Raw genomic sequence first — 69,673 nt, forward strand, 5'->3', positions numbered from 1 at the left:
AAGGCAAAGGAGCTCATTAGTGAGCCAGAGAAGCTGCTACTTAGAGTCCATGGCCAGTGTTCACCCACCAGCCTCTCAGGGTGTGGAAAGCTGGGAGGGAATCACCAGGAATGGCCCCTTGTGTTCAGTGAAATGGGGTTGCCTGGAGGGCCCCTGTGGCTCAGCCTCTCCTTGTGTTCAGGGGTTGGACACACACTCCAAGGCTGCCAGACGTGTAATTAAAGTGGGTGCCAATTATCTGTCTAGTGATAGAGATGTAGCCGTGTTAGTCTGGTGTAGCTGAAGCAAAATACAGGACTATGTAGCACTTTAAAGACTAACAAGATGGTTTATTAGATGATGAGCTTTCGTGGGCCAGACCCACTTCCTCAGATCAAATAGTGGAAGAAAATAGTCACAACCATATATACCAAAGGATACAATTATCTGTCTGGCCATGTTCCCTCTATGGCCATGCCCCTGCCATTGAAAAGAGATCAAAGGACTCAGCACAGCTGTTAGGACCTGGGAAGGCAGGACCATCAAGGGATGCAGCAGGCAAGCTGAGGGGGCTTGGACTAGCGAAGCAGAGGATGCTGCCAGTCAGAAGTAGAGTGGGGCACTGGCAGGGCTAGGATGGGGCATGCTGGCCTTGAACCAGGAGATCAAGATGTGGCAGGCAGGAGCTACAGTTATGCTTGCTGTCTAATGGGCAGGACTTGGCAGGAATGTGGAACCTAACTGATTCAGGCAGAAGTCACGGCCGTGATGCTCACCTTGAAAGCAGGTCGCAGTGTCAATGATTTACCGCAGGGAGCCTTTGTGCACAGGGCACTCCCACTGCCACACCTCAAAGCATCAAGCCACTGACCCACACGGGGGTAGCGGAGTCTGTGCCCACTTGTTACACCCCATCCCAGCACTAACATGGTGGGCGAGGGAATCATGCTCATAATCGTGGTCTGATAAGCCTGGGGCCAGGTACTGTCCGGTGTCTCACCAGCCCACTCATCCAGCAGAGGAGCTCTTGCCCTGCAGGTGAATTCCATTCATGACACAGGGTTCCAGTAAAAAAAGACACTCCCTCCCTTGAGGCCTGGCAGCCTGCTCATCTTCAGGACTGGAGGAGCTCCACAAGCTGCCTCCCAGCCCTGTGACTGTACCTCAGTCCCAGTCAGCATCCCCCTGTAATTCCAGTCCTGGGGCTCCCAAACACATCTCTGCCAGTGCCCCTCCGTGCTCCTGACCTCAGCCCCTGCTCTACCTGTCTCCAGTTTCCTCCTCCCAATGGCTGTTAGTCCTGCTCTGAATCACACCCTGCAAGTCTAGTTCCTGGATCTCACTGACCTTTGCTTAGCCCTGAGTTTGCAGGGACAAGTCTGATCCCCATTCAAGTCTATGGAGAAGCATTTCAGGTGGGCCCAGATAATGCTTAGCATTGTACCCAGTCCATGCTGCTCCAGGTCAGCTTTGGAAAGCAGATACGAGGGGATGCACCCTTTTACCATGCCCAATGCTGGGAGAAGAATGTTGCACTTTCATGGTGGACTATTCCCTGATGCAAGATGAAACTGCCCTGTTCACACTGAAAACGTGGGACATTGGAAACTCCCCCCAGTGCTGACAGCTTTGAGTAGTTTGTGGGTATTGCTTGAAAACAAGATTGGCTCAGGACCCAGGGCCACCGCATTCCAGAGTGTAGCCCCCACTCTGGACCACCTTTCGAGCTTCCCTTCCTCCTCTTGTCAGATTGAACTCCGCAGGGCGATGCCTCCAATGGAACACGAAACGAAACCTTGATTTTTCCCCGGGATTTTGCATGTTATTCCAGATAGCTCCTCTTCCCCAAAATTATTTCTAGGATATTGCAGCTAAGGCCCTCAGGCACGCTGCCCCAGCCCCCTTGTGCCTTCAAGAGCTCACAGTCCAGGATCAAGACGGAACATAACTGATGAATTAACAGGGAAATGGCAGGAGGACAAGAGAACGCAGAACAGAGTGAGTCTCCATTGAAAAGTCACAGTGACCTCTGCAGCCACAGATTCATTTCCAGAAAGTTCCATCATTCAGTGATTTATTAGGTCTGCCCATCCTGCAAACCCTGGCTCTATGGAAGCCAGCTGGGCCCCAATCCTAGTGCAGGCAGATTCCAGCTGCCCCACACAGCCTCTTTGATGTCAGTGGGAAGGCACCAGGCAGAGGGATCAGAATCTTCCCTGCAGGAGGCAAGCTGACTGGCTCAGGCCCAGCTGGGGATGCTTTCCACTTGAATAAACCCCACTTAGGTGACAAGGGTAATGTCCATAGAGTCATAGACCACTAGGACTGGAAGGGACCTCGAGAGGCATCGAGTCCAGTCCCCTGCCCTCACGGCAGGACCAAATACTGTCTAGACCATCCCCGATAGACATTTCTCTAACCTGCTCTTAAATATCTCCAGAGATGGGGATTCCACAACCTCCCTGGGCAATTTATTCCAGTGTTTAACCACCCTGACAGGCAGGAAGTTTTTCCTAATGTCCAACCTAAACCTCCCTTGCTGCAGTTGAAGCCCATTGCTTCTTTTTCTATCCTCAGAGGCCAAGATGAACAAGTTTTCTCCCTCCTCCTTATGACACCCTTTTAGATACCTGAAAACGGCTCTCATGTCCCCCCTCAATCTTCAATCTTCTCTTTTCTAAACTAAACAAACCCAATTCTTTCAGCCTAAGTAGCGCAGAGCAGAGCAGAAGAATGACTTTTCATGTTTGCACACAGCACACCTGTTAATGCATCCCAGAATCATGTTGGCTTTTTTTGCAACAGCATCACACACTGCTGACTCATATTCAGCTTGTGGTCCACTATAACCCCCAGATCTCTTTCTGCCGTACTCTTTAAATTAATGGAGATTGCCTATCTCCTAGAACTGGAAGGGACCTTGAAAGGCCATCGAGTCCAGTCCCCTGCCTTCACAACAGGACCAAGTACCATCCCTGACAAATTTTTGCCCCAAATGGCCTCCACAAGGATTGAACTCACAACCCTAGGTTTAGCAGGCCAATGCTCAAACCACTGAGCTATCCCTCTCCCCTTAAAATGTCCATAGGCTCATAGACAGTCCTTCCCAGACTGTTGCTTCCCATTCTGTATGTGTGAAACTGATTGTTCCTTCCTAAGTGGAGCACTTTGCATTTGTCTTTATTAAACTTCATCCTGTTGGGTGGGTGCTTGCCAGGGGCCACAGGATCAGAGAGAGACAAGCCTTTCTTCAGACAAGTAACAGAAGCTTCCAGATCGCAGGCCCTGGTTCTCACGGGGGACTTCAAGTGCCCTGACAGCTGTTGGGAGACCAATACAGTGGGACACAGACACTCCTGGAAGTTTTTGGAGAATGTTGGGGACAACTTCCTGGTACAAGGGGCTGAACGCACCAACCAGGGGCCGTGTGCAGCTTGACCTGCTGCTCACAAACAGGGAGGAAATAGTAGGGGAAGAGATGTGGTGGCAACCTGGGCAGCAGTGATTATGAGATGGTCAAGTTCAGGATCCTGATGAAAGGGAGAAAGAAGAGCAGCAAAATACACACCCTGGACTTCAGACAAGCAGCCTGTGACTCCCTCAGGGAACTGATGGGCAGGATCTCCTGGGTTGCTAACATGAGGGGGAAAGTATCAGAGGGGTAGCCATCTTAGTCTGAATCTGCAAAAGCGGCGAGGAGTCCTAGGAGTCGCTGCTTATGATGGGGGAAAGGAATCCAGGAGAGATGGCTGGATTTTAAAGAAGATGCAGGAACAAACCATCCCGATGCATAGGAAGAAAAGCAGATATGGTAGGAGACCAGCATGGCCTAGCAGTGAAACCCTTCAGAGGGGTAGTCGAGTTAGTCTGTAACTGGAAAAATTTAAAAAACGATGAATAGTCTTGCAGCACTTTCGAGATGTGGGGAGCTTAACACAAAAATGAAACTGACAAGAAGTGGAAACTTGGACAGATGACTAGGCAGGAGGATAACTAGATTGCTCTAGCACTCAGGGGGGAGGCCAAAGCACAATTGGAATTGCAGCTAGCAAGGGATGTGCGGGTAACAAGAAAGGTTTCTACAGGCATGTAGCGATAAGAGGGTGATCAGGGAGGATGTGGGGCCCCTACTGGATGAGGGAGGTAACCCAGTGACAGATGATGTAGGAAAAGTTAAAGTACTCGATGCTTTTTTGCCCCTTTCTTCACAGACAAGGTCAGCTCCCAGACTGCTGCATTAGCAATGCAGTATGAGAAGGAGGTGGGAAGCCCTCGGTGGAGAAAGAACTATTTAGAAAAGCTGGACATACACAGATCCACGGGGCTGGATCTAATGCATCTGATGGTTCTGAGGGACTTGGCTGATTGCAGAGCCACTGGCCATTATGTTTGGAAACTCATGGAGATCAGGGGAGTTCCCGAATGATTGGAAAAATGCAAAATGGAAAAAGGCCCATCTTTAAAAAATGGAAGAAGGAGAATCTGGGAAACTACAGACCAGTCAGCCTCACCTCAGTCCCTGGAAAATTCACGGAACCCTCAAGGAATCCATTTTGAAGCACTTGGAAGAGGGGAAAGTGATCAGATTAGTCAACATGGATTCACCAAGGGCAAGTCATGCCTGACCAACCTGATTGCCTTCTATGACAAGGTAACTGGCCCTGTAGACATGGGAAGGTCAGTGGACGTGATATATCTTGACTTTAGCAAAGTTTTTGATACGGTTCCCACAGTATTCTTGCCAGCAAGTTAAGGAAGTGTGGACTGTAAGGTGACTAGAAAGCTGGATAGATTGTCGTGTTCAACAAGTAGTATCAACGGCTCGATGTCTGTCTGGTGGCTGGTATCAAGCAAAGTGCCACAACGGTTGGTTCTGAGGCCATTTTTTTCAACATCTTTATTAATGACCTGGATGAGGGGATGGATTGCACCCTGAGAAAGTTCACAGATGATTATTAAGCTAGGGGCGAGGTGGCTACATTGGAGGATAGGCATCGGGTCCCGAGTGACCTACTCAAATTGGAGCATTGGGCCAAACAAAATTGTATGAGGTTCAACAAGAACAAGTGCAGAGTTCTGCCCTTGGAACGGAAGAATCCCAAGCACTGCTACAGGCTGGGGACCAACTGGCTAAGCAGCAGTTTGGCAGAAAAGGACCTGGGTATTGCAGTGGATGAGAAGCTGGAGATGAGTCAACAGGGCGCCCTTGTAGCCAAGAAGGCTAACAACATATTGGGATGCATTAGGAGGAGCATTGCCACAAGATTTAGAGAGGTGATTATTCCCCTTTATTCGGCACTGGTGAGGCCACATCTGGAGTATTGCGTCCAATTCTGCCTCTCCCCCCATTACAGAAAGGATGAGAACACATTGGAGAGGGTCCAGCGGAGGGCAATGAAAATGTTAAGGGGGCTGGAGCATGTGACACATAAGAAGAGATTGAGGGATTTGGGCTTATTTAGTTTGCAGAAAAGAAGAGTGAGGGGGGATCTGATAGCAGCCTTTAACTATCTGAAGGGAGGTTCCAAAGAGGATGGAGAGGCAGTGGTGATAGATGGCAGGATGAGGAGCAATGGGCTCAAGCTGCAATGGGGGAGGTCTAGGTTGGATATTAGGGAGAATTATTTCCCTGGGGGGAGGGGGGAAGCACTGGGATGGGTTCTCTAGGGAGGGTGCGGAATCTCCATCCCTAGGGGTGTTTAAGTCCCAGCTGGACAAAGCCCTGGCTGGGATGATGGAGTTGGGGTTGGCCCGGCCTTGGGCAGGGGGCTGGACTCGATGACTCCTGAGGTCTCCTCTGGCTTCTAGGATTCTATAACTCTGTCCATGCAGCAGATGGGAGTTCAAGGCCACCCCTAATCTTGACTAGGCTGTGACAAGGGCTCCAGGGACGTTATCATAATTCACACTTCCCAGAATTGCGCTGCCATCACATTACAATAAACATGAGGTTAAGGCTGGTGTTTTATGAACGCTTTGTCGGCTTGGAATGGCATTCAGCACCTCAGGCCCTTCCCTGGGCTTTATGGGATTGTTCCTTCTTCATTAGGGTTTATGGTGGCAGCATAAATACCACCCTGGGTTATTTTTATAAGGCTTACCTATAATCCTTTCATTTGTCAGGGCTGTTCGGAAGCAGCCCCTGGGGAGTTGTTGTCAGCTGGTCAGAATGCAGGCTTGGGGGGTTACATCGGCTGTATAGAAAGCTACTAATAAAAGGTAGGAAAGATCCCAAAGTGCTGTGTGATAGGAGAGTCAGTCCTACTGCTGGGGAACACATTTGTTACCTCGCACCCGCTACTGGTCCTAGTCCAAGAACATAGTTAAGCCTGTGAACAAGCCTCTGGATCTTTGGAAGACTAATTCAAACTTAAAGCTGAAATCTGAACTAACTTCCCTGTAGCCAACACGTCAGGTGAAGCCAGCCCATGCAGACAGAACCAATGTCTGTTTGCAGCACTTGAGTCTCCTCAAGCCCCCTCAGCCATTACTCCACTCTGTGGGGTCACAACCGGGTCTGTCAAACCATTGGCAGGGAGAGCAGCCTCATGCAAGGGCCCACCAAAATCTCCTCCCCACAGAAATGAGGGCCTGCTTGCCCCCAGCTTGCTGCAGTGGAGACACCTCCTGGTTCATGGCCTGTGAGAAGCAAATCAGTTGGTGACTTGAGGCCCTGAGAGCGTCAGAAGGATGTCCAGGGTGTTTGGAAGGTTCCCAGCCGTGACATGTGGGGTTCAGAGAATGGCCCATGGGGCTGAGCTTTCTAAAGCACTTGGGACCAGGGTTTCAAGTGCTTGGAGCTCACAACTGGAGCTAGATTTTAAAAAGTGCTCTGAGCACTTCTGCAAACTGGGCTCTGGTTGCGAGTCCCAGACCAGGCAGTTTCAAGAATCCAGGCCTTAGTGCAAGTTCTGCTCTGGGCATTAAAAAATGTTACCTAGCTGTGGGGGAAAGGATGAAACTTAAAAAATATTTCTGGACAGGTGAAAAGAAAGAGGCCTATCAGTGTTAATTGCATGGAAGGAGTGTGGCATGTTTACTGGGGATTAGAATATTACAAGGACATTTCTTCACAATTACTGAATGAAACTGAGTGCACTTGTGTGTAGGAATGTGTCCAGCGGCAGTGGGAGGACAGTGAGGATATCTCGGTGTGTGTGTCAGGTGCCCAGCTGGAAAAGGTGAGAGATCTCTTACATACACTCTGTTTTCACACCCAAACGTGTCCTTCCTTCTCTCTCAGGAGGAGGCAGGATGAAGGCGTTTCTCATCTCACTCCTTTCCCGAGGATTTACCGTATGTCCCTGCGTGAAGCTTTTCTGCGCCGTGGGAGGATCCCCCCTCCCTGGGGTGAACAGGATGGCACTTAGGTGAGAGGTGGTAAAAGATCAAAGCTCCCGGGCAAACCCGCTGGGTCTGAGTAGTTCCCTTTGCTGGCTCACTTTGTTGCTCTGTCTCTTTAAGGTCCCGCGTGAGGCAATCCTCGGGGCGTGGCTTGGGTGACATCAGCTCAGGGCATGAATGAACAGCCCCGAAGTTTCCCACAAACTCCCACGAAGTTGCTCCTGGCAGGAGGGCGCGTAAGGCAGCCGCCGCCGGAGAGAGGCGGATCGTTTTCTGTGGAGCCGAAAGCCGGAGACATGGCCCGCGGGTGGGCACAAGCGCCCTTCTACTTCGCCCTGCTGCTGCTGCCCGGCGCCCTGCCCCGCTGCCGGGCCGAGGAAGGTAGGGACGTGGGAACGGCTCGCCGGGGGCCTCGGACTGGCCCTGCGGTATGAAACTGACAGGCCGGGTCCCAGCCCTGCTGGAAACGCGATCGCGGGGCGTGTGCTGCGGGAAGGGGCTGCAGGGGACTGGGGGCCGGAGCCGGGTCAAGAGGCGGAGAAGAGGGCCCCGTCGGCTCCTGGCCGGCGCCCAGACAGGTTGTGTTAACGGCGTGGGGAATTGGGCGTGACTCCGGATCGAGAGGAGCGCTAGTACCTAGGCGGCCCCCGACTGATTGGCTCGTCGGGGGCGCACGCGAGAGAGCCAGTGGGGTGTGGGCTGTGACCCGCGTGGGGCTCGCTGCTGAGGGCGGCGGGAGGAAATCGCCCCCTCCCCGGCCGCTGCGGATCCTTGGGAATAGCCTGGCGCCCGGAGAAGGAGCAGTCGCCTCTCCCCCCAGGTGCCTGAGTCAGGGCGCTGTCACGCTTGGGTGACACCCTGTTACACAACCCCCCGCGGGGACAGAGCCTTTCGGGCCGGGCGGGAGCGGAGCGATCTGGCCCCGGTTGGGAAGGGAGATGAGGGGGCTTCCTCGTGATGTCCTGCAGGATCGCGCTTCCCATGCGGCTCTGGTCAGTGCTCGTTGCCGGCCATCGCTCAGGGGTTGCCTGGATGCTGCTCTTGTGAGAGCCGGCTTAGATCAGTCTCGTCTTCCTCCTGCTTTAGACCCGCACACCCATCGTGCCTGAGAGAGGGCCAGTTTCTGCCTTAAGTTACACCAGTAAGTCTGGGCTCGTCCTCCCCCTGGTTGTTAGTAAAGCTGGGCCAGACTTTCCCCATTGGCCCTGGTCTTCAATTCTGAAAGCCAGAATTATTAAATTCATTTGTGGGGGCAGCTAGAGGGAAACTACTGATTTGCTACCCACTGATTCTAGCCAGGTGGGTCCGAGCTCCCAGTCAAAACTCTTCCAGAATTTAAATCCAGGCTTTGGGCCCTGTCTGAAATATTCCCAGAGCTCTAGGGTTTCACCTACACCCGTGGGATTGCTGCCCTGGGAGACAAATCAGAGCAGATTCAAGGAGATGGGAGTTAACTGGAAGCAGAATTCCAGCCTCAGGTCATTAGGGCAATATCACCACAATATTAAGAGTCATTTAAAATCAAATAAAGTTTCCCCCATCTTTCACTCTTCCCCCAGTTACAGTGATGAGAACAAGGGTGTTTCAGTGGATATGTGCTACTTCTGAGTAAGCTATGCCAGCAAAAGCACCTTTTTCCTGGTATAATTGCATCTGTGCACTGCTTCAACGAGTTCTGTTTCTAAGCAAGACATGAGAAGTTATTTTTCTGCTCTACCCTGCACTGATTAGGCCTCGGTTGGAATATTGTGTCCAGTTCTGGGCACCACACTTTAAGAAAGATGTGGAAAAATTGGAGAAAGTCCAGAGAAGAGCAACAAGCATGACTAAAGGTCTAGAGAACATGATCTATGAGGGAAGACTGAAAGAACTGGGCTTGTTTAGTTTGGAAAGGAGAAGACCGAGAGGGGACATGAGAGCGGTTTTTGGGTATCTAAAAGGGTGTCACAAGGAGGAGGGGAAAAAATTGTCCTCCTTAGCCTCTGACGATAGGACAAGCAGCAATGGACTTAAACTGCAGCAAGGGAGGTTTAGGTTGGACATTAGGAAAAACTTCCTGTCAGGGTGGTTAAACACTGGAATAAGTTGCCCAGGGGGGTTGTGGAATCTCCTCTCTGGAGATATTTAAGAGCAGGTTAGTTAAATGTCTATCAGGGATGATCTAGATCCGTAATTCCCAACCTTTTCCAGATGGGGTCCCATTTTGACAATTCAGGAAGACTTGGTGACCCAAGGCAATTAAAAACGGGGAGAAGGGAGGGCAGAGCCACCTAGGGAGACACTTGGTGACCCTTTTGAAATGTAATGGCGACCCATATTTGGGTCCTGACCCATAAGTTGGGAAACCCTCGTCTAGGTGGTACTGGGTCCTGCCGTGAGGGCAGGGGACTGGACTCGATGACCTCTCAAGGTCCCTTCCAGTTCTAGTGTTCTATGATTCTAAGCCAATATAGTCATCCAGTTGCAACTAAAAACTGTGCAGACACACTTGTAGGGGTCAGTAACTGATCTGCGGAGTGGATGGACTCCCACTGGCTTTGAGCTTTGGCTTAGGTCCAGAGAGCAGCTCAGGCATGCTGCTTGGAGGCCCCAGGATGACTCCCAGCTTCTGATCGGGTCCAGATTCCAGAAAACCTGGAGCTGTTCCAATCTGGAGTTTGCGTTCTCTCTGATCTGTTTACAAAATTCCAACCCAGAGCTGAATGTTTGGGCCAAGGATTTTTGTCTTGCCCCATCTTTCATTTAAAGAAGTCATTAGAAAAGAGAGCAAACAAATCTAAGTTTGACATTTTGTGAGTATCACTAAATAAATACAAGGAATATTGCAAAGAAATCCAAGCCCTAGGTGCTGGCATGTGACATCAGGATGGTTTTGGTCCGATGTTGATTTATTGGGGAAGGCAGGACTTCTTTAAAAAACAAAACTGAATGTGGCTTAGGCAGGGAGGAATTTGGAATAATATGCACGCTTAGGAAGATGGGCTGTAATTGCTCAGAAGGAAGCATAAGAATCTATCTTGTAAATAGAGCTTTAAGGGGAAATATCACCCCTCTCCCAACAACAATTTAGCAGCAGCTGCTAATTTTGGGTGCTTGGATTTATAAATACTCCGCACAGGAGCTAGGTTTTTGGGTGCCCAAGATCACTGTGCCTCAAATTGGTCACCCACAACTATAAGCCACTCTGGAATATTAGATTGTCTTTAAAACCAGGCATCGCTACAGCACCTTCCCCGGGGCAGCTTGATTAGATCCCAAGAGTCGGAGCTGCTGGAAGACGGCAGCAGTTTTTCAAATTAGCATTGCGTTTGTGTCTGCAAGTGCCAAAAGTAATTGGTGTCTAATGTGGACTAATCTCTTGCCAAATTGAAGTTTCCAATGAAGTTTCCAATTAACATTGCTGTGGAATTAGAAAAGGGCTTGTTACTTGGTAAACTCCCCAAGTCTATTTTTATGCCAGCTTTAAACTAGGCTTCAAACCAGTCCTTTGGCTATAACCTTACAAGACAGGGTGAAATTCTCCTCTCCAATAAGCATGACAGCTCTTACTCTACGCTACTCTAGGCGCACAAGGGAGCGCAAAACATGGTCGATGCAGTCCACAGCATGGAGGCCAGGCCAGAGGAGATCTTTGCCAGTAGTGCAGAGCACTGTTATTACCCGTCCTGTGCTCTGAGGGTCTGAGTGCAGCTTTACAAATTAGAGCTCTAATCCCAGCTCCCAGGCTGGTCTCCACTGACGAGAATGTGATGGCTATTTCTCCTCCACAGAGAGAACAAACAGGGCTTCCTAGAGCGCTGGTGTCTAACACACTAAGTACTAGCCACGTGTCCATTTGGCCAGTTACTGCTTCTGAACTTTGGACACCACAGTCCTAGAAGGTTGGAGGGGGAGATAGTTGAAGGTACAGCGCACACATGGTGGAGGGAGGAGCTTTGCTCATTGAGGCCCTGATCTGGCATGACAATTAAGCACATGGTGAAGTCCATGGAAGCACTGTGCTTAGATTCTTGAAGGTATTTAGGCTCCGAACTCTCACTGGAAATTAAAAACCTAAAACTTTTTGGGGATCCTCGCCTAAATGCCCCCCGGAAATCAAAAAGGATTTCGATGTGTAGCTGGGTTTGAAACTGGAGCTTGCAAAGGCTGGGGCTGTGAGTCAAGAGATCCGGGTTCTGGGCTCTGCCAGTTGGACTCACTGTACTGCATCACTGCCTTGCTCCATGCCTCAGTTTCCCTAGCAGGAGAATGAGGAGCAGTCAGCCCTACAGTTGCCCTGTGAGCTACAAAATGGCGGGAGGGGGTTGTTTTGGGAGGCTGAGCTGAATCTTTGCAAAGTGCTCGGGGCCTGGGAATCTTTGGAGGGAGGTAAATGGGTGAACAAAGGAGGGGGGGAGCATTCTGACCTGGGACAATGATGGAGCCCAGCAGAGCCCACCATCACATGTAACTGACCCAGTGAGGGGGTTTTAGCTGGGCAGTGGCAGAGACAGGTGGTGCTGGCATAGGCGACTGCGGTTGTGAGAAAAGAAATTAAGGGCCTGAGTGAAATCCCTGGTGCGGGCGCCAGCTCTATGCACAGCCCAGTTTCTGAGCTTTGCTGCAGCCATCTCTGGGTTGGGGGTTCCTGCCTCTGGCTCTGCCAACGGCTGTGCTGGTGACTCGCCAGCAGCTGGTGCACCACGCCCGGTTTGCCTGTGGATTGAGCCACCCCCATCTTTAATATGGAGGCGCGGCTGGTGGAGGCGCAGGTCCCAGCATGTGATACAGCAGTGCTGGAAGGTTGATGTGGGAACCCAGCTCTGGGATATATCACTTCCATCTGCTGCCCGAGGGGGGAGGGGGGAGAGTGAGCAGAACCCTAGGAGCCTTGTTGGGTTTGCCAGCCTCTTCCAGGAGCACAGGGCCCAGATCAGGGCATAGGGATACCCAGGCTGGTGACCCAGGTGGGATTAATTAGTGTGGGAGCCAGAGTACACCCCACTGTCCGTCAGTGACTCAATGATGAGTCCGCTGTGTTTAGTGGAGGTCCTGCTCTGGGGCTGCTGACTGTCCTCCCAACAGTCGCCTGGCTCAGGGTGTAGCTCACAAAAGACCTGCCCCTTCCCAGGCACCCAGGAGGACACTGTGTGGCTTTAGCTCCTGGGCTGGTCTTTCAAATCCTGCTGCGACTTGCCAGGTTCAACCTGCTGAAGGAGCCCAGGAGGCTGCACCTTCTGCCTGCATTGACCAGGGGCTTGCCCCTGATGCTGGCTGTTATGTAGTCGACTACACGATATGCCTGGGCTTATCATTAATCCTATGAACGACGCGCATTTCCCTGCCCCCTTGCTGCCTCTATATCAGAGGTAGCAGGGAGGCAAGTGGGAGCTGGTCTGCGTGAGGAGCCCGTTTAAAAACGGGCTCCCATTACAGACCAGCTCCCACCTGCCACCCTGTGCAGCTTCCTCTGATCCAGAGGCAGTAGCACAGTGTGACAGGGGACTCCCTGGGAGGGGGCTGGGAGTGCACTGCTGCCAGCACACCCCCTCGGGAATAGAGACTAATTATATAAAATAATATTTGGCACAATTACACCATGTCTGACATCCCTAACATGGAGGGGGCAGGGCTGTTCCCTGGCTGAGAACTCTCAGACTCAGCTCACTGCCATGATGTGAGACCTGGCTGTGCCTTGCCTCACTGCTGCAGGGGATGCTAGAGCAGTGTTTCTCAGCCAGGAGTGCGAGTACCCTTAGGGCACTCGAGAGAAGTCTGGGGGGTACGGCAACACAACTGACACTTGGAGAAAACTGCATTTTGTGTTAAGTTTTACAGCGCTTTGTTATTTTTGTATTTCTTACACTCAAATGTCATCGCCTGCCTGGCTAGGATTAAGTTGTTTAAACAAATGTGTTGCAACAGGAGAAAAAAAATGGTGCATCTGAAAACTGTAGGTACTGGGGGTACTTATAATTTTTTTTTAAATGGGTATTTTATCAAAAAGCGGTTTAGAAACACTGCATTAGATCACAGGAGAGCTGGGAAGAGATCTGTGCTAGGGAGTGGATGCAAATTGGTCATGCCGCAAAGTCGACACCTCCTTTATCCCTGCATGAAGAGGGGAGGCTGGCACCTCGATAAAGTGAGGAGGGAGGGGGGAGCTGGCAGAGCTGGGCAGTCCCACAGTAGCTGGGTGGGCCTGAACCTCACCCCCAAGCGCTCTGCTGGGGTGGTCTTAGCCACATGTGCATCCGTCCGTGGATTAAAGGTGTTTCCGGCCCTAGAACTGGGCTGGGGCCCGAAGGCAGGTAGCAAAAGAGAAAGCCACAGGCTGGATCCAGCTGCCCCCATAGAGCTCCCTTGATTTGCTCCCAGGATCTGCTCTTAGCTGCACCACTGCAGGCGGGAGGAGCAGAGCGGAGGACAGACATGGTCTCAGCTGGGTGTAATCAGGGAAGTGTGACGGTGAAATGGGGTCTGGGGCAAATAGAAAAGTGAGGCCCAGTCTGGCTCATGTGGTAGGCGCTGGGCTTAGAGTCCTCAGGGGTGCAGGGCCCCACATGGGAGCCAGTTTGTCCAGATTTTGCACGTGAGCCTGGTCTGTTTGGTCCTCCTGCAAGCCAGCTCCCCCGAGGAGCTGTGGTCCATCCGCATTATAGTAAATGCAGCCCCAAGACTCAAAGCCTGAGCTGGGCTGCAGGATGGATGTTTGGGCTCGGAAACTGTGGCTGCGTCTACACTGGCATGATTTTCCGGAAATGCTTTTAACGGAAAAGTTTTCCGTTAAAAGCATTTTCAGAAAAGCACGTCTAGATTGGCAGGATGCTTTTCCACAAAAGCACTTTTTGCGGAAAAGTGTCTGTGGCCAATCTAGATGCGCTTTTCCGCAAAAAAGCCCCAATCGCCATTTTCGCGATCGGGGCTTTTTATCGGAAAACAGTCCTGTGCTGTTTACACTGGCCCTCTTGCACAAAAGTCTTTCGGAAAAAGACTTTTGTCCAAACGGGAGCAATATAGTATTTCCGGAAAAGCACTGACAATCTTGCATGAGATCGTCGGTGCTTTTCCGGAAATTCAAGCGGCCAGTGTAGACAGCTGGCAAGTTTTTCCGGAAAAGCGGCTGATTTTCCGGAAAAACTTGCCAGTCTAGACACAGCCTGTGAGTCTGGGCATCTACGCTGCAGTTTTATAGTCCTGCAGCACAGACTTCCCCTCTGCACTTTGCTCTGGGGCGCCAGCACCTCTTCCCTGGGCAGGAGCTTTCTTGGCCGTGTACCCCAAAATGCCGAGTCTGGGAGCTCCAGGGATCCCCATGCAGCAGGCAGAGCCCAGCTCCTTCTGCTCCAAATTGCCGTGGCCCCAGAGTCTGGAGGAGGGGCAGTGGGAACTGCAGGTGTTTAGGAGGAACAGGGGACACAGGCCCTGCTGTTTCTCCTGCCTGTCTGGCTGGGGTGGCAAGGGGGCGTTTCGTAAAGGAAGCTGGCAGGCTGCAATGAGGTGATCTGACCAGCGCTCCTTTATGGGGGCATGGAGCCAGCTCTGTTGCCCTAGGGCAGCGTTTCCCAAACTATGGGCCGCGGGAGAAAAATACCGGGCCTCAGCATGCCTGGTGGCTGCCGGCAGAGCCGGCCTTAGGCCCATTCAGGCCACACGCCCCTGAACCCGGAAGTGCCGGCGAGTTACAGAGCCGGGGGCCCTGCTCCACTGATATGTGGAGTTGGGTCTCTCCCCTGGCTCGCGTGAGCACGGCCCCCTCCCCCCGCTGGCCACGCCCCCCCCCACACGTCCTCCTCCCTCCCCCTCAGAGTATCCCCGCGGGCTTGCGCAGAGGGGGAAGGGTGGAAGGAGAAGGGGCTTGGGCGGGGGGAGGGGAAGGCACCAAGGGACAGGGTGCAGGAGAGAGAGTCAAATGCCAGGGGGCCAAGTGCAGACTGAGGGAAAGGGGAGGAGGGGAGGTGTCAGTGGGAGGGGGACAGGGTGATGCTGGGAGAGGAGAGGGGAAGGGCACTGGGAGCTGGCGGGGGAGGCATGAGGAAGGCCAGGATGGAGCAAGACGTGTGAGGGCACAGAGGGGCAGGAGGGGAATGGGGCAGAGTGTGGTGAGGGGGTGGGTATCAGGGAAAAAGGGGGCAGGGGCAGTGAGGGAAGGGGGAGGCACCAGGAGGGTGCAGGGCTAAGGGAAGGTGCCGGTGCCAGGGGATTCTGAGGTGAGGAGGAGGGGAGAGCTGGCCACCGGAAGCAGCACTGGATGGGGGAGTTGGGTCAGGCTGGGGAAATTGGGGGGCTGGTGGAACAAGGCTGCCGGGGGGTACGAGGTTGGGGGCAGGGAGCTGGCCAGGGAAGATGTGGGGGGAAGAAGCGGCCGCCGGAAGGAGGGCTGGACGCAGGCAGTGGGGCTGGCCAAGGGAGATTGGGAGGAGAAGCGGGGGAGAACTGGCTGCCCGGGAGGGGGTTGGGGGAAGTGGGGCTGGCCAGAGGCGCAGCGGGGGGAGCAGAGGGGAGGAATGAATTGGCCTGCGGGGAGTGAGACTGACCCGGCCATACGTGGATCTTGGGGCGCTGCCCCCCTTGCTCCCCCCGCAAAGTACAAAGCATGAGTTAGTCTGGCCCGGAGATTCTATTGTCCCCCCCCCCCCCCCCCGCACACACACCCTCGAGTAGTTGTGAACTGTGTGGCTGGTAGACACACTCATGTAGCCTGAGCACATTTACCAGCCAGGCCGTTCGAAACTACAAACTGATACATCTAGTAATAATACAACTTCCCTAATGAGAAAATACCAGACATGTTCTGTGTTTGGTATTTTCTCAGTTTGGTTTTTATGTGTTTATATTTTTGGGCTGCAAAAAGCAGTACTGGGGGGGAAAAAAAAGGTTCCAACTAAAGTACAAAGTTTGGGAAACCCTGGCCTAACCAGCTTTCTGTCTTTCTTACAGCCCATTTATCCAGTCCATATTCCTTAACTTGCTGGCAAGAATATTGTGGGTGACCATATCAAAAGCTTTGCTAAAGCTGGCACTGGGGGTTTTGGGAGGACCAGAAACAACTTATTTGAATATTCATCATTTGATTAATGAATATGCAAATGAACATTACCAGTCCTCCAAAAGTTTGTGAATGGATTTACTGGTCCCTGTATCAAAAAGTTTGGGAACCCCTGCACTAGGGGAAGAGCCATAAAGAGATGCATGCTCCCAGCATCCCAGCAAGGACGGCAGCCTACCCTGTGTGGCCTGGGGATCCTTGGTGCCCAAGCTGCAGCGCTGGCACAGAGATCTCAGGCCTGACTCCACTCAGGCTGCCCCGGCTCTCGCAGGTCTGAGGGGGCCAGCTGGACAGTCCCCAGTCTGGAGCCTCGGAACTGCCCAGCCTCATGGGCTCTGTGGCAGCGCAAGCCAGGAGCCTCCAGCCTGCATGATGCCCTTCGCAGCTCGCTCACATGGCCCGATGCGATCACATTCCTGGCCGGCTGATTCACCGGGGCTTGGCAGGGCCCTGCCAGGCTGGGTAATTGCTTCCGCTCAGGCCTTGGTCACTCGCCCTTTGCTTTCCCCGCCTGCCAGGCGGCTGCTGGGTTATTTATTTTACTTCCCTTCTTTCCTTCCTCTTTTCAAACCCACTTGATCCCTTGGCAGGTCCCAGCCTCCGCCCTGTGCTGGTAGGGACAGTAGAGTCCAGCCCAGCATGTCTGGACATGTCTGATGAGATCTGGCAGGCGGAGGCTGGACCAGTCAAGCCTGCCAGTGCCCAGCGTCTGTGCTGTGTTTATAATGGGGATGTGTTCATATGCGGGGGGGAGGATTAGGGGGCGTATTTATTTCCTGATCCCTGTGCTGGGTGGCTGTGCCTTATCACCTTTTTTCTTGTGGTTGCACAAGAGACCTGGCCTCTGAAAGGCTCCCAACTGCAATGTTTGCATTGATGGGGAAAGATGGCCTCCTGGTTAAAGCCCTGGGCTGAGGCTCAGGAGGGCTGGCTGTTGGTCCCAGTTTTTTCACGGGCTCCCTGGATGATCTTAGGCAAGTGGCTGATGCCTTTTGAGCCTCAGTTTTCCCATGTTAGAATGTGGATAATTATACTCCTCATCTCAGAGGATTATGGGGATAAATGTGTTGGTAATGAGCTTGGAGTGACAAGGCTGTGGAAATGCTTAGGAATCCTGCAGTGGTGAGTTACGCAGGTTAGCAGCATGATGTGTGAAAATGGGAGGGTTCTGTGGATTTATAAGCCAGGAGGCTACCAGTCTGTGGTCCCTGCAAAGCTCATTATATCCCCTGGCCAGAGCTAGGAAAAGGTTACCCATCGCCCGCCAGCCCTTCTTCCAGGCACAGCTTTATAGCACAGGATCTATCCTGACTCCCAGCATGTAAAGCAGGAAGGCAGTGGGGATACGATGCTGCAAGTCAGGGAATGAGCAAAAGCAGAATGAATGGGGGTGAGGTTCTGCCATCTATCCCAGCCCAGCACATGTGCTGAGACCCAGAGAAGGGAGACAGCCCCCCCCCCCCTCCCCTGGCTGTTCCAGCCCCCAGGAGACAGCAGGGTTGGTTTGCAAGCTACAGCCTAATGTTAATGAATGGTTTGCAGCTTTGGCAGCTGTGAGCAGCTCCTGAATCCAAACCAGTGTCTGGAAGAGATTTTGTTCCCCACAATGGAAAAATCTCTGGCAAATGGGAGCACTACAGAAGAAAACTCCAGAGACAGCAGAGATCCTGCTTGCTTGGGGTAAAGGGCCAGTGTATCGGGGGGAGGGGAAGACATGCAAGCAGGAAGGACTGAATTGGATGCTCCAGCACAGGAGTTAGCAGAGCAAAGGGGCATCCTGCCTGGTATCCTGTCTGCAAAGCCGGATGCTTCCAAGCCAGGCATCAGACCTTCTGCTGTAGTGATGGGGGAGGAAATTCCTGCCTGACCTCAGCTGAGCTGGTGCCCTGAAGCGTGAGGGCTGATAGCCTCATGATCCTTTTCCCAGCTAGTGCAGATGTGTCTCCTCTGCAAATTCATTTCTGGCGTAACACGATTGACTTCATTGGCATTACACCAGGGATGATTTGGCCCTAACCCCTCCTGGCTTCCTTTTAACCATGATCACAGCTGGGCTGGCCTGACCTTTGCCAGAACCTCCTCTTACACCTTGGGATCCTCTGCCCTTTCCCCTCAGGCTGCCACCCTGTTCCTAAATAAAGTCTCTGGTTTGTGAGTCAGCCGCTCAAATATGGATAACGAGGGCAAACAAAGAGCAGCCCTGTGATGAGTGTGGGATAAGGGCACTGGCGTGTCTACCCCTTCCCCACCCCATGGTGACTGCTCTCTGCTGGGGGTGAGCTGCTGCTATAGCCCCGTGGTTTTGGGGACCTGGCACAAAGGGAGTTGGGGAGAGTAGAGGCCAAGGTCCAGAGGGAGTGGGGGCCTGCATTGAGAGGCCATGCTTGGACAGAGTTGCCCTGCCTCGGCTGTGCACTGAGCTGCAGGGCCACCTGGATTTTGTGTTGCCCCATTGTGGCCACCATCAGCCTCCCTCCCGTCCCCAGCTGAACCAGAGCAGGGAGCTGAGTGCTCATCTGGGCAAGGGATGAGCCAAACCAAGGGGCTGGGCTTTTTTACTCCCTTGTGGTACTTGTGGGAGGCGTCCAAGGTTTGTTTAAAAACAAAAGTTGCTGCCTCTGTGCAGCCTGGGGCTGTTAGGCCTTTGACGCCTTGTTTCGGTGGGTGGGTTCCTTGGCCACATAGGGGCATGGCTGCTGGATTTTAACACAGAAGGATTTTCTCCGTGCTGTGTGGCAGGTGTAGACATGAGAGAAGCCAGCCCACGGCCACTCGCTCACACCCATGTGAGCCCAGAGTGTGTGAGCAGAGGGCTCTGATCTGGGGGAGGGGAGGTTTCTACCATTGCAGAGGGGCCCAGAGCGTTCACCAGGCCAAATGTCTGTTGGCAGGAGGAGAAAGTGCCTGTTGCTAGGCTGTGTGTTCTCCCTCCTTTGGTCTAACAATGTCGTTTGCTTTTCCTTTCAGTCGTGCTGCTGGATTTTGCCAAGGCCCAGGGCGAGCTCGGTTGGCTGAATGAGCCCTATGGGAAGGGGGTAAGTCTGAACCTCTAGTGCCAGCAGGAAGCTCTCAGGGGCCCTGGCATAACTCCACAGACCCACTGCCAAATCACCCTGAGCTAGGCGAGAGGAGAGCTGCCTGGGCATCTAGAGAGAACCTGAGAATGAGGCGGTGCTGGTGCCCTGTGGTGACCCACCACTGGAAGTAGCAGCCATGGGGGGCTTAGGGAATTTTTTGCCTTTCCTTCTTGGATCCTGCTCACTCTCAATTCAGTTTAAATCCAGAAGAACTGCTTGAGTGCAAATGACAGCCGCACGTGGCCAGTCCTAAGGGGAGTTTTTCAAACTCAGCTCTCACATCCAAAGGGAACGCCCACCTCTGCCATTGGAATTACAGTTGGGGTCAGCGGACTGGGCTCAGGGGCGGCCAGCACGTGGCTCACCAGAGTTAGCCTCAGAGGGCCACTGTTCCCAGCCAGTGACAGCTGCAGGAAGTGGTGTCCTGGTCTGCGCCACTTCCTGCAGCTCCCATTGGCTGAGCACGGCGAGCCGCAGCTTATAGGAGCTGTGCGCAGCCAGGCCTGCAGATGCACAAGTCAATTGTGTCGGGCGGCCCACTGGGGCTACCCCGGTGAACCACATCCGGCCCCCTGGCTACTCATTGCTCGGCCCTGACTCTACAGGGAACATCTGCTTTAAACAAAAGTCGGGCCTGGGGCCAAAGCACAGGGTGGGGTTGGGGGACTCTGTCCCTTCATAAGCAGATCTGGTTTACTGTCCATAAGTGGGAGTAGGGATGTAAGAGCCTGTTTAATTAATTAACTGGTTAAATGTTAAGTTGAACAGTCAGCTGATTAAAAAGAGGGCAGGTGGGGGCCTACTCCCGGTGGCCACCCCGTAGCAGGAAGAGCCCCTGTCACTTCCGAGGCTGCTTCCCTGCAGGGCTGCTGCTCTGCTCTCTGGATACTGGTTAACCATTACTCAGTAAGCATCACCCGTTAAGATGCTGAGAAGCCCTGGGGCTTTGGGTGCTAGCTTTCAGGGATCACCGCAGTCGCTGCTTTTCAGCAGTTGGTTTTTAAAGTTGATCAGGTCAGTTCAAATTCCAGCCCTTCAGTGGGTGATTTCAATGCACTTTTCAGTCTGGATTAATCAGACACAGACACAGACACAGACACAGACACAGACACAGACACAGACACAGACACAGACACAGACACAGACACAGACACAGACACAGACACAGACACACTCTATTCCCTGGTGAGATAGGTCACTGTCACTGTACCCGTGTAGAGATGGGGAAACTGAGGCACAGATGGGGAAGAGATGTGCTCACATACTGACAGTGGCAGAGTCAGGTATTGAATCCAGGTGCCCTGGCTCCCAGTCCTCCCTGGCTCTCACCAGCCCTGAGTTTCCTGGCTCCCATCCTCTCCTCCCGGCTCTAACTAGCCCTGGGTCCCCTGGCTCCTGGTCCCTGCTGTTCTGACTATTACACTTTCCCCTTGAACACTCTGGCTGGAGACTGTGAGTGTTGGGCTGTGTTGATGCATTTGGAGAAAACTGGCTCACTTCTACTTACTGGGCAGGTCTAGGTCTGCATCCCTCTTTCCCCAAGTTTCAGGACCTGCCTTCTCTGTGTCCAGTGTCCTGGCTCAGGCCCTGAACTGCCCGGCAGGGGGTAGCCATGTTCTCCTGGGAAGGACTCAGTCAGGAGGGTGGAACAAGGATGGGAAGGACCCTGGCCCTGGCAGGGGTGGAGCTGTGCCAGGGCCTCGGGAAAGAAGCAGGCCCTGCTTGCTGATAGCTGCCCAGCAGGGCGGGGCAGGGAAGAGCATAGGGCAGTTCTCCCACCGCGGAGCTGCAGATCAGGCTCTGAAAGGAAGATGGGGGCTGTGCGGTGGGGTCTCTGGATGGGACGCAGGCTAGAGATCAGGCAGTGGCCCATTGCTGCGAGGGGCTGCTGGGTAGAGGTGCTTTGGCACACTGGGGGTGCAGGCACCTGCCAGCATAGCAGGGTGGCCCATTGGGGATCCTGGCCCACCACTTACCAGAACTGAGCCCTAGGGCAACTGCAGCTCTCCGCTCATTCAGTCAAACAGCTCGGCATCCGTCCCCTGCTGCAGCCAGACAAGCCATCCCGGCCACCTGGCTCCTGCTGTGACTCCCCTGAGCGTGGATGAATCTGGCCTGCACACTTACCCCCTCCTGCCTTCTTGGGAGAGTCTGTTGTCTGGCCCCGCCAGATCCCTGAGAAACATTCCAGCCCTGGCTCCCGAGGCACAGCCACATGCAGTGGGAAGGAGGGCAAAGAGGCGGGGGGAGGGGAGGGGGCATCTCCTGGGTGGGATCAGGTGTCCCTTGTTTGCAGCTGTGCAGAGACCCCCCAGACTGGCTGGTCTTCCTCTTCCTCCCCTGGCCCCTTGTTTTGGTCTCTCCTGGTAGGTTTCCTATCTCCTGCCCTCCTGTGGGCCATGCAGGAGGTTAATTGGGCAGGTGTTCTGCTCTCCGCCCACAGGACTGTCCTGACAAGTTAATCCGCTGGGTTTGTTAAACTTCGGCTACTTCCAAGGGCCAGGCTGAACCCGGATGGCTCAAACCCCAGGCCTCCTGTCTCACCCAGAAAGCCACCACCCAGGCCATGCTGACAGCCCGATCCAGCTCCCAGGGATCCCATTGATGGCCGGCCAGGCCTGAGGCTGGATTCTGAGGCTCAGGTCCCCTTGCCTGGCTGGGCTCCCCAGAAGTGGCGTGAGATTTAATTTCGTTTCCAGTGTGTGGCACAATTGGGGAGCAGTGAGAACAGAGCAGCTGGGCGAGAGCGCTGGCACGAGCAGGGAGTTTGCCCTGTGCAGGCTTGTGTTGGGCACCCACGATCTGAGGCCTGACCCACCTTGGGCCTGTTTCTCCGTCTGTAGAACTGAGTTTGGCCTTGTGACCTTCCTTCTGCAGAGGGTGGACGGGTCAGCGTCCCTCCAGGGCAATGGCAACATGTCCGCAGGGGGCCAAGCCTGCAGGCAACGGAAGGGGGCCGGGGGTGAGCATACAGAGACTAGGGGCAATTGCAAGGCAGTGTTGAGATGAAGCCACCAGTAGCTGCTTTTAGTTAGACGCTTGGCATGGGGCAGAGCCAAGGTAGCTGCGGCATAAGCCAGTCCTAGCCCCCAGCTTCAGGGCGTGCGCCAGCCTCCAGCTGAGGGGGTCGGGAAGAAACTTATCCAGGGGCCCTGCAGGGTTTCTTGTTCCTTCTCTGATCATTTAAGCCCCAGCCCCAACAGCCCCCTTTGCCTTCCTTTAACGCCTGCTCTCCCCGGCAGTGGGATCTTCTCCAGAACGTCATGAACGAATCCCTCATCTACATGTACTCGGTCTGCAACGTGATGGAAAGCGACCAGGACAACTGGCTGCGAACGAACTGGATCTACCGCAGCGAAGCCCAGCGCATCTTCATCGAGTTGAAGTTCACCGTGCGTGACTGCAACAGCTTCCCAGGAGGGGCCAGCTCCTGCAAGGAGACCTTTAACTTGTACTACGCCGAGTCAGACGTGGACTACGGCACCAACTTCCAGAAGCGCCAGTTCAGGAAGATTGACACCATTGCGCCCGACGAGATCACCGTGCGCGATGACTTCGCCACCCGCAACGTCAAGCTCAACGTGGAGGTGCGGTCGGTGGGGCCACTGACCCGCAAGGGTTTCTACCTGGCCTTCCAGGACATTGGGGCCTGCGTGGCCCTGCTCTCCGTCCGCATCTACTACAAGAAGTGCCCCAGAGTACTGCAGCATATGGCACTCTTCCCCGAGACCATCGCCGGGGCTGACTCGCAGGCGCTGGCCAAGGTCCAGGGCACCTGTGTGGAGGATGCGGTGGCCAGCGAGGAGCCCAGCATGCACTGCAACTCGGATGGGGAGTGGCTGGTGCCCATCGGACAGTGCCTGTGCCGGGCGGGCTACGAGAAGGCGGAGGAGATCTGCAAAGGTAAAGGCGTGGCTGGGGTATGCACGGGGGGTGGCAAGCTCTCATGTGTATGGGGCTGCTGGTGCCAGGGCAGCATGGGCAGGAACTGCCCAGAACTCACATTCAATACCAGTGTTACTGTCTGGATCGCTCAGTGCCACATGTTCACCTGGCAGGCCTGACCTCCAGTACCCTCCGCTCTGGCTCCAAGCTGCCCCATTCACAGCAATGCTAGCAGCCCTCTGTCCTCTTTTGTTCCCACACCCAGTGTCCCCCCACCCAGCGCTGCCAGAGCCCCAGAATCCCTCCTATACTCCCGCACCCAGCTCTGCCGGAGCCCCTCAGTCCCGACCTGCAGCCCCCTCCATCCACTATTTCCCCCTGGGCTCCCCACCCAGCTCAGCAGATGCCCCTCAGCCCCCTTGCTCTCCTAGCCCTGGGCAAGGGCATCTATTTCCAGTTGTTCACTTCCCTGCTCTGGGAGGGCAGCAGGGCCAGAGAGCAGAGATCTGAGCTTCCTTGCTAACCCTTCCCAAACAATAGGCATCAGTGTTGGGAGCAGGGGGAGGAGCTGGGGGTCTGGCAATGGAGCAGATGCCTGTGCCGGCCTGGTAGCTCCCTTGTGACATGAGTGGTGAGGAATGTGCTGGGAGCGGGGGCGTCGGGAGCCTCCTTGGGACAGGGGAGATAAACCCCAGCAATGCAGAAAGTGCAGCTGGGGGAGGGGCGGCTCCGAGCTTGCCAGGGTGGAATCAACACCCCCCCCCCCACACACACACACACACACACACACCTGCTGTCGACCTTCGGCTGATCGGGGGGGCCCGGGGTCAAGGAGCGGGAAGGATTTGATTTATGGGGATTAGCTCTTTTACAAAGCAGCCTGGAGTCTTGGAAGTGGGGGAGGAAGGTGGACCTGTTCTGGCTTTTCAGCCCCCTGCCCCTGCAGGAGTCCCCGTGGTGCCTGGTGCTGGGGCTGTTCTTCCAAATGCCCCCAAGGCAGCACGGCCCCTAACCCAGAGACACCCCCAGTGCAGTGCTGGCTTGCAGGCCCCGGGTGTCTATTCCCACCCCCAGACAAGCCCAGCATGGACAGCAGCTTGGCATACCCGGGCCAGGTGCCCCCAGAGAGACCCCTCTAGGAGGGATACTGGCCCCATCAGTCCTTGGCTGCCCAGCTGCAGTCAGCTCCTTGCCTTGGGCCTGAGAAATACCGTGGGCCAAGTGCAGGGGGGCACAGAGCCCTGCTCCGCCCTGGTGTCTGAGCTGCGCCTGGGCTCTGCATCTGCCCCTCCCCGGATCAGGGCCTTGTCAGCCCCACCAGAGGGGGGAATAAAGTGCCATGTGTGAGCCCCTTGTGGGGAGCTCTGGGGCTAAGGGTCAGGGTGAGGCATGCTCCTGGACCCTGTTGCATGCGTCTCTGGTAGCTAGCGGGCAGGCTATGAATTGCCCAGCCTTGTGCCCCCAGGGCTGGGCTGGCCTGTGGGACACAGATCTGCCCTTCTGAGGGCAGGGAAGCAGCAATACATCAGGACGTGCTTCCCCCTGGGCACCTGGCTCGGACTCCAGGGTCACCAGCTCCAGTCTTAGGTGCTGTGTCCCTGGCTGCTAGGAAAGGGTGGGCTGGGACCAAGGCTGTGGGAGGCTGGGATGGCGTCCCCCTGGGGGGTCCGCTCTCAGCCGTCTGCCCCAAGTTGGGAACAGGAGGTTGTGTGTCTGCTTCATACACCGGCAAAGCCTGGGGCTAGAATATCAGCAGGGTGCTCAGCGTCCTTGAGGGGCGCTGGCCAGCTGTGTGGGGAGCACAGGGCTGGGATAGCCAGAGGCTGTGGGTCAGGATTGAGGGGCACTGGCAGGGCTGCCCACACGACATGGCAGAGCAGTCCCACCCCTGGCAGTGCCATACGTGGTTCTGTGCGTTTGGACTGGTCTGGTGACAGCCCTGTAGCACAGGCTGGTCGGCCACCCCTGGCTTGTGGGGACTCTGCTCTGGGAGAAGGCAAGGAGGGTCAGTCCCTGCGCTGCCACCTGGCAGGTCATGAGACCCCCAAGTTCAAGGGAGTTTTGTGCCAACTCAGACCCTGCCCTGGTGCCAAGTGCCATCCCTGGCTGTTGTTTGTGGGAGTGGAGGGTTCTGGATCCCAGCGTTGGCTCTGGTGCCCCATAGTCAGCCTTGGACCTGTGAGTCTGGCGCGGGGGAAAGCAGAGGGGCCGTCGCAGCCCATGCACAGAACACGCCCTGACTGGGGGCACCCTCCCTGCACAACTCAGCCTTCCCCAGGGGCGGAGAGGACGGAAATGACACAAACCAGAGAGAAAGGGCAGGGAGGGGCCCCCTCTATTTTATTGGGGTCAGGAATGTGGCAGGAGATAATCCAGGGGCCGTTCAGTGCTGAGTCCAGCCCTCGCCCACGGGCACCTCAGGGAGAGCAGATCAGGAGCCTTCAGTGCACGGAAGCTGCCGGCGCTCTGTGTAACTGGTCCCTTCCCCTGATGCCAGCAGCTTTTGTGCCTTCCTATCAGCCCGTCTGGGTAAACCCCAGAGCTCCCAGGCTATGGCTATGGATGGAAACACTCAGTACGGAAGTTAAACCATGTAATTTTACTCCCTTAACAGTGGAGAGCTGGTGGGCTCTGGTGGCAAGGGATTGGGGGACTGCTCCAGCCATTGAAGGAGTCAGGTCCATTCGCTCTGGGAGTTTGGGCTTTTGGCAAGCCCTGGGTTGTTGCCCTGCCTGTCTGTCCCAAAAGGAAAGATCTGCAGGACAAAAATCCACCCTGCATAACTCCCAGCCCAGAGATCTGTTTGTCTTGGTGTCGTTTTTATGCAGTGCTCATCCCTGTGGCATCTTGGCGCCTGTGTTTCCACAGCCTCCGTTTCGTTTCCTCACGCTCCCCAGTGTGCAGGTGGCAAGAAAAAGTGCAGCCCCCTGCCCCTGGGAGAGGAACAGGAGCTGCTGTGCTCCAGAGCCTGGCCTAGGTGGGGCTTGTGTAGGGGTTAGGTTTGGATTCTGTAGCTGCAGGGGGAACACGCTCCCGTCTGGCCTCTGTTCTGCCCTTGGGACCAGACTGGCGAGCTGTGGGGGAGCAGCTCTCTGGCTTGCCATCAAACAGCGGACAAAGGGGCTGGAGTCTCACTTGATTGGGGGGGGTGACCCTGTTCTGTCTGCAGCAGGGTTATTGGTACTGAGTCCCCGCAGTCCACAGAGGGCTTTCCCCCAGGCCAGGTTTAACCATGGTGTGGGCCCAGTGGGTCACCATAGTGACAGGCAGCCTAGCTGCCCTCTGGTCCCCTCGGTGTCCAGCTGTGCATGAGGGAGCAAGCAGCAGCCACCATGTGGGCTCCCTGGGACAGAGTGGGCCAGATCCCCAGGGCGCCTTCCTCAGCCAAGAACCAAACCGCCCCAGGCTGACATGGGACAGGTGCTGCTCCCCTCTGCCCCTCCTTTGCCTCCTCATTACTTCTTCATCAGCTGCGGGAGAGTTTGCATGGTTCCCCTTTCCCTTCCCAGCTCCCCAAGAGACACTTTAGGGCAGGGCCCTGTGGCTACACCCCTTGGCCCCAATGCCAGCCACATAGCAGAGAGCGCCTGGGCACCAAAGCGCATGCATGGAGTGTTGCACTCGCATTCCTTGGGCATCTGCCATGCCAGCTGGCCTTGCCAGTGCCAGCCGCTCGAGTCCCTGGGCCTGTGGCATTGACAGATATCTCCCCTCCCCCCAGCAGTGTAGTGCCTGCTTCCCCCTCCTCCATGGTCTTGTGTGTCATCCACACTCCATCTGTCTTCCTCGCGGCCGTACCCATGTTTTCCTGCCACCCCCCATCGTCCTAGGAAAACAAGACTTGCTAAGAGTTTGCATCCTCCTCCCCTCCCCCTGGGAGAGGGTGTCTGTGCAGACACTCGTGCTCTCTGGCTGAATGGAGCAGTGTGTGCGCGCACGCGCAGGGGGCAGGGACCTTGTCCTCTTATGGGCTCATACATCCCTTCAGACTGTGATCCCCTCGGATTCTGACACCTCCCTATGTTCCAAACAGGCCTTGCTCTTCCCGCTGCCTCTGGTGGTGGCCCTGCAGGGGCGTCCTTGGCCTTTTGGTGGTCTCTTGCCCTCCGCCCCGGGGGCTGAGCGAGTCCTGACCAGGAGGCCCAGATGCAGCTCACAGAAATCCAGAGCCCAGCTGCCCTGTATCTTGTGGCCAGTGAAGCAGTCCACAGAGACTACAAGCCTCAGCTTGCAGAGCAGGAACCCGCCCTGGCACTGTGGGTATCACAGTGGAGTACTGCGTCTTTGAAGCAGGGGTTGCCATGGGCTGCCCCTTTGTCCGGGGCCAGGTGGAGCATTGCATGCTGGGACCTGGAGTCATTATGGGCCGTGCCTCCATAGGAACGATGGCAGCAGAGCATGGCTAGTGCTTTGCCTAGGAGCCCAGGAGATCTTCAGATGAGCAGAGTTTGGGTGACCATAAAGGCATGTTCCACTCTTTTCCTGCCCTGCCAGCCAGCTTATGGCAGCTGCCCTGGGCCTTGAGGAAGGACACAATGTTGGGGGGATCCCCTAAGCATGAGTAGGACTCAGCTGCTGTAGGACCATGGATCCCAAGGAGCCTTAGTTCCAGGAGGCCTTCGTGGAAGCTGGACCTGATATGAGGGGTTGTTCCTGTGATGAGTCTGAGGTCCTCAGGGATGCCCATCACTGTCTGTTGGGTTCCGCCCCACGATTGCCTGTGGAGTGTCTTTGGGGCAGCAGGGAGGGAGGGGCCAGCCAGGCGGAGTCACGGGGAGTGCCCCACATTCCAGTTAGGGTTACCAGATGATTTAAAAAAAAACTGGACATACTTGATCTCAGATGGGGATGGGGACCGGCCAGGAGGGGAGTGGGGCTGGCCGGGAGGAGGTCGTGGGGAGCAGAGCTGGCCAGAGGAGATCCGGAGGGGTGGGGAGAGAACGGCCATCAGGAAGCAGGGCTGGCCAGGAGAGGTTTGGGGGGGAGCAGGGCTGGCGGGGAAGGGGTAAACCAGCCGGTGGGAAGTGGGGCTGGCCTGGGCGCATGCAGATCTCGGGGTGCTGCCCGTCCCGCGCACGGTTCCAGTGGGGCGCACGGGTGAGTCCGGCCCCGGGGAGTCCATCCTGTCCCGGCCCCATCTCCACCCCCCTCCTCTTTACTGCATAGTTGCGTACTGCTTGGCTGGTAGACACGCTCACGCTGCACTAGCATGTCTACCAGCCAGGCAATACACAACTATGTACTGATACTTACGATAATAATAAAACTTACTTGTATAGAAAATACCGGACATTTCTATATCTCGTATTTTCTCAGTTTGTTTCCTGGACAGAAAGCTCAAATACCAGACTGTCTGGTTCAAACCCGGACACCTGGCAACCCTAATTCCAGTGGTGGCTACCACCCAACTGGCTTCCTCGGCGTCTGGGCGGGCCAGCAAGCACCTTGCTCCCATGGTCACTTGCCCTGTGCTGTGACCTGTCCCTGGAGGGATGGTCTTGCCTCCTGCCCAGGATGGGGGTGGGGATGGAGAATGGAATGTGCCCTTTGTGCAGAGAGATTCTCTGACCTCCTGGAGCAATGGCAGAGCCTGCTGGCCTGTGTGAAAGGGAGCCTCGCTGGCAGGAAACAAAGGAGTTTATCTCCAGGAATAAACAAAATATTCTTACCCTCCCAGCTCTCCTCCTGCTGCCAGAACTCCCCTCCTCCCCCCCCCCCACCTTCATGAAGGCTTCACCGCCTCCTTCCGCCCAGGGGAACACTACAGAGCAGTCTGTACCCTGTGCAACGTGCCTGGGCATCTGATCTATCTCTGTCTCCATACACCCCATCCATCTATCTATTTAATCTCCTCCATCATCAGTATTTAATAATTGAAACTAATTCCTGTGAGTTACATTGCTGTACAGAGACCCAGGATTCCTGCTCCCTCCCCTCCAGGGGAAGGAAGCCAGTCTCTGGGCACCAGTGAAATCCTGACAGGTTTACTGCCCTAGGCAGCCAAAGCCACCAAGCTGGGCAAGTGAAGACCACACACAAAATATTGAACTGGGCAGGGGCAGTTTCTCTTTGGAGAAGTGTGTGTTTTTGTAATAGACCAGGCAAAGAGGCAGGAGGGAAGGGGAAACTTTCTTAACACAGGGCTGGGGGCAAGCGGTTCTTAACCTAGCTGCTGCAGAGGAAGGGACTTGTGAACATCTAAAATACCCCTTCCCTATGACCACCCATCGCTGTGGCCATTGTACAGCTGGGCCGGCCTGCAGACCCCTGGCTTGCTTAGCCGCCTGCAGATGGGCACTGGGGCCAGAGCTATCTGAGCGTTTGGTCAAGATCTTTGTGTTTTGTTAAAGAAACACTACAATGGAGGGGGAATCCGTGCCCCGTGGCAGTGCTCCGGCAGACGGAGGAAAGGGCCTTCCTGAAAACTCAAGCTACATGGCTTCCACAACCGCTTCCTCTTCAGAACACTGGAGGAAGCAACTCCCACAGCCTAGGGTGGGTGAGGAGGCGGAAATTGGGTTCCTGTGGAAAACCCAGATCGGATGGGGAATGAGGCAGGCTCCTCCTCCCCCGCTCCTCTCTTTGTTTAGAGAAACCAAAGAAAAGAAACTAGCTGGGCAAACAATCCCAGTCCGACCTTCCTGCCTTAGACCATTGCTGTCTCCTGGGGCCCGTCACCTTGTCCTGTGGTGTTTTAACTGTGTCTGAATGGACTGATTACGGTGGTACAGCCCCACTGTGTGCGTGGGCATATTGGTAGAAAGGTGCCGTAGGCTGGAGTAGCTGGAAGGAAGGGGGAAAGTTACAGTGGAGTAAGTCACGTGAGGATTGTCCTGGTAGGCAGGCCACTCCCTGCTTTCATTCAATCCCCCACAACCTGAAACACACACTCACCACCAAGCACACTCTCCACAACAGACACACGAACCTTGGAACCACCCCCTTGCCAGCTCTCTCCACACACCTAAGCAGACCATCAAAGGCTTGTTCAGCTGCACGTCTGCTAATGTGATCTGTGCCTCTGCCACTGAGAGATGGGACCACAGGCTTGTTCTCTGCAGCACGGTTCTGATTGGTTGGCACGTTCAGGGTCCCAAGCTGGGATCAGGGCCCTGGCCCGCTAGGTGCTGTACAAACTTGGAGAAGAGACTGCCCTGCCCCAAAGAGCAGGCCGCCTAGGCGCTGTCTCTTCCCATGCAGAGAAGAGTGGGAGACCTCCTGTCAGGTGGCTCCACTGGCCAATCCCCTCCGCACATTCAGGCTGTTCTGTGTACCACCTTGCCTAAGCTGGCCCATGCTCTCCCCTCACAGCCTGCCCTGCTGGGTTCTTCAAGCCAGACGTCTCCGGTGATGCCTGTGCCAAGTGTCCCTCCCACACGCTCTCCTCTCCTGAAGGCTCCACGTCGTGCCAATGTGAGGAAGGCTATTTCCGGGCCCCAGAGGATCCAGTGTCTTTTCCCTGCACCCGTAAGTATGAGACCCTACTGTGGTGACCAACCTCTGCTGTTATCACCTGTGTTTCCAGTGTCCCCGGGGCAGGTCAGGGCCCTTGCTCCATCTTCCTGACCTGTAATAAACTCTCTGCTAATCTAGAATTGTACTGAGCCCCAAGGATTGGTGAGCGCCTTGTGAGCATTCATGCTTTCGGTGCAGGAGGGAAGTAAGTGCCTTTTCCCCCTCCCCAGTTCATAAGTGGGGAAACTGAGGCATCGAGCAGTTGAGGGGCTTGCCCGTTCTCATCCAGTGAGCCAGTGGCAGAGCTGGAATTGAACCCAGGAGCCCTGCCTCCCAGGCCCCAGGTCTCAGAGCTACACAGCCCCTCAGCTCTCTCCATAAATCCCCCTTCTCCTTCTGAGACCCCAGATCGGCAGGCTGAGTCTGAGGCAGCCCAGTCTAGACTCTTGCCACCTCCTGCATGCTGGGATGAACTCCGTCTCCTCACCCACCTTGGGAACACCCCCATGACCGGCAGTCCCGCCCCTCATCCCTAGGGAAAGGTCTGCACCTTTGAGGGTGGCACTTCCCATCGTGAGGTTGTTCAAGTAGTGAATCTATTGGCTGGGCCAGCAGTGAGGAGTGGATGGGGATGGGCCATGTCACTTGAGTCTCACTCCTCCAGGTCCAGAAGCTCCCAGCTCATCTTGCTCTGCCCCCAGAAGGAAAGAAATGCCCTTAACACCTTGACCTTTCTCCTCCCCCATCCAGGTCCCCCTTCTGCCCCCCGCAACGTCAAGGCCATTGGCTTGGGAGCCAAGGTGCAGCTGCGCTGGTCACCGCCCCATGACACGGGTGGTCGTAAGGACATCACCTACAGCATCACATGTGAGCAGTGCTGGCCGGAGTCAGGGGAGTGTCGGCCCTGTGACAGTAGCATCCGCTATTCAGACCAGCCCCAGGGGCTGACCAGGACGTCTCTGACCATCAGTGAACTGGAGCCACACGTTAACTACACCTTCACCGTAGAGGCTAGGAACGGCGTGTCCTCTTTCAGCCCCAGCCACAGCTATGGCACTGTGAGCATCAGTGTCAACCAGACAGGTGAAGCATGAACATATACAGAGCGGATGGGATTGTGTCGGTGTCCCTGCGGGGCCCTCCGGGGGCCTGGTTTCTATCCAGATGAGGGATGTGCACCAGTTCATATGGGAAAGCTGTTAATCTCCTGAATGGGTTTGGTGGGCAGGCAACAGAGAAAGGTTAGTTAGGGCAGGACACGAGGGGGCGGAGCAGCTGAAGTCACCTGTGACCTACAGAGGAGACCAGCCATGGATGAGCAAGGTAAAGTGGAAGATCTCATGTGTAGTTAGATGGGTGGACTGGCCACACCTGCATATTGGCAGCTCTGCCAGAGCCCTGGGGGCCACTGGGCTGGCATTCCTCCACCCCATGAATGAGGTGAGGGCTTCACACCTCCCAGCTCCCACTTGACTGTCGCCTTCTCCATTGACCAGAGCCTCCCCGGGTGACATCAGTGAATTTGGACAGCCAGACTGAAACCAGCCTGAGCATCTCCTGGACCGTCCAGCCCCGGCAGCAGAGCCGTGTTTGGAAGTATGAGGTCACCTACAGCAAGAAGGTTCGCTGTCCATCTGCTCTGCATGCTAGCCATGTCCGCTGTCTCTACCCAGCTGCTCCAATACCTGAGAATACAGGAGGGTGGGGCGGTGCTGGCTAGGTCTTGAGTTCTTCCTGTTCTCGCCTAAGCCCCTTGTTTATTTGGGGCCTGGGCTTAGAGAACAGGGAGGGAAAACAGTGGGGCTCATGGAGCCAGCTGGAAGGGGGGGGCCTGGCTCGAATGCACAAGTCACAGCATGAGTGAAGTTGTTGGAGTGCTCCAAGGAAGACTCACAGGGTGTGTCTAGACTGCATGTCTCTGTCGATGGAGCCATGTCGTCTAGACACACCCACAGGGACATCAGGTGGCTGGGGTGGTAGGTTGGAGGTGAAGCCAGATTGTCCTCGCTGGCTTGGCCTCAGCCTCTGATCCTTGAGCCAGGTGATCCTGTCACTGGTTTGCCCCCTCTCCTGCCTCCAGTTGCCAGCAGGGCCCCGTCTGCATACGCTGGGCTCTGGGGCGTTGGCTGGTCCTGCGGGGCTGCTCACCTTTGTGCTGGGGGATGTGTGCTTGCTTTCCAAAGATGGATGAGAACAGCTATTCGGTCCTGCGCTGTGAAGGGAACTCGGTCACCCTCCCCAAGCTCACACCGGGCACCAAGTACTTGGTGCGGGTCCAGGCCCTGACACAAGAAGGCCAGGGGGCCTACAGCATGGACTATGAATTTGAGACACGTGCTGAGGGTAAGTATGTGAGAGAGGGGCAGAGCCCCCCCTTATTCCCTCCATTTCCCAGCTGGGCACCAGGAGGGGAAGTGACTTGGCCCCGGCCACACAGCAAGTCAGTGGCAAAGTCTGGAACTAGAACTCAGATCTTTTGTTGCTGAATCCCCAGCTCTGATCTCTTGCCACAGTGCTCCCAGCCTTGCCTCTCCTTGTGCCCCCTGTTCAAAACTTCCTGGCCCTCAGGGCTGGCCAGAGCTCAGAATGGAGGGAACTGAGTGCGACAGGAACTGCGCACTCATTCTGCCCGGCCATGGCCCTTGGCGAAGCCTGGGCAGAGTCCGGCCATGCTGGAAATGTGTGGCGAGTTTCCCTGTGGTTTCCTTCACAGTGTTTCCTTCCTCCTTCAGGCTCCGATGGTATGAACACGGCAGCAGCAGTCGGGGGCTCTGTCACTGGGATCCTTTTGATCCTGGGCTTGGTAGCTGTGGGCCTCTACCTTCACCGAAGGTATTTGCTTTCCCTCCCCCTCCTTTGCCATTAGGGCATCCATAGCCCAGCAGCGGCTGCCTGTTGATTCCCCATGGGACCTCCCTCCCTCGCAGCCAGTGTACCCCGGGGTGAGGGCAGCATTGCAGGCAGCTAACATCTGTCTGCTGCCAACCCAGACCTCTGTTACGATGTGATTCTTCCCACTGCTGACCTGGCCCCAGCTGCTGAGAGAAATGGGCAGGGTTGGATCCAGCTTAAGCTGTGTGAGAGCAACCGAAATGAGCCTATTTCTCTGCTTGAGAGACTGGCCAGAGATCCTGGCAGGAGAGCCAGGATGTGCAACTGACCAGAGACAGAAGTGAAACCGATGAGTCTGTTCCCATTGGGCCCTCAGGTACTTACCCCAGCCAGAGTGTCACTGGGAGATTTACCTGAGGAAGGATGGAGTGCAGGACCCCCCAGGAGCTGGGCCTCCCTACTAGGTGGCAGGGCAGGTGGCTGGATTGATCTGGGCTCTGTATGTGTATGGGAAGGGGTGAACTTGTTCCTTCATGGGGGCTTCTGGTCATGTGATTCGGGAAGCAGTGGGGAGCCTCTGCAGGCTTCTAATTCTCCCTCTCGATGTAGGAGGAGGCGCTCTCGGGCCCGCCAGTCATCTGAGGATGTTTACTTCTCGAAGTCTGGTGAGTGAAAGAGTCCAGCAGGGGCGGCGTTGGACTCTGCTCTCTGGGACTCGCGTGGCTGGTGTCCCTCGGAGACGGGTGCAGCAGATCCCAGCTGTGTGCTCAGCTGGGACGGAGGGGTGGAGACAGGCTATCTAGGGGCAGGGACAGCTCTTCCCCCCAGGAGGCTGTAAGTAGACCCAGGGGCAGATATAGGGCAGGGCGAGCGGGGCGGCTGCCCCGGGCCCCGCGCATGCGCCGTGGCAAAGGGGGGCCCCACGAAATTGGGCTGCCCTGGGCCCCACAAAATGATCATCTGCTCCTGAGTAGACCCAGCTCAGGGATATGCCCATGCAGCAGATGGGCAGAATCAGACGCTACAAGCCCAGTCCCTCTGTCGCAGGCCTGCTGGGGTCCCCGGCCTGCTGCTGAAGAAAGGGTCCAATCATGGCCTCCAGGGCCACCTCCAGGGTGAGGCCCCGGAACTCTGGGCCTGCCACAGATCCCAGTGAGCAAAGGTCCCCACAGCATGACCCATAAATGTACATGCAGGCTCAAGGGAGACTGTCCCCCTCTGCCAGCGCGACAGCAGCAGCGTTCCTACCCACCCGCGGAGGGGAAACGGGTGCTGGGCTGAGGGCAGCGGGGCTTCAAACAGCCCTGAGCTGAAGTGTACTTTTGGGAAGATGAGCTCCCGCTGGGATCCTGAGCCCCAGCCTCATGCCTGCTTCCATGTGTCACCTCCTGCCCTCCCCTGCCCCACAGAGCAGCTGAAGCCCCTGAAGACGTACGTGGACCCTCACACCTATGAAGACCCCAACCAGGCAGTGCTGAAATTTACAACCGAGATTCACCCCTCGTGCATCAGCCGGCAGAAGGTGATTGGTGCAGGTAGGTCGCTCCCTCTTCTCGCTGTGAGTGGCTGGTGAAACTGGGCCCCACCTTCCTCAAGCAGCCTATGGTGGGGGTAGGTAGGACTTGCCTTCCTTAAGTAGCCTGGGGCTGGGTTGCAGCCTCTTAGTCGAGGGACTTGGCCTCGTGTTGCAGCCTATAGGTGGACGGATTTCCCTCCATAGAAGAGCAGATGGGCATTTCCTTTGCATCAGCCAGTGGTGGATGTGCCCACGTCTCCAGTAGCCTCAGGAGGGTCACGCTCTTCCTCCTTTGCCCCTGCCAGGCGAATTTGGGGAAGTTTACAAGGGGTCACTGAGGCATGGGAAGAAGGACGTCCCAGTGGCAATCAAGACTTTGAAGGTTGGCTACACGGAGAAGCAGCGCATCGACTTCCTGAGCGAGGCCAGTATCATGGGCCAGTTCTGCCACCACAACATCATCCGGCTGGAGGGCGTCGTCTCCAAGTGTAAGCGCTGCACCCCCCAGTAACTCCTTCTCAGCCAGGGGACCCTGCGGGACAGCCCAGGGCTGGACAAACGGCCAGGCTGTGCTGGGGCAACTCCGGGAAAGTTGCAGCTCTTAAACTCAGCTGGAAATATCCCATCAGCCCTCGCTGCAGAACTCTGCCCAGGATTAGACTTGCTGAGAGGTGCCCAGATCGTCGGGCTGCACCCAAACGGCTTCTTGAAGCTGAATGCAGCAGGTTGGCAGGGACTGGCAATCAAGCCAGGCTGCAAGAGGCTCTCTCCCAAGCATGTTCCCTGACAAGTGCCCATCCGTGCAGATGATGCCCCCAGTCAGTGGAACTTTGAAAAATCAGGAGAATTGCCTTCTCGGCCTGTTCTGAGAGGCGGTGGCCCAGGCCCCTTTCCTGTGCTGTGCGCGTATGCCCGAGGGTGCTGATGTCTGGGCAAGGAAGCTCTCCCGGGACTTCCTATGATCCGGTTCTCTTTTCAGACAAACCTTTCATGATCATCACTGAGTACATGGAGAATGGAGCCCTGGACAAGTTCCTGCGGGTAGGTGTGCTTCCTTGCTTGTGAGCCGAGAGCTAGGGATGTAAGAGTGCCGTCGATTAACTGATGAGCAACAGCTTCTAGATTAATGCTATAGACTACATGCATCCCCCCCCCCCCCTCTCCAAAGTAAAACTTTAGCAGGCTGGCCAGCACCCCAGCTCAGTTCTGACACGCGCTGGTTCTGGGAGCTCAGCCCCACCCCCGTGGACGGGCTGCTACTAACCCACGCTACTGCCTCTGTATCAGAGGCAACTGCGGGGGGCGACAGGCAGCCGGTCCAAGAGGGAAGCTGGGCTTTAAACTGGCTCTTCTCATGGACCAGCTCCCTCCTGCCACCACATGCTGCTGCCTCTGATACAGAGGCAGCAATGCAGGGTGACGGGGGGCTCATCGGGAGTGGGACCGGAGTGCACTGGCTGCTGGCCCCACCCCCAGGGACTATAGAATAGTCGAGTAACTGATAAGAATTCATGAGGTTAATCGACTATTCAATTAACCGATATTTAACATCCGTACCGAGAGCATGATTCAGTCCTAGCCAGATCCATCTGCTTGAAAGGGACAATGTCAAGAACTGCAGGCCACACCTCAGATCTAGGTTGTGTCCAATAATAAGGAAAGGAATGACTGAGCTTTTTCAAGTCTCAGAGTGGTGGCTGTGTTAGTCTATAACATTAAAAACATTGAGTAGTCCTGTGGCGCCTTAGGGTATGTCTAGACTACATGACTCCGTCGACTGAGCCATGTAGATGAGATTTCTAGACATAGAGAAATGAAGCTGCGATTTAAATAATCGCCGCTTCATTTACATCAAAATGGCTGCCGCGCTGTGCCGATAGCTGTTTGGCAGCACCGCGCGGTAGTCTGGACACTCCGCAGTCAACAAGACAAGCCCTTGTCAACCACCCCAGTAAACCTCATCCCTGTTATGCCTCGTGGACAGTTGACGAAGCCATGTAGTCTAGATATACCCCTTGAGACTAACAAAAAAAATATATAAAATCTCATGGGCAAAACCCACTTCCTCAGAAGAACTGTACTATGTGTATATTTTGTTAGTCTCTAAGGTGCCACAGGACTACTCATTGTTTTTCAAGTAGAATAGTGATAGAAATGTAGCCGTGTTAGTCTGGTGTAGCTGAAGCAAAATGCAGGACTATGTAGCACTTTAAAGACTAACCATCTTGTTAGTCTTTAAAGTGCTACATAGTCCTGCATTTTGTTTTTCAAGCTCTTTCAGTTCTGCTGTGGTTGTAAACTTGTGTAGGGATGAGAGTTTATGAAACTTTGCCCTCACCCTTTGCATCCCTGGCATCTCCACCCTGGACTAATGCATCCCAGCTGGGAAGTGAATCCGACAATTCTGACCAACCTAAATCCACGTCTGGAGCTGGGCAAAATGCAAAATAACGGAGCAGCACCAGTGAGGCAAAGTCCATGGGGGTGTCAGAATGCTCCTGACCTGAATCATGGGAGTTGGAATCCAAGGAAGGGAATTGGCTGTTTAAGAGACAGATTTTTTTTTTTTTTTTTTTTTTTTTTTTTAACCACAACTTAATAAGAAAAAGAGCCGGACTGTCTAACCCAGTGTCCTTCAATATTGTTTGCCCAGCAACCCACAACCCAGCATATCCCACAATCCTTTGCAGGTGCAATGAGAGGACAGTCAAGCCTAGACTTGCATGCAATGTCCTGTATGGGAGTCAAGCCCGTAATTCCTAGGCTCTGCCTGGGCTTGAAAGATCTCCCAGCCCTCGATTTGTGCCAGTGGCCGTGGCCTTGACGCCCTCTCCCTGCCCCATTGCTGTGGTGTGTGGATGGACAGCCACTCTCTAAGCCAGCGGTGGCTGCATTCCAGGTGCATGGCATGGTCTGGGCTCCTTGAGCCCTGTAAATGGGCGATGGTAACAGGAGCACCGAGCGTGCAGGGAGGTCGCAAGGACCACGCACTTACCATCCCGTGCACATCTCTTCTCACCACACAGGAGAAGGACGGTGAGTTCTGTGTGATCCAGCTGGCGGGCATGCTGCGGGGCATCGCGGCGGGAATGAAGTACCTGGCCGACATGAACTACGTGCACCGGGACCTGGCCGCCCGCAACATCCTCGTCAACAGCCAGTTGGTCTGCAAGGTGTCCGACTTCGGCCTGTCCCGTGTGCTGGAGGACGACCCCGAGGCCACGTACACTACCAGTGTAAGCACTGCTGGGCTGGCCTGCCCTGCTCCCCCAGGGTGTCTTCTGTGGTGGGGAGACTGCATCCCCCTGCTACTTACAAGCCCCACCCTCTCTGTCAAGGCCTCTCCATCCCAATTTGTGGCCCTTCTTGCTAGGCCAAGCTTTGGCCCCACCCAGGCAGCTCCCCAGACCAGAGCTCTCCCATCCATAAGAGGCTTCAGGGCAGACGCCCTAGCCCCATGCTTGAGGGGAACCCATGGGGCTCAGGGTGGCCTGGGGAACTACCAGCGGCAGCAGGTTCTGGGCCTGTCCCCAAACTCACCAGCCGTGGGGGCCATGGACAACAGAGTGACCCAGCCCTGGCCACCTGCTTGCTTCACCGTGGTGGTGAAAAACCAAGCGCCCCAGCCCCAGCCGCTCTGCTGCGGCAAGCGACATGGATGGGAGCCACGCTCGGGAGTGTAGCAGGCTGAAGCCAGGTCACGCTGCTTCCCACCACCGTGGTGAGTGCAGGGCGGGGGGCACTCTGGCTGTTAACACCAGGGCCCCCAATAGCCCCCTGGGCTGGGGGTACAATGAGATCAGAGCAGGGCCGGGGAGGAGGGAGGTTTATTGGTTCCAGTTAACTGGTAGGAGCTGGAGCAGTCCATGGCAGACCCGACCCAGCCCCACCACTGGCTGGCCAGAGAACGCCTGGCCCTGACCCCTGCCAGCCAGCTGGAGCAGCCTTCTCCATGCTGCACAGCCAGCAAGGCCAACTGCGTGATTCTTGCAGGGTGGCAAGATCCCCATCCGCTGGACGGCCCCAGAAGCCATCTCCTACCGGAAGTTCACCTCGGCCAGCGATGTGTGGAGCTACGGCATCGTCATGTGGGAAGTGATGTCCTATGGCGAGCGGCCCTACTGGGAGCTCTCCAATCACGAGGTGAGCGCTGCTGGCCGGGCACGGGGTGTGGGGCCCAGCTGGCCTGACGGCAGCCTGCCGAGCTCCCCGGGAATGGCAGCTGTGCCCATGCACACTGCCTGAGTGCTGATAGGGCAACGGGCTGGGTGCTGAAGGGACCTGGTGGGAGGTTAAAAAGCCTGCGTGTCTCTGCAGCCAGCCATCAGCCTTTCCGAGGGGCCTGGACATGGCTGGAGGCACAGGGAGGGGCCCAGGACAGGACTCCAGCCTGGCGTGGTTGTGAAACGCTGTCCTGACCGATGGCCCTTTGAAGCCCATGTGAAAGTCACCGGGGGCCCAGAGTTCGAGGGACAGGGGTCTCCAGGACAGAGCCCACCTCCGTGGCCTGCAGTCAGTTGGGCTGTGAGCACGAAGCTCCTTGTTTGGCCAGGGACGCTTGCGCTGTTGTGAGCCTGGTACGCTGTAGTACCGCCACCTTGGGCATCAGGAATGGGTGCAATGAACATGGCCTTCCTGGGAGCCCTCCCCGTGGCAGGGTGAGACCCCCTTATGGAGCAGAGCTCTGGCTGTACCATCACAGCCAGGGTGACTAGTCCAGGCCCAGCCCTGATGTGGTCGGACCAAGCTGGCCGTTCCCAAAGCAGGAGACAAGGAGATGTTCCCACTTCACGGGGGACTTTATGGGTGAGCCAAGGGTGGGCTCCAGGCAGCGGCTGTGCGTGGGAGCGGTGCCTCTGATCTGCCGGCCATGTCCCTCACTTCTCTGCACCTTCCCTTGGCAGGTCATGAAAGCTATTAACGAAGGCTTCCGGCTGCCTGCTCCCATGGAGTGCCCCTCTGCCATCTACCAGCTGATGATGCAATGCTGGCAGCAGGAGAGAAGCCGCCGGCCCAAGTTCAACGACATCGTTAGCATCCTCGACAAGCTCATCCGGGCCCCCGAGTCACTCAAGACGCTGGCTGACTTCGACCCCCGGTAGGCAGCTGGCTGCCAGAGCCCCCCACAGGGCCTGGGCCTGGTTCAGCCAGGGATTCCTCTGGTCACAAACCAGTGCCGCAGATGCAGCCAGCCTGATCGCAGGGGCTCGAGCAGGGCTGGGTCCCAGAGGAGGCAGAGCAGCTACAAGCCCCGCTGGCTAAAGGAGATGGTGTCTTCACACAGCCCTGACCAGAAGGGGTGACCCCGCAGCCAGAGCTGGGCTCAGGGTGCCAGTGTCCCAGGGCACTTGTTTGCCTGGCTGTGACGGCGCGTTGGGGGTTCCCGCCCTGGGGACATGGGTGCTCCCCTTGACTCGGGCCGGCCGTGGCGAGGCCCCACATGAATTGGCTTCCCTCTGTCCACTCGCCGCCCCGCTCCAGGGCGACTGGCGCAGGCCTGTCCTCGGGGGTCACACCCACCCTTCCGCTGGCCTTGATCTCTGGCCAGGGTCTCTCGGGCTGGGGCCATGAGCCCAGTGAGCCTTCTCTGGACAGCCAGGGCGGCTTCCACCCCCGATGCTCCATCCAGGGAGGTCTTCCCCTCCCATAACTCTCTCAGCAAGCCCAGAGGGTCTATCTGGGGTAGAGACCCCCAAGCCGCTTTCCTCCTGTCTTGGGCCTTCCCGCCCCTCTGGCAGGAGTCACAGGACCGGCAGTACCGCTGCACGGCTGTAAAGATTCCCGGCCAATAGAAGTGCTGGAGCAGCCTCAGCCGGGTGCTCCGGATCCCCCGGTGGCCCCCAACGGGGGAATCGTGGGCCAAATACAGCAGCTTGAGGCGATACTTTCGGGGGACGACCAGCTGCCGCTCTACCCTCCATGCCCTCACCTTCCTGGGGGGGAGCCACTCACGGAACAGGAGCCCACGCTCCCGCAGGAATCTCTCCTGGCCACCTCTCCCCCGGGGCTGAGCTGCACGGAGGCCAGCCTGGTCCCTCAGCCTCTGCAAGGAGGGGTCTGCCTGCACCTCAGCCTGGAATTCAGCTGCTGAGGCAGGGATCGGGACCTGTCCCCCACCTCTGCCTAGGTCCGGAGTCCCAGCCTGGCTGGACCCCGTGTCCACTGGGATGGGACCCTGAGGACGCTGCCAGGAGTCCTTCCCTGGACCCACGTTGTCAGCCCCCCGCTGGCTCTGGCTCCGGGTAGTGACTAGAGCCCGCTGGGATTCATGGGGCCACTCCTCTAGGTCGTTCCCCATCAGCACCTCGGTGGGCAAGTGCGGGTGCACCCCCACTTCCTTGAGGCCCTCCTTGGCCCCCCATTTCAGATGCACCCTGGCTACAGGCACCTTAAACGGGGACCCATCTATGCCCTTCAGGGTCAGCTGCGCGTGGGGTAGTATCCGCTTTGGGGCCACTATGTCGGATCGGGCCAGAGTCACCTCCGCCCCCGTGTCCCAGAAGCCCGTCACCTTCCTACCATCCACCTCCAGGGGTATGAGGCACTCGCTCCGCAGGGGCCGTCCTGCCCCCACCCGGTACACGGAGAAATCCGCCTCCTGAGAATCAGACCTCCCAGGGGAGGTGCACTGAGCATCCTTCCCCTCTCTCTGAGCTGAGGTTTGCCTGCCAGCCCCTGCCTCTGGGGCAGCCTGCCCTTCCTCCCGCCCCAGCCAGTTAACCCTGGAAAGTCCCCGGTCCTGGGACCTGGTGCACTGAGCCCTCTTGTGGCCTTTTTGCCCACAGCGATGGCAAGTTAGGCTTTGGGCTGTCTCTGTCCAGGCCCTGGCTGGTTGTCTGGGGCGCAGACGACCTGTTCCTTGGGCTCGCCCCGTAGTTGACTCCCTCCGTCGCTCAGCCGAGATCCGGTCTCTGCGCGGTTCCCTCTCTCTCCGGGACTCCCGTTCACACCCGGACCGGCTCTCCGTGAACTCATCCGCCAGTCTCCCAGCCTCCTGGGGGTTCTCTGGTCTCCGGTCCTTGAGCCACAGCCTCAGTTTGGGTGGGCACGCTGCATAGAACTGCTCCATCATGACCAGCTTGAGCAGCTCCTCTGCAGTCTGGGCTCCGACTCCAGACACCCACTTGCGGCAGTATTGCGCCAGGCGGGAGACCAGATCCACATAGGTCTCCCGTGGCCCTTTCTGTACCCCCCGGAACTTCTTCCTGTACATCTCGGGGGTCAGCCCGAACTTGTGCAGCAGGGCCTCCTTGACTCGGTTGTAATCCCCGGGCTGTAGGTCCTCCAGCTGACTGAGCACTCCGGCCGCCTCCTGGCTCAGTGCGGGGATGAGCTCCTGCAGCCAGTCAGCTGGGGGAACCCGTTGCAGTCCACAGGCCCTCTCAAAGGCACTGAGGAACCCGTCTATGTCACCCATGTCCTTCAATTGGGCCACCACGGGCCTCTCCAAGCGTCTGGCAGTCCTGGGACCCTGGGGCCCATCCGCACTTGGCGCAGCCGGTGCCCCGCCGGTTCTCCGCTCTGCCATGGCCAGCTCATGCTGCCGCTGCCTCTCTCGATCTTGGCGATCCCTTTCTCGGTCCTGGCGGTCCCTCTCTCGGTCCTCTACTTCCAATTCCTTGATCCGCAGCTGGATCTCCAGCCGCCGCAGCTCTGCTTGGCTGGCCCCTGCCCTAGATGGGCTGCAGCTTGCAGGCCTCCTGGGGGAAGCTGTCTCATCTCTCCTGTGGGTTCCAGCGCTCCTCCCCCTCTCTGAGCCTGACACACTCTCAGGGGGGGTCTGGCTGCTTCCCCTGGGGACAAGATCCTGGCCCTGTGGCTGGTCGTTCTCTTCTAGCTGAGCAATCAGCTGGGCCTTGGTTGCTTTCTGCACAGGCAAGCCCCTCTCTCTGCACAGCCCCACCAGCTCTGCCTTCAAGAGTTGGGCGTAGGCCATCTGCCCGCTGGGCCCCTCGGTGCAGACTCACCAGTCTAGTGCTGCAGCGCCCCACGATTCCCAGGAACCGCTTCGCTCTGTCTCCAGCACGCCTGGCTCCAGGGCTCTTGCTTCTACTGCGCCTTGTCGCTTGCCGCTGGAAGCTCCATCCACGGGGTGCAGTGCATCCCACTTCTGACACCAGTGTGACGGCGCGTTGGGGGTTCCCCGTCTCCTGCACCCCGAAATGGCACAAACAGACTGTACCAGCCAGTGGAATTGAGGGTGGTTTATTGCTCCTCCAGCACAGCGCAGCACAGATGTAATCTGGTTACAGGAACTGGGCTAGGATGCCTCAGGCCCCCTTGAGATGGGGGAGACTGGGCCCCTAAACTCCAGCCCCTTCCCCTAGGCTCTCCTCCATGCCCTCCGACAGCCAGCAACCAACTCACTCACTTCCAGCCCTGCCCCCCAGCCAAGGCAGCATTCCACCTTCCTTTGTTCCTCTCCATGGGGGGTGTCTGGCCACTGGTTTGCATAGTGACTCATCCTGTTTTGCTGGGTCGTGGTACCCACGGCAGCCAGTGGGGGTTCCCCCAGAGCCAGCAGCATAGAAACCAGCCAGGTACCCCCACTACGTCACACTGGCAAAAAGCTGTTGCAGGGGGAGCCTGAGCTCCTGGGGGCTGGGGATGTGCCGGTGGGGTGACTGGGCTGGGCTGTGCCAGGGGCAGGACTCCGATCAAGCACAGGGCATGCAGGGCTGTACTCATCCCTAGAGTCAGTGGGGCCGGAGACCCCGTAACGGTCCCCTGTAACCAAGCTCTTGTGATGCTTGGTCCTAAGCTGGCTCTGTAGGCCTGGACCACCTGGCGGTCTCCCAAGCAGATGGGCACAGTGAGTCTCCCCCAGATAACAATGAGGGATAGTGCAAAAGCATTTAGGGGGGCAATTAACCCTCCCAACTGCCATGCCCCAGGGAGCAGGGGTTGTTAGCCACAGCTCCCGCAGACAGACAGGGAAACTGAGGCACCGCTCAAGCTCTTTATCCAAGGTCTCCCAGCAAGCTGGTAGATTAGAAAGTCAGGGATCCTGTCTCCTGGCCCTGTGTTCAGCTGATTAGGGCATGCCGTCCGCTCTCCAGCCCTGACTCGTATGTCTAGCTCAGCGCCCCTCCCGTGGAGGTGAAAGGAAGAGAGATGGAAACATGTCTCCCTAGTGGAGGGGAGGTGTGGGTCTCCCTGCACAGGGTATGTGCTGGGAGAGGAGTGTGCTTGAGCTCAGCCCATCTCCTTGCGGCTGTTACCCATGTGGCTCATAGAGGAGGAAGTGGCTTCTGGCATTCCCCCTTGGTTGAACTGTCCTGGGGGATCTGGGACGCTAACATCTGGGGCTTTGTGTCCTGGCAGGGTGTCTATCCGCCTGCCCAGCACCAGCGGCTCAGAGGGCCTCCCCTTCAGGACTGTGTCCGAGTGGCTGGAGTCCATCAAGATGAACCAGTACACGGAGAACTTCCTGTCATGCGGCTACAACGCCATTGAGAAGGTGGTGCAGATGAGCAACGAGTAAGTCCTGCGCTCCCATCTCCCCGCTGCCTTTGCCTCCCGTCTGCCCGCTCACTGGCAGGCCTTGCCTCAGCGTTTCCAGGGCAGGGCTGTGGGCTGATCCCCACAGGCCAGTGCTCCCTGGCTCCCCACATGTACCCCTTCCCAGAGTGCCTGCTTAGTGGCATTCCCACACAGGTCAGACAAGAGGGCACCTCCTGCGAGCTGGATTGTCTCTGCCTGCGCCACTCGGAAAGGAGCCAAATCCCCCCCTGATCTTTGCTAAGGACTGGCTGCTGAGGGCCAGTCACACCAATGCCTGGAGCCTAGGAGGGGGTGGGAGCTCTTATGCAGGGCCACACTGGCCACCGGAGTCCCCCCTTGGACTGGGTACCTAGGGCCACCAGGCCGAGGCCCTCTGAGCTGTTCGTCTGATCTCTGGAGCGAAGCTGTCCCTTCCTCCTGCCAGTGTCATTCCCCCACTTGGCACCATCTGGCATCCCTCGCTCCCACAGGATGCTGTCAGCTGGGCCTCCTCAGAGGCCAATTGCCCCCAGGGACTTTGTCTTTTTCCAGTGCTCCCAGCTCTGACTGGCCCTGGAAGAAGGATCCGAGCCCAAAGCTTCCATGTGGCATTGCACTGTGCTAATTACTGCCCCTCCCCTCTCTGCATGGCCGCTGTCCCTGCTGGTCCAGGTGCGGGCGCTAGGCGCCAGGGCACGGCAGGGAGCGTGAGACCCTTCGGGGGTTCTCTTTCTTAGGAGTTGGTGGTTTCAGCTCAGTTTTGCCCCCTACCTTCCCTGCTCCCCATAGCCTGGCCTGAATTCCCACAGCCCAAGGGCTGGGTTCCCAGCAGAACCACGGGAAGCTATGCCTTTCTCTGTGCTAGGACCCTGCTCAGAGTCACCCCGAAGGGAGCAGCCCTGTGCCTGCCTTCAAATCCTCATTCCCAGGAAATAGCAAGTCCCCAAGCTGCCTGGGTTAAATATAGCCTGTGTAAACAGCAGGGCTGGCTGGCCACTGGACAGGCTGGGAACCCAGGGGAGCACCCAGGGAGAGCTACAGAACATCATGTTCCCTATGCAAAGCTGGCTCAGTCCAGCCTGAGAGAATCCTCTTCTGCTACCCAGCCTGGGCAGTCTTTGCCAGGCATCCGGCTGCCGAGGGCCTCATCCCAGCACCTAGAGCCTGGGAGGGGGTGAGAGCCTCCAGAGTCCCTCTTTGGACTGGGTACGTAGAGCCCAGGCTGAGGCCCTCTGAGCTGCTTGTCTAATCTCCAGGGCTGCCTGCTCTAAATGCAGAGGAGGCAGTGTGGTCAAGTGGCTAGCGCACTGATGTGGCACACAAGACCTAGGCTCTAGTCCCAGTTCTGCCAGTAGCCTGCTGGACAAGTCAGTTCAGGACAAGAGCCGACCCTGATGCCGGAACCCTCTCTGTGTTCTTAGGCTGCCAACCATGCTGGGTGGACTTGGCCCATCTTCAGGACCTGGCTGATTGATGGGTTGTCCTTCAGTGTCTCCAGGGAGGCAGCATTGCCTAGTGGCTAGAGCACAGGGCAAGAGTTAGGGGGATTGGATATGCCAGGAGGCACCGCCATGCCTGTGCTGGGTTCCCCAGTGAGGACTCAATGCCCTCTGGGGAGGGTCTCCAAACATGCTGTGGAGCAGAACAAGATGCATTTCCTTTGTTACGTAACCTGGGGAGCTGTGTGGAGCTGCCTGTTTTCTCCACTGGCCCTGGCCTAGCCCACAATGATGTCTCAAGAGGTCCTGTCAGAGCATGCACCCTGCAATTAATTGGCATTACGGGATGGGGAAACAAGGGAGAGGCTCATTAACAGAGAGGCTGCTCTGCCCTCCCTGTGCTGTTCAAGCGCTGGGGCTGCCAAAAGGAAGCAGTGTCATGAGAGGGCACGAGAGAGATTCTTTCAGCTGGGAACACGGAGCTTCTCCCGGAACCTGCTGGCGTCTGGGAATCTTCCCCTTGACTTCAGGTTGGGGCATCGGCCACTGGCTCCAGGGAAGGATTCGGGCTGGGTTGGGGGGAAGTAGCCAAGAGGATGGGGAAGAAGAGCAGGGGGAGGTCATGTGGAGACAGTAGAGAGGCCGTTCCTCAGTGGTGATCACAAGGGGCGGGGTTGTCTCCTTGGTCCTGAGGCCAACTCAGCACCATCTGTTGTGTAGTTTAGGGCAGCCTCAAGGCTGCTCTCAGCTTTGCCCACTGCCTGTGACCTTGCGAGGCTGCTGCACCAGACTGGGAGGCACTCCAGCCACGCCCCCTTTTCCCTGGCCACGCCCCCTTTTCCCTGGCCACGCCCCCTTTTCCCTGGCCATGCCCCACACATGGGCTGCCAGGTCAGCTTTCATGGCTGTTTGGTAAATGAGCCCTCCCCTTTCCCTCTTTCCCCCCCCTCCCCCCGAGAATACCAGTTGATCACCTTGTGGAGATCAGTTCAAACCAGCTTGTACTGGAAGGCCTTGGCGTTACGCCTGCTTCTGGCATCCGCACGTGGTGGTAGCGCCTGGGCCCTTCTGGCCTGCTGACATTGCCCTTTGCCTTTTTGCTTCCCAGCGACATTAAGAGAATCGGGGTGCGCTTGCCGGGTCACCAGAAACGCATCGCCTACAGCCTGCTGGGGCTGAAGGAGCAGGTGAGCACCGTTGGCATCCCCATCTGAGCTGGCGCTGGCCCGGAGCCGACCTCGCCCCCTGCGTGGAGACGGAATCGCGGCAGGAGAGAGAGGGACACTCGGTGGCCGTGCAAACCGGGAGATACTTGAAGTGGAGAATTGAAGTGCGCTTTGCATTGCCCCCTTGCCGTGAGCCGCTGAGGACACTGGCCAGCAGCCCCGGGCAGACTGAATGGCAGTGCCCAGAGCGGAGTCGGCCAGTCGCTCCTGCCACCCTGTACCCACCATTACACCTCCAGGGCATGCGCTGTATTTATTGCTGCAATTATTATGATTATTCTTGCATGCCTGGAAACTGCAGCTGCTGCTGTGCAGTGTTAACTGACTCCAGGAAGAGGTGCTAGACCACAGCCCCTTTTGGGGAAACCCCTGGTTCTCTTTGGCCAGGGCACCAGCCGCCACCCTTGGAAAGTGCCCCCCAGCACTCCAGCTGCGCAGCCTCACACCTGGCAGGTTCCTAGCTGGGCCGAGCAAATGCCTTCCTCCACCTGCTGCCTGGCCAAAGCACAGGGAACTCTGTGTGCTAGTTCATTCCCTCCTCCGCTGACCCTCTCCTGACTGACAGGAGTGTGTGGATTTTCCCGAATGGCCTCCGTTCCTTTCCAAGCCCCCTTCGAGGCAGAGGCTGGGCTGAGACTGCTGTGACAAAGCGACATTGATTCTTCCTTTGCTCTTTATAAGAGGATGAAGATTTATGGTAAATAAAATGACGCCATTTAAGCTTCTAAACAACCGAGCTTCCAGCTGTGGGGCAGAGACGCTGCTCCAGGACGGGTGTTCGCTTTTTAACCAACTGGCTGAATCAGGGACCTTTCTCTAAGTTGTTTTTGCTTCGATTGGTGCCGCGAGAAACGGGCAGATGCCAGTGCCTTAAATGTGACATTCCCCTGGTAGCGAGTGAAGTGGCTTTGCAGATAATGGTTGAGAGCTGTGCCTCAAGGTCATGGAATCGTTTTCCTCTATTTATTCTTCCACTCCACTCCCCACCCTCTGCTCCTTTGCGTCTCACAAGACGCCCTTTGCTAGTCTGTCAGTGTTGAACTTTTTTTAATGTAATTTATTATATTTTTTTATATTTATTGATGGAAATCAAAGGCCTTTTGTGTTTTCTCAAAATTGCTGTTCAGATTAAAACCGCGGCCCGTCCAACGGAATTAAGTTTACTCGTGGTTTCCAGGAAAATTTGTTCTGTGATTTAAATAAAATGTGTGGGTTTTTTTTTTTTTTAAACAACTTTCCACTGAGCCTGCACTCTTGCGTGGAGCAGGGGACAAGCGGGTCTACTTTCTTGGTTGCATACCATTAGGAGAATTGATTCAGCCATACATAATGACCCATTGCTTGGGGCATCAGCTGGGACTGACCATGTAGTTCTAGTTTCACTGTGCCTTCAGTGGGACTTTTGTATTTGCTGATGTCAAGCCCGTGAGCTGAGGGAGCTTTCCAAACAGTAGCTCTGATCCAGAAGCAGGGAATAGGTAGACGGAGAGAAACTGGGCTTAGGGGAACTATGGGGAGGCACTGGAAGACACGAGATGTTCAAATGGAGCTAGCCTGTGTCCACATTAGAGCTGAGGAGTTGTACTCATTCCGATTTTGCTCTACGTGCCACTGTGGCAGGCCACTTTCAATTAACAGCAGCATCACACTTGGGCCACCAGGTCTGACTCTGGTGACGCTGCCAGGCAGACAAGCTGCCCTGCCCTTGGTAAATCTCTCCCGGGGTTCTTTGGGCATTAGAACCCAAGGCAGCAGCAGCAGGCGGGAGACACGGCTGCCCTCTCTGGAAAGAAGAATGGGGGGTACACGCCACAGGCTTTGGGCCTGTTGACACCCAAAAGCTATATCACTTGAAGTGAATATAATGTAATGGACGTAAGGATTGGATCCCACAGGTGTGCAATGCATGCAGCAGGATGCTGCTAACCAGTGCAACTAGGCCTAGATGGGCAGGGGAATAAACCCTGCTGGGATAAAGCACTTTGGTAGTGGTTTACCTGCATCCACACTAGGCGTTGTACTGATGTAAGGGGCAGTAAGATCTCTCCCACTCCCGGCCACATGGCAAAATGTCTGCACTGTCCACAGGGGCTGATTGGCTTTATGGGGGGTAATTCTCAAAGCACATGGTTAGCCATGGAGCCCTTGCACGTGTGCGTGAAAGGTTCCTGAGCGTGCTGTAACAGCACTGGGTTAAACTGCACTTCATTGCTTTGGAAAATCAGTCCTGGGGAGCACATCTCCCCCCTGTGTAGACAAGCCCCTTGCAGTGTGGGAGCTGTTGAGCTCCCTGGCAGGTCAGTGCCAGCTCAGCCATGGCTCATTGCATATGTAGGGGAGCTCCTAGGGCTCCACTCAGCCCAGGTGGGTGGTCAGACACCTCCTAGGTGTGACTCCCATGGGCGAGTCACTCTTCAGACCATACAAGAAGAGGCCTGGGCAGTGGCAGAGAAATCCTTGTGTTCCTCTCTCTCCTCCCTTCCCCGCCCAGGCTCAGGTGAGGCCGCCATGCAGATCTGTGCCCACAGCAGAGTTGCATCAGTGCTGATTTTGCAGAGCCAGGCACCAGCCCATTCCCCCTTGCATGTCCCACATGTTCCCAGAGGTGTCTAGGTTGCTGGCTGTGTGGGAACGGGTCTGTGCTTGCAGCTGCAAATTGGCTCTGCTAGCCGCCCAAGCCAGTTCTTAGGCCGTTAGTCGGGATTTTACAGAGGCAGGCAAAGGAGATTTATTTGCACAGCTGAGCCTGGCTTAGTCAGCAGCGTCCTCCTGAGATTACAAAACTACCTCGAAAGAATTGTGCCTGAGCACTGTGTACAAATCGGTCCAGCCCCGCTCTCAATGCTCCTAAAGGAGCCCCGGGGGCTTTGCACATGAGGACTCGGCCAAAGCCTGTTCCCATGAGACTGGCTCCCAAATGACAGTTACAAGATAAAACTGGAAAGGCAAAGGGCCCATGGAAGAGCGTTTCCTGCGCACAGAAGCACATGCAGCTTCCCAGCGTGAGACTTTGCAGAGTTCTGGCAGCAACACGTGGCAAGGACTGACTAAGGTGGCGGTAGTTTCATGGGGTAAGTTTAATGGCAAGTTGAATGTCACAAAGGGACCAATCAATCAATCTGTGAGCTTCTGGGCCAATGAATAGGAAGCAGCCTTTCTCACGCAGCTGCACTACAGGCCGGCAGTTGAGTCCCAATTCGGGCCCTGAGCTTCGGTGCCTAACTCCCATTAAGTCCTTGGAGTTAGGCTCTAACTTCCATTGGGGCTGAAGCCCTCTGCCTCTGCCATGGGCAAGTCAGTGGCTCTGCATGGCTGCCTTCTGTCAAAGGGGCCACACTGTGGTTCAACCCTGAGCGGCTCCAGCTGTGCTAAGGCAAGCACCGTGGTGCCAAGCGGCCGTGCTCTCTCCAAACCAATGTCTGCCTAAAGCGAGCAGGAATGTAACCTCGCCCAGCCTGCCAAGAGCTCTCAAGTTAGTGTCCCTTGGCTGGAGGAGCTGCATAGCTCCCAGAGCCTCGGCCTGGATTGTTAACCAGAAGCAATTCAATTAGGTTCCGATTCCACCTTTAAATTGAAGCCTGGTTCAGAGATGGCAACCAAGCAGTGTTGGCCTTGCTGAGCTGTTCCCTGTTGGTGTGTCGGGCCAAGAGCTCTGGCTCAGCCCTGAGCATCTTCCCTCCTCAGCCTGTCGTTCTTTTCAAACCCAAGCGTCTCATCTAATCGTGGGATAAACGATGGCTTCAAAATTCAATTATTGTGCTGAGCTCTGGTTTCCGGGTGGCTTGGCCTTTCTGCACGTGGGGAGGGAGGCAGCTAAACAGGGACCATTTTTGCCGCTTCAAAACCAAGAAAAATAAATCCATCATCTGTTGCATTCCTCCAAATAATGGCGAGGGAGGGGAGAAGTCCCTTGGCGAAAGCTGTTGATATGGAAAGAGGAACCAGCCAGGCTATGTCTACACTCACGGCTTCTTGCGCAAGAATATCGCCGAGCCCCATTTGCATACCTAATGAGCCGCCTTTTTTGCGGAAGAGGCTCTTGCACCAGAGGGAGCTGTGTACACTGCCCCTTCTTGCACAAGGAAAACCCCTCTTGCACAATGCCTTTGTGTGTAGACAGCTCCAAAATGGCAGCTCATTAGGTATGCAAATGAGGCTTGGCTGTATTCCATGCTTAGCCTCATTTGCATATTTGTCGCACAAGAAGCTGCAAATGTAGCCGTAGCCTGGCTGTTTCACAGATCTGTGGACGGTGAGATCAGAAGGGATCTTGGCCTCTGTTCCAAAAGACCCTCCCTCAGCGATTCCTGCACAGGCCCAGACCTGGGGACTGCACTAGAGCAGATCACCTGGCGCTGATTTGCAGCCACCTCTTGAGGAGTTGCCATGGCCTATGGAAGGGAGTCGGCCTAGTGGTGAATTACATTCCCTAGAAATTTGCATTTAGGCCTAGTCCGGATTTTGCTCCCAGCCACTGGAGCTGGCTCTGTCTTTATATGAGCCCTTGCCAGCCAAGACTCCTGGGATTTCAGCAATAAACCGGGGGGGGGGGGGGGGGGGTCAGAAGAGCCTTCCAACTAGGAAGTGCCATAAATCTTTCCCCGCCCCCCATCGCCCAGTGGGAACTCCCCACCATGCTACCTTCTCCAGCAGCCGGGTCCCTGTTGGCTGAGCTAGAGGAGAGTCTGGTGTCTGTTCACAGTACAAGGCTTAGGACACAGCAGCACAGCTCTGCTTCCAAGCAGCTGCATCCCTGCACAAGGGAAGGAACCTGCCAGTATCTTGCCAATGTCACAGTCGTGGGGCGTGGATCCTTACTGGGGGGCTGCAGTCTCTCCCTCCCCCCCAACTTTGATACCTGCCTATGCAGAGTTGCTAAGTTGCAGCATGGGCACTGGTGTGGAATATGAGTTCGGCAAAGGAGCGGGCCCCTGGAGCAGGGAAGGGGATTTTGTTTATACAGAGGCAGGGCGAGTAGGATATGAAAGGGCTAGTTATGGCCTGGAAAGTAGGAATCCCTCAGGAGGGGATGGAGGCGGTGCCAAGATCAGGGAACTCTGCTGAAGTAACAGCCGAGCCCTCTGAACCCGCGTTAGTCAGAAAAGAGGAGATGTGAGGGCAGCGGTGGAAAGAAGGGGTTAAACCCAGGGAAGGCCAGCAGTGCAGAGAGACGTTCCCACTCTCCCTGGGGTGCTTATGTTTCCCATCCCCAGAGTGTGTGAGCACCTCACACCTATTGCTTCTGGACAGGATGGTAGGGCTAGCGGAGAGTTACTGAGCACATGTGAATGTCTCTGAGGGTGTGTCTAGACTACAGGGGTTTGTGGGCTTTGGCAACAAAACGATACCTGCGTCTACACTGCTGCTGAGTTCGGTCAACATAATGTTGACCGAACTCAGCAGTTTTGTTGTCGGCTGTAAACCTCATTCCACGAGGAATAACGCCTTTTGTAGACAGAGTTCTGTCGCCAGAAGGGGTTATTGCATCTCCACTGTCCTTTGCCTCTACACTCTCATGTCGACAAAGCGGCTTGCTTTGTCAACAGAACTGGATGTAGTCTAGATGCTATTTGTCGACCGAAGCTTTGTCGACAAAAACTTCTGTTGACAAAAGCCTGTAGTCTTGATGTACCCTGAGTGAAGGTGCTTCACAAGAGAAGTTTTACTTGATTAAGGGCTAGAAGATCTGACCCTCCATCATTCTTTCAAGACAAAGAGATGCCCAGAGCTCCTGGACCTGCGAATTTTCCTCTCCTGCCTGCCTTGGCCCTGAGATACTTTAGAAGTGTCTTTTTTCCCCCTCAATTTTAAGATATGGAATTCATAGAATCATAGAACCATAGAACTGAAAGAGACCTCAGAAGGTCATCAAGTCCAGCCCCCTGCTCTAGGCAGGACCAATCCCAACTAAATCACATCCTTTTTGTAGTGGGGGGCCCAGAACTGGACACAATACTCCAGAGCTGTGTCTAGACTGCCAAGTTTTTCCACAAAATCATCTGATTTTGCGGAAAAACTTGCCAGCTGTCTACACTGGCCACTTGAATTTCTGGAAAAGCACTGACGATCTCATGTAAGATCATCAGTGCTTTTCCGGAAATACTATGCTGCTCCCGTTTGGGCAAAAGACTTTTTCCGAAAGACTTTTGTGCAAAAGAGCCAGTGTAAACAGCACAGTACTGTTTTCCACAAAAAAGCCCCAATCGCGAAAATGGTGATCGGGGCTTTTCTACGGAAAACTGCGTCTAGATTGGCCACGGCCGCTTTTCCGCAAAAAGTGCTTTTGCGGAAAAGCATCCTGCCAATCGAGACGCGCTTTTCCGAAAATGGTTTTAACAGAAAACTTTTCCGTTAAAAGCATTTTCGGAAAATCATGCCAGTGTAGACGTAGCCCAGATGTGGCCTCACCAGAGCCGAATAAAGGGGAATAATGACGTCTCTGGATCTGCTGGCAATGCTCCTCCTAATGCACCCTAATATGCCATTAGCCTTCTTGGCTACAATGGCGCCCTGTTGACTCATCTCCAGCTTCTCATCCACTGTAACCCCCAGGTCCTTTTCTGCAGAACTACTACTTAACCGGTTGGTCCCCAGCTTGTAACTATGCTTGGGATTCTTCCATCCCAAGGGCAGGACTCTGCACTTGTCCTTGTTGAACCTCATCAGATTTCTTGTGGCCCAATCCTCCAATTTGTCTAAGTCACTCTGGATCCTATCTCAGCCCTCAAGCGTATCTACCTCTCCCCGCAGCTTAGTGTCATCCGCAAACTTGCTGGGGGTGCAATCCATCCCCTCATCCAGGTCACTAATAAAGATATTGAACGAAACTGGTCCTAGAACCGAACCTTGGGGCACTCCACTAGAAACCGACCGCCATCCTGACATCGAGCCATTGATCACTACCCGCTGGGCCCGGCCTTCTAGCCAGCTTTCTATCCATCTTATTGTCCATTTATCCAATCCACAATCCCTTAACTTGCTGGCAAGAATATTGGGGAAGACTGTATCAAAAGCCTTGCTAAAGTCAAGGTATATAACATCCACTGACTTTCCCATGTCCATCGAGCCAGTTACCTCATCATAGAAGCTAATCAGGTTGGTCAGGCACAACTTGCCCTTTGTGAATCCATGCTGACTATTCCTAATCACTTTCCTCTCTTCCAAGTGCCTCCAAATGGATTCCTTAAGGATCCCTTCCATGATTTTTGCAGGACCAAGGTAAGACTGACCGGCCTATAGTTCCCTGGATCGTCCTTCTTCCCTTTTTTGAAGATGGGCACTACATTTGCCTTTTTCCAATCATCCAGGATCTCTCCCGATCTCCACGACTTTTCAAAGATAATGGCCAAAGGCTCCACAATGACATTTGCCAACTCCCTCAGTACCCTCGGATGCACTAAGTCCGGACCCATAGATTTATGTACGTTTAACTTTTCTAAATAGTTCCTAACCTGTTCTTTACCCACCTCGGGCTGTCCATCTTCATCACATCTTGCGACACATCCTGCCCCATGGATGCGTGAGGGGGTGAACCCCAGCTAGAAGCAGGCTAGCCACAAGAGCGCAGGCGTGATCCCACGCAGACGGAGGAGTTCCACACGCAGCGCGCAGGCAGGATCCCACATGGACGGAGGAGTTCCACATGCGGCGCGCAGGCAGGATCCCACGCGGACGGAGGAGTTCCACACGCGGCGCGCAGGCGTGATCCCACACGGACAGAGGAGTTCCACACGCGCCGCGCAGGCAGGATCCCACGCAGACGGAGGAGTTCCACACGCGCCGCGCAGGCGTGATCCCACGCAGATGGAGGAGTTCCACACGTGGCGCGCAGGCGTCATCCCACGCGGACGGAGGAGTTCCACACGCAGCGCGCAGGCGTGATCTGACGCGGACGGAGGAGTTCCACACGCGGCGCGCAGGCAGGATCCCACGCGGACGGAGGAGTTCCACACGCGGCGCGCAGGCAGGATCCCACGCAGACGGAGGAGTTTCACACGCGGCGCGCAGGCGTGATCCCACGCAGACGGAGGAGTTCCACACGCGGCACGCAGGCAGGATCCCACGCGGATGGAGGAGTTCCACACGCGGCGCACAGGCAGGATCCCACGTGGACGGAGGAGTTCCACACGCGGCGCGCAGGCAGGATCCCACGTGGACGGAGGAGTTCCACACGCGGCGCGCAGGCAGGATCCCATGCAGACGGAGGAGTTCCACACGCGGCGCGCAGGCGTGATTCCACGCAGACGGAGGAGTTTCACACGCGGCGCGCAGGCAGGATCCCACGCGGACGGAGGAGTTCCACACGCGGCGCGCAGGCAGGATCCCACGCGGACGGAGGAGTTCCACACGCGGCGCGCAGGCGTGATCCCACGCAGACGGAGGAGTTCCACACGCGGCGCACAGGGAGGATCCCACGCAGACGGAGGAGTTCCACACGCGGTGCGCAGGCAGGATCCCACGCGGACGGAGGAGTTCCACACGCGGCGCGTAGGCGTGATCTGACGCGGACGGAGGAGTTCCACACGCGGCGCGCAGGTGTGATCCCACGCGGACGGAGGAGTTCCACACGCGGCGCTCAGGCGTGATCCCACGCGGACGGAGGAGTTCCACACGCGGCGCGCAGGCAGGATCCCACGCAGACGGAGGAGTTTCCCACGCGGCGCGCAGGCGTGATCCCACGCGGACGGAGGAGTTTCACACGCGGCGCGCAGGTAGGATCCCACGCGGACGGAGGAGTTCCACGCGTGGCGCGCAGGCAGGATCCCACGCGGACGGAGGAGTTCCACGTGCGGCGCGCAGGCAGGATCCCACGCGGACGGAGAAGTTCCACGCGCGGCGCGCAGGCAGGATCCCACGCGGACGGAGGAGTTCCACACGCGGCGCGCAGGCAGGATCCCACGCGGACGGAGGAGTTCCACACGCGGCGCGCAGGCAGGATCCCACGCGGACGGAGGAGTTCCACACGCGGCGCGCAGGCAGGATCCCACGCGGACGGCGGAGTTCCACACGCGGCGCGCAGGCAGGATCCCACGCGGACGGAGGAGTTCCACACGCGGCGCGCAGGCAGGATCCCACGCGGACGGAGGAGTTTCACACGCGGCGCGCAGGCGTGATCCCATGCGGACGGAGGAGTTCCACACGCGGCGCGCAGGCGTGATCCCACGCGGACGGAGGAGTTCCACACGCGGCGCTCAGGCGTGATCCCACGCGGACGGAGGAGTTCCACACGCGGTACGCAGGTGTGATCCCACGCGGACGGAGGAGTTCCACACGCGGCGCACAGGCGTGATCCCACGCAGACGGAGGAGTTCCACACGCGGGGAAATGTCTGCCCCGAGGGGAGGAGGAACGCGGGGGGGGGAGATGTCTGCCCCGAGGGGAGGAGGAATGCGGGGCGGGGGGAGATGTCTGCCCCGAGGGGAGGAGGAATGCGGGGCGGGGGGAGATGTCTGCCCCGAGGGGAGGAGGAATGCGGGGCGGGGGGAGATGTCTGCCCCGAGGGGAGGAGGAACGCGGGGGGGGGGAGATGTCTGCCCCGAGGGGAGGAGGAACGCGGGGGGGGAGATGTCTGCCCCGAGGGGAGGAGGAACGCGGGGGGGGAGATGTCTGCCCCGGGGGGAGGAGGAACGCGGGGGGGGGAGATGTCTGCCCCGGGGGGAGGAGGAACGCGGGGGGGGAGATGTCTGCCCCGAGGGGAGGAGGAACGCGGGGGGGGGGAGATGTCTGCCCCGAGGGGAGGAGGAACGCGGGGGGGGGGAGATGTCTGCCCCGAGGGGAGGAGGAACGTGGGGGGGAGGAACGCGGGGGGGGGAGATGTCTGCCCCGAGGGGAGGAGGAACACGGGGGGGAGATGTCTGCCCCGGGGGGAGGAGGAACGCGGGGGGGGGAGATGTCTGCCCCGGGGGGAGGAGGAACACGGGGGGGGGAGATGTCTGCCCCGAGGGGAGGAGGAACGCGGGGGGGGAGATGTCTGCCCCGGGGGGAGGAGGAACGCGGGGGGGGGGAGATGTCTGCCCCGGGGGGAGGAGGAACGCGGGGGGGGAGATGTCTGCCCCGGGGGAGGAGGAACGCGGGGGGGGGAGATGTCTGCCCCGGGGGGAGGAGGAACATGGGGGGGGGGAGATGTCTGCCCCGGGGGAGGAGGAACGCGGGGGGGGGGAGATGTCTGCCCCGGGGGAGGAGGAACGCGGGGGGGGTCGCCCTGGTAGAGGTGCTTGCCGGCTTCTCTCTGGGGGGCTGTGATCTTGGGAGGAGGCAGGTGCAGGGGAATCTCTCCCCCGACTGGCACCGTGTTCCCTCTCCCCAGACCCCGAACTCCATCCCTAGGCCCCCGGCCACCAGCCCCAGAACTCCAACTCCATCCCCAGCCCCCGCCCCCACCGGCTACAGATCTCCATCCCCAGCTCCCCTCTCCCCAGCACAGAACCAAACCCTGAGTCGATACCTGCCCTTGGGGTGGGGGGCGTCGATCGCAGGGTTCGCCGAGGGCTCCCGTTGCTGGCAGCTCGTCTAGGGCCGCCCCTGAGGTCTGAGCTGACCTGCAGTGGCAGGACCGCGCCTGGGACCAACTGACGCAGCGGTGTGCCAGCATGTCGCGCATGGTGCCACATCCGCCTGATGCCGCTGCTCCTGGCTTCCACCCTCCTGCCCCCCTGCTGTGCCCGTTCCCCCACCACCTGCCCCCCGTTATGCCTCTGCTCTCTCCCCACGTGATACCTAGGGCCCCCCCTCTCAGTGATGAGCCCTCTCCCCCGCCCACCTTTTTGGAATAATCAACAGACTGCATTTAAAAAAAACCCAGACAGGTGTGTTTATTGGGAGGTCAGGGAAAGAGCGAGGGGGGGTTGTGGTGGGGAAGGGGTAGGGCTGCAAGACACAGGCCACAGGTGGAGAGACCCTGAGAATGACTGGGATCCTTAAGAGAACCTCTCCCTCAGGGCCTCCCGGATGCGCACCTCGGCCTGATGGGCCTGGCGGATGGCAGCCGTCTGTGGCTGGAGGAAGGCTCGGCCCCTCGCTGTGGCTAGATCTGCCCCCTACCCCAGGAGGAAGGCCTTCCATTTCCTCTCCACAATGTTGTGGAGGACACAACATGCTGCCACCACCTCGGTGATGTGCTCCCCCATGTCCAGGCGAGTGAGGAAGCACAGAAATGTGCCTTGAGATGGCTGAAGGCGCACTCCACCTGCATCCAGGCCCGGTCCAGGTGGGCATTAAATTGGTCCATGCTGGGATCCAGGTGGCCGGTGTACGGCTTCATAAGCCACGGCATCGGGGGTAAGCCGTGTCCCCCACAATGCATAGTGACACCTGCACATCCCCACCAGCGACGGGGAAAAGTGCCTGCCTCCAGCTTGCAGTACAGGCTAGAACACGCCTGAACACGCGGGCATCATGTGCTCTGCCCGACCACCCAACCAAAATGTCTGTAAAGTGTCCCTGGGGGCCGACCAGGGCCTGCAGCACCGTGGAGAAGTAGCCCTTTCGATTAATATACTGGGCCGCTCTATGCTGAAGTGCACGGATTGCGTGGGGGTCCCATTGATCACTCCCCCGCAGTTTGGGAACCCCAGAGCAGCAAATCCAGCCACGGCCATGTCCAGGTCTCCCAGACGGGTGACCCTCCACAGCAGGAGGGAGTTGATGGCCCTCACAACCTGCACGAGGAGACAAACACACAAAACAGAGAATGAGGGGGGATGCTGAGCTCTTGGGAGGTGCCCACCCTGCTCTCCTCCCCCGGCCTCCCAAACACCCCAGGAGCCTCCTCCTATGAGGCTGCCCCTCCCCCAGAATCAGGGCTGTGTGAGGGTGGGATGGCACAAGCCCTGAGGACACTCCCCTGCCCCACTCCATTCCCCCACAATCCCCAGCCCTCCTTTCCCGAGAGTCCCCCTTATGCAAGACTCTCCCTTGCCCCCCGCCCCGCAGGGACTGCAGCCCGAGAGCTCCTTACCTCCAGGAGGAGGGCCCCAGTGGCGGACTCCCCCATGCCAACTGGTTGCCCACTGACTGGTAGTTGGCGGGGGTGGCGAGCTGCTAGAGGCCAGTGCGACCCACTTCTCCAGGGGCTGGCGGCCACAGGTGGGTGTTGCGTCTCCGGAGGATGGGGCGAGCCAGGCACATGGCATGCGGAAGTTTTGGAGCCACTGCTGGTCATCCCACAGCTCCATGACCAGCTGGTCCAACCAGTCCGAACTGGTGACCAGCCTCCAGAAACGCGTCTCCACAGTGGGGTGCAGTTGCCAGAGTGGAGCAGCTGCAGCCACCGAGAGGGTTCCCAGAATAAGCTCGGGGTCCAGGTTGTGCAGGACCAGGAAGGCAGCTGGCAGAACATGTTGCAAACAGTGCAGCATGGCCGGGAGGGACCATCGCATCCCAGCGGCAGCTCCGGCTCCATGGCACAAAGGAAAAGGCGGTGGTGTCAAAAAAAGAATAGGGCACGGCAGGCACCGCTAACGCTTCGCCGTCCCTCAGAGAGGGAGCAAGCAGGCAGCAGAAGCAGAGAAACGGCTGTCGGGGGCTAGGGGGTCCCTTTCCGCGCTGTCTCTGCAAGGCTCCGGCACCAGCACTCGGAAGCAACTGGTGACTTAAAGCCCTGGCTGAAGTGGTTCTGGGTGGCCTTTTGTGTGAGCCAGCGTCCAATCAGTGTGGACACATTTGTGTGTGCGGACGCGCTCTATTGGACAAGCACGTCGCTTTCTCGCTGCGCTGGTGTGTGTGGACGCGCTCTTTCAGACAAGCACGTCGCTTTCTCGCTGCGCTGGTGTGTGTGGACGCGCTCCTTCGGACAAGCACGTCGCTTTCTCGCTGCGCTGGTGTGTGTGGACGCGCTCTTTTGGACAAGCACGTCGCTTTCTCGCTGCGCTGGTGTGTGCGGACGCGCTCTATTGGACAAGCACGTCGCTTTCTCGCTGCGCTTGTGTGTGCGGACGCGCTCTTTCGGACGAGCACGTCGCTTTCTCGCTGGGCTGGTGTGTGCGGACGCGCTCTTTCGGACAAGCACGTCGCTTTCTCGGTACGCTGGTGTGTGCGGATGCGCTCTTTCGGACAAGCACATCGCTTTCACATTGCGCTGGTGTGTGCGGACGCGCTCTTTCAGACAAGCACGTCGCTTTCTCGCTGCGCTGGTGTGTGCGGACGCGCTCTATTGGACAAGCACGTCGCTTTCTCGCTGCGCTTGTGTGTGCGGACGCGCTCTTTCGGACGAGCACGTCGCTTTCTCGCTGGGCTGGTGTGTGCGGACGCGCTCTTTCGGACAAGCACGTCGCTTTCTCGCTGCGCTTGTGTGTGCGGACGCGCTCTTTCGGACGAGCACGTCGCTTTCTCGCTGGGCTGGTGTGTGCGGACGCGCTCTTTCGGACAAGCACGTCGCTTTCTCGCTGCGCTTGTGTGTGTGGATGCGCTCTATTGGACAAGCACGTCGCTTTCTCGCTGCGCTTGTGTGTGTGGATGCGCTCTATTGGACAAGCACGTCGCTTTCTCGCTGCGCTGGTGTGTGCGGACGCGCTCTTTCGGACAAGCACGTCGATTTCTCACTGCGCGTGTGTGTGCGGACGCGCTCTTTCGGACAAGCACGTCGCTTTCTCGCTGCGCTTGTGTGTGCGGACGCGCTCTTTCGGACAAGCACGTCGCTTTCTCGCTGCGCTGGTGTGTGTGGACGCGCTCTTTCAGACAAGCACGTCGCTTTCTCGCTGCGAGTGTGTGTGCGGACGCACTCTTTTGGACAAGCACGTCGCTTTCTCGCTGCGCTTGTGTGTGTGGACGCGCTCTATTGGACAAGCACGTCGCTTTCTCGCTGCGCTGGTGTGTGTGGACGCGCTCTTTCGGACAAGCACGTCGCTTTCTCGCTGCGAGTGTGTGTGCGGACGCGCTCTTTCGGACAAGCACGTCGCTTTCTCGCTGCGATGGTGTGTGCGGACGCGCTCTTTCGGACAAGCACGTCGCTTTCTCGCTGCGCTGGTGTGTGCGGACGCGCTCTTTCGGACAAGCACGTCGCTTTCTCGCTGCGCGTGTGTGTGTGGACGCGCTCTTTCAGACAAGCACGTCGCTTTCTCGCTGCGCGTGTGTGTGCGGACGTGCTCTTTCGGACAAGCACGTCGCTTTCTCGCTGCGCGTGTGTGTGCGGACGCGCTCTTTCGGACAAGCACGTCGCTTTCTCGCTGCGCTTGTGTGTGCGGACGCGCTCTTTCGGACAAGCACATCGCTTTCTCGCTGCGCTTGGGTGTGCGGACGCGCTCTTTCGGACAAGCACGTCGCTTTCTCGCTGCGCTTGTGTGTGTGGACGCGCTCTTTCGGACAAGCACGTCGCTTTCTCGCTGCGCTGGTGTGTGGGGACGCGCTCTTTCGGACAAGCACGTCGCTTTCTCGCTGCGCTTGGGTGTGCGGACGCGCTCTTTCGGACAAGCACGTCGCTTTCTCGCTGCGCTGGTGTGTGCGGACGCGCTCTTTCGGACAAGCATGTCGATTTCTCGCTGCGCGTGTGTGTGCGGACGCGCTCTTTCGGACAAACACGTCGCTTTCTCGCTGCGCTGGTGTGTGCGGATGCGCTCTTTCGGACAAGCACTTCGCTTTCTCGCTACGCTTGTGTGTGCGGACGCGCTCTTTCGGACAAGCACTTCGCTTTCTCGCTACGCTTGTGTGTGCGGACGCGCTCTTTTGGACAAGCACGTCACTTTCTCGCTGCGCTGGTGTGTGGGGACGCGCTCTTTCGGACAAGCACGTCGCTTTCTCGCTGCGCTTGTGTGTGTGGACGCGCTCCTTCGGACAAGTACGTCGCTTTCTCGCTGCGCTGGTGTGTGTGGACGCGCTCTTTCGGACAAGCACGTCGCTTTCTCACTGCGCTGGTGTGTGTGGACGCGCTCTTTCGGACAAGCACGTCGCTTTCTCGCTGCGCTGGTGTGTGTGGACGCGCTCCTTCGGACAAGCACGTCGCTTTCTCGCTGCGCTTGTGTGTGCGGACGCGCTCTTTCAGACAAGCACGTCGCTTTCTCGCTGCGCTGGTGTGTGCGGACGCGCTCTTTCGGACAAGCACGTCGCTTTCTCGCTGCGCTTGAGTGTGGACGCGCTCTTTCACAAGAAGCGTTTTCAGGAGATCTCCTCCGAAGAAAGTTTCTTGAGAAAGAAGCCTGCAGTCTAGACGGAGTCTCACAATTACTGTTTTCCTTAAAGCCCTGGCTCCTGGAGCCAAGTGAAACTGTGATGAGTTCAGCCTTCGTTCTTACAGAACAATGATGGTTCTAGTACTTGTGGCTGTGGAGAAAGCTCCAGCTCACCCTAAAGACTCAGGGTATGTCTGCACTAGCCCCCTAGTTCGAACTAGGGAGGCTAATGTAGGCATTCGAAGTTGCAAATCAAGCCCAGGATTTAAATATCCTGCGCTTGATTTGCATCTTCCTGGCATGTCGTCTTTTTTTTTTTTAATTTACAAGTCCAGACTGACTGCCCGCATCTACACGTGGCAGAGACCCGGTATTTCCAATTAAAGCCCCTAAATCGAACTATCTGTTAAACCTCCTTGCAAGAGGGGTTGGCAACACTGTGAAATTGTCAGATTCATTCCTGTTTAAGGTCATTTTAGAGTTTTTTATTTGCATCGGGGCAGCAGTCCAGAGCCCGAGATAGGTGCGGGATAAGCGCACAGGACCTTGTCTTAGTGGAATTTTCCCAAAAGTTAAATGATCTTCTCCACACTGGATGAACTGCAAGAAGCAGTAGAAAGGAAGCTAGAGATTTCAGCTGTTGTACTCAAGAGTTAGTGACAGTCAGACAGTGCATTAATATTTTATACCTCACCACTGCTCTGTAAGTGCCTGGACACAAGGGCTGCATCTAGACTGGCATGATTTTGCCAAAATACTTTTAACGGAAAAGTTTTTCCGTTAAAAGTATTTCCGCAAAAGCGCATCTAGATTAGCACGGATGCTTTTGTGCAAAAAGTGCTTTTGCGCAAAAGCATCCGTGGCCAGTCTAGACACGATTTTGCACAAGAAATCCCCGATCGCCATTTCAGCCATCGGGGCTTTTTTGCACAAAACAATTCTTCCCTGTCTACACTGGCCCTCTTGAGCAAGTATCCTCGTGCAAGAGGGCTTTTTCCTGAGTGGGAGCGTGAAAGTATTTGCGCAAGAAGCACTGATTTTGTACATTACAACGTCAGTGCTCCTGCGCAAATTCAAGTGGCCAGTGTAGACGGCTGGCAAGTTTTTGCGCAAAAGCAGGTGCTTTTGTGCAAAATCTTGCCAGTCTAGACACACCCAAGATGTGAGACCACGTTACTATTAGAGCTCAGTGAGTCTACTATTTATTTCATGAACTTTGTTCTATACAGGAAATAGACCCAGTGCTCTCGGCAGCTAATTTCTAAGTAGCTGCTAGTTAAAGTCTCCCCCGTTTCCATCCTCCTCAGTCTGGACTGGTGCCCCTGGATGCTCCAAGCCAGTGCTTGGGGATAGGGGACTGAGCTACCTTGGCCTTCTTGTGCTTTTCTGCTGCTAAAGCTGCAGGAGTGAGTCATTATCCTGTGGCTCTGGTCTATTCAGGTTCTCCTCTGTGCCCATCACCAAAGCTTCTGGGCTGGTGAGGGTCCCTGGGAAGGGTCTCACCATGCCAGATGGACTCAACCGGAGTGTTGTGTAGACCCAGACTGTTCCTGCAGCCAGGGGTTCATGTCTTCCTGAGAGGTCCTATTGAGGCTGATCCAGGGCATAGGTGTCCCCCTCCTACATTGTTCTAACACTTCTGCTCTGGGCGGGAGGGGGTGGGGGCAGGGCTCTCAGCATGCAGCCTGTGTCCAGAGAAGCTTTTCTTTAAGCTCCAGTGGCAGGTCAAGCGCAGGGGGGCCAAGGGTCTGTGGGGTGGTGGCCAGAGAAGCTACGTTTCTCCAGCACATGCTGGGATTTGTTCCCATCACCCTAGTTCTCTCTTGGCATCCTGGGCAGTTGTGTCTTAGCATCTAGCCTGCAAGCTCCTGGGGGCACTGACTGGTGCTCTGAGTCCAGGGTTCAAGTCTCCCGCTACTGGTTCACACAGGGGTTGTGTTTCCTGGGAGCTAAGCCCCTGAAACATCCATGGACTTCACCTGCATTCCTTGCGCATGAGCCCTGTGTGTCTGTACAGCGCCTGGTCTCCTGTGTGTCTGTACTGAGCCTGGCCTCCTGTGTGTCTGTACAGCACCTGGCCTCCTGTGTGTCTGTACTGCGCCTGGCCTCCTGTGTGTCTATACAGTGCCTGGCCTCCTGTGTGTCTGTAAAGCGCCTGGCCTCCTGTGTGTCTGTACTGCGCCTGGCCTCCTGTGTGTCTGTACTGAGCCTGGCCTCCTGTGTGTCTGTACAGCGCCTGGCCTCCTGTGTGTCTGTACTGCGCCTGGCCTCCTGTGTGTCTGTACAGTGCCTGGCCTCCTGTGTGTCTGTAAAGCACCTGGCCTCCTGTGTGTCTGTACTGCGCCTGGCCTCCTGTGTGTCTGTACTGAGCCTGGCCTCCTGTGTGTCTGTACAGCGCCTGGCCTCCTGTGTGTCTGTACTGAGCCTGGCCTCCCGTGTGTCTGTACAGCGCCTGGCCTCCTGTGTGTCTGTACAGCGCCTGGCCTCCTGTGTGTCTGTACTGAGCCTGGCCTCCTGTGTGTCTGTACTGCGCCTGGCCTCCTGTGTGTCTGTACTGAGCCTGGCCTCCTGTGTGTCTGTACTGCGCCTGGCCTCCTGTGTGTCTGTACAGCGCCTGGCCTCCTGTGTGTCTGTACTGAGCCTGGCCTCCTGTGTGTCTGTACAGCGCCTGGCCTCCTGTGTGTCTGTACTGAGCCTGGCCTCCTGTGTGTCTGTACAGCGCCTGGCCTCCTGTGTGTCTGTACAGCGCCTGGCCTAACGGGGGATGGACTGCCTGGTCGCCTACATGTTTGTACATCACCTGGCACATCAAGGGAAGAGCTGCCTGACCTAGGCCCTGTATGTTTGAACAGCACCTGGTGCAAATCTAGGGTTGCCAGATGGTTTAACAAAAAATACTGAACACCCCTCCCCCACTCCCCAAAAAACAAATACCAGGAAAAAATTCTGCTGAGGAAAAAAAAGGGGAGACCAAAGTTAAGCAAAAAAACTGGGGAAAACTGTCCCCAGTGGGCTTCCGTCCAAGGATACAGGAAATACTGGACATTTCACATGTCCGGTGGTTTTTTACCGGACAGGGACCCGAACAGCAGGCAGTCCAGGCGACAACTGGACCCCTGGCAACCCTAGCAAAGGCTCACTGGCCTAATTTCCCTCCAGGCGCTTCAGCAACCAAACCGCGATCCGCTGCGTACGCCCGGTCAGGCCAATGCAATCTTTGGCTCCCCCAGGCTCCCTCCAGGACATCTCTGGGGAGGACGTTCCAGGAAGTTGTGCACGAGCACTCTGCTCACATGTCCTGTGGCTCCAGCCTTCACATCCCTCTGGGACATCCGCAGACTGCCTGGCCAGGCCCGTGTGCTGTGACTTTCCCCAGGAAACGGCCAGCCTCCCCTCCCGCCCTGCACAGCAGAGCCTCCTGGGGGGTATCAGTTTCCCAGCTGGCCAAGGGGCTTTCCCAGCCCACCAGCCACCCGGTGGTACCCGAAGGCAGGAGACCAGTGGGAGACGATTCCCGCTGGGCCGCAGGGCACTCCTATTAGAGGGCTCATTCAAGCCCAGCATTGCACACAGAGAGCTGGATGCTCCATTAGCGTCCCGGGCCCTTGGTTCCCTTCTCCCTGGGACCGTGTCCCACCGGAGCCAGCTCCCTGGGGGAATGCTCCATCTCCGCTCCCTGCATGGCCCTGCCCCGGCCCCCCGAGCCTGGATCGCTGCCAAAAAGGGATTCATGGCAGAGGAGGATGCAGGGGCCAGGCCAGAACCATCCAGCCGGAGGGGCAAGAGGAGAGCAGAGAGAGGCCTTGCAGAGCTGCCCTGCCCTTGCTGGGCAACTGTTCTGGGACCCTCCCCTGCCCACAGTCGCTCTTCCCCTCTGTAACTACGTGCTCTGCAGGCCCGGAGGAAAGCAGGTTTTGCAGGACACCTGGGCTCTCGCTGTGACTGCCCCACTCTCTGGCTTGGTTTCCCAGCTGTATGATGCAGGTGTTACATGTCAGTGCCCATCCAGCAGGGGCACAGGGCTCAGGTTGCTAATAGCTCTGCAGTGCTATCACTGAACACCACTGCTACAAGCAGCAAGAGACCTCAGCTCCTTCTGCTCCAAAAGTCCAGGCCCCTGCTGCTTGAGCTAAAGGAGAATCTCCATCCCCCACGAGCAGTATGAGGGCTATGGCACACAGACCAGCACTTCAGAGTCCATTTGGTATTTGCCATCAGTGATGTACACTAGCCACACCACAATAACTGCTGCAGGGGCCCATAAACCTGCTCTGGGCCAGGGCAAGGCCCATGGATTGGTGCTGGGGGACCATGGTTAAGTAGGTCAGTGGCTCCACAGGCCCCATCCCAGGCGTTCAAGCTCAAGGGGCGGGTGCAGCAGTTACACCAAGGGGGCCAGAGTTGAAACTCTTGCCACGGAGGGGCCAGTGACTCAGTCGTTGGGGGAGCAGCTGGAACAAGACAGAAAAACGCCCATGCCCAGGGTCAAGCTCCAGCTCCTGACAGGGCAAGCGAACAGCCTGGAGAGCCCCCCCGGGTGGGTCCTGCTACAGCTCCAGCACAGAGGCTGAGGCTCTGCCGGGCAGCCTGGTGCAGCAGGCATGCTGGGGCAGAAAGGCTGGGCCAGTGAGCTTGTGGTCCCCCACTGCCAGGTGGGCAGCTACAGCCATTCCTGTCCCCCACCCTGCCTCCTGAGGCTTGGGCCCTGCACTGCTACCTGCCAACCCAGCTGTCTGCTACCTCCTCCTCCCCGGCCTTTCCTCATTTTAACACAGGGAGGGTGGCACTGACATTTTCCGAGCGCTGTGGAGGATATGGGTTAGCTATTGTTAATGCTGCAGTACAGTGTAGGACACTGGCCTTGCGGCATGGCTCCCTCCAAAGCCAGGGCCAGGTCATGTCCTCAAGGCTTCACAGATTCCAGGGTTGCTTATTTCAGGCCACCCAACTGCCATTCCTCAAACCCCAACAGCCCAGGTGGAGCTACGATTGTAAAGAGCCTCCCGTTCCCTGCCCACAGCTCAGCATGACCACAGCTATGCCCAGGCACATTCCACTGGGACCTAGCCACAATTGCAGCCTAACCCTTGAGCCACTTCATCTGCCACTGGCCTGGGCCATAGCAGAGAAAACAGCATTTAGCGGGTGGCCCGGCCAATGTGCTGAGCCTGCATGCTTGGAGGGTGACTGGATTTTTTATTTTAGCTTGAGAAACACAGACCAACATTTTACTGAATGGGCTAGAACTGTCCTCTGAGAGCTATTGAAATACCCATTGTCACAGGTCAGCCCTCACAGCTCTGCCAGCATTCACCCTGCTGCAGCAACATCCAGGCTGGGATCTCAAAGCACGTTGCCTTCCTCGAGTTAGCTTCGCAAGTGGCTAGGGCTGGGAAGCATCTGAGTAATCGCGTCCCATTAGCCTCTGGTCTCCACCCAAAGTAAATCCATCTTTTGCTCTGGGTGGGCAGGAAAGTTTGGACACCCCTGTGCTTAGAGTTGCCAGGTGTCTGGTATTGACCTGGACAGCCTGGTATTTTCACCTCCTGTCCGGTAAAAAAAATTCAGAAAATACTGGACACCTAAAATGTCCGGTATTTTCTGATTTTTTGCCTGGCCAGAAGGCGAAAATCCCAGGCGCTTACCTGGTTCCACAGGGGAGCTGTCTGGCCTGGAGCAGGGAGACAAGATGGCTTTTTTAGGTCCAAAAAGCCTCAAAAGCATTTCATAAAGGGGCCACACTGGTTTTTTAAAATTTTTAATTTTATTTTTTGCTTAATAACTTTGGTCTCCCCCTTTTTTTCCTCAGAATTTTTTCTCTGGTTTTTTTTTTTTTTTTTTTTTTTTTTTTTTGAGGGGCGGGAGGGTGTCAGTATTTTTGGTTAAACCATCTAGCAACCCAACCTGTGCTAGAGGAGTCAGCGAAAGGGAATGTCTCTGAAGCAAGTTTTAAAAAAAATTGGGCTTAAAATCCACTTCACTGCTGTGACACTATTCGCCTGCCTCTACAGCTCATCCCCATGTTGCTGATGGGCCACACCAGGACAGACATACTCAGTGTGGTGTAGTAAGTCAGCCATGATGTGAACACACCGCTCCTGCTCCCTGACCCATACGTGAAACACGCCAAAGTTGGCTGCCTTTGATTTGCCAAGTTACCTGCTTCTATTTGTGTTACTCTAGACATTGCTCTGATCAACTCCCCTCTGTACAAACATTTACCACCAAAAGCAAGCAGCCCACCAAGATTACACGAGCCTCGTGAGCTGTCTCCCGCCTCTGGGTCCCAGTCACTTTGGTTTAATTCTCATCCAGCTTGGTGATTAGTTCTGTGTTTACTAAAGTCTCTGTGACAGATGTTTTCTTGTGCTGGGCCCTGCTTTTAAATGAAAGGCCAACCCCTGGATTTGTCCCTAGTGGGTTGTTTATTCCTGCTGAGGCTATTTTAGATCTTTTCAAGCTCTCTGTGTTCCCAAGGGGTCGCACAGGGCATGCAGGCATTGAGCAATAGCATCCAGTCTCTACCAAGGACACAGATGTTAATGGCCGAGGAAGTGCAGCCCATGTCCTCAATGATCCTCACTGAGCACATTTCTGAGTGGTGATCCACCTCCAAGGGGCTGCTTGTGATGTCTGGAGGTGGGTCATGCAGCAAAGGGATACATCCAGCACCCACAGTTTTCTTTTGACGTGTCTTTAACAAACAGAGTGCGGCAAACACTGTGAAATCTGCCCTGGTCAGAGGCCTGGTCTGTTACTACACGAGGGCTGGTCAAAACATTTCAGCGGAACGGTTTCCCATCTCAGCAAAGCTTTCCATGTGGAAGCATTAATTCCAACAACATTGTGTGTAAGGAAAAAGTGGAGGGGCAAGTATTGGGAGTGTGTCCGTGTCCCACGCCGAGTCCCCGTTTTCATTTTAAAACCACAGTTTGGTTTGCAATGCTCATTGTGGCAAAAGGCAGCGAGCGGCAAGACCCAATCCAGAGTGTTTACAAAATATCAAGCTGCATTTTAAATCACCATGCTGTGGAGTAAACACACAGTCCAGGAGCAGCCACCAGGCCAGCACTGCCGCAAACCCAGAGTCCGCCCAGTAATCCTCCCCCAGGAGGCCTGAGGGAAGCAGGGACGTTTGCAGATGGTGTGCCAGAGAGTGGCTGTTGGGTTCTTTGACCATGGGGTTCCAGGAAGAAGGGGTGCTACGAAAAGATGGGATCCACTTCACAAAGACAGGGAAGAGCAGAGGCAACTGGTGAGGGGAGACCTGAGGGGCCACATGACCCTGCAACCCAGGGAAGAACTGGG

At 56.5% G+C, this 69,673-nt stretch overlaps 1 protein-coding gene across 1 annotated transcript; it reads left to right on the forward strand.

Annotated features, from left to right (window-relative positions):
• Window positions 1-7,500: 7,500 nt before the first annotated feature.
• Window positions 7,501-48,487, forward strand: EPHA2 (EPH receptor A2). The gene is made up of 17 exons (XM_075906114.2): window positions 7,501-7,704; window positions 19,319-19,386; window positions 22,671-23,331; window positions 30,625-30,780; window positions 31,519-31,851; window positions 32,265-32,389; window positions 32,952-33,111; window positions 33,501-33,600; window positions 34,210-34,265; window positions 35,010-35,135; window positions 35,422-35,604; window positions 36,096-36,157; window positions 38,143-38,352; window positions 39,110-39,259; window positions 40,021-40,214; window positions 44,441-44,596; window positions 47,147-48,487. Exons 1-17 carry the CDS (start codon window positions 7,620-7,622, stop codon window positions 47,250-47,252), a joined length of 2,931 nt encoding a protein of 976 aa, XP_075762229.2. The 5' UTR covers window positions 7,501-7,619; the 3' UTR covers window positions 47,253-48,487.
• Window positions 48,488-69,673: the final 21,186 nt, after the last annotated feature.

The sequence above is a fragment of the Pelodiscus sinensis genome, chromosome 24 (genome assembly GCF_052426305.1).
Source record: "Pelodiscus sinensis isolate ZL-2025 chromosome 24, ASM5242630v1, whole genome shotgun sequence".
NCBI classification, from domain to species: Eukaryota; Metazoa; Chordata; order Testudines; family Trionychidae; genus Pelodiscus; species Pelodiscus sinensis.

Bases quoted from the DNA above. Each gene is read 5' to 3' on its own strand.
- EPHA2 (XM_075906114.2), top strand. From the start codon at position 7,620: ATGGCCCGCGGGTGGGCACAAGCGCCCTTCTACTTCGCCCTGCTGCTG. The intron at 33,112-33,500 runs GTAAGTATGTGA...TTCCTCCTTCAG, and splicing joins ATTTGAGACACGTGCTGAGG to GCTCCGATGGTATGAACACG. The intron at 38,353-39,109 runs GTAAGCACTGCT...TGATTCTTGCAG, and splicing joins AGGCCACGTACACTACCAGT to GGTGGCAAGATCCCCATCCG.